The 60,029-nt window shown below is 36.6% G+C and overlaps 2 protein-coding genes and 1 pseudogene across 3 annotated transcripts; 2 read left to right on the top strand and 1 right to left on the bottom strand.

The window, feature by feature from the left end:
• Positions 1-6,706: 6,706 nt before the first annotated feature.
• LOC147536671 (S-norcoclaurine synthase 2-like) lies at positions 6,707-7,800 on the bottom strand. The gene is made up of 2 exons (XM_086641901.1): positions 7,553-7,800; positions 6,707-7,287 (listed from the first exon to the last, which is right to left on the bottom strand). Exons 1-2 carry the CDS (start codon positions 7,737-7,739, stop codon positions 7,001-7,003), a joined length of 474 nt encoding a protein of 157 aa, XP_086498027.1. The 5' UTR covers positions 7,740-7,800; the 3' UTR covers positions 6,707-7,000.
• A 29,456-nt stretch (positions 7,801-37,256) lies between these two features.
• LOC147536670 (S-norcoclaurine synthase 2-like) lies at positions 37,257-38,313 on the top strand (annotated as a pseudogene). Its single transcript, XR_015225035.1, has 2 exons — positions 37,257-37,584; positions 37,703-38,313. The product of XR_015225035.1 is annotated as an S-norcoclaurine synthase 2-like (transcript).
• Positions 38,314-45,038: 6,725 nt separating this feature from the next.
• LOC147536669 (S-norcoclaurine synthase 2-like) lies at positions 45,039-46,162 on the top strand. The gene is made up of 2 exons (XM_086639776.1): positions 45,039-45,432; positions 45,551-46,162. Exons 1-2 carry the CDS (start codon positions 45,249-45,251, stop codon positions 45,853-45,855), a joined length of 489 nt encoding a protein of 162 aa, XP_086495902.1. The 5' UTR covers positions 45,039-45,248; the 3' UTR covers positions 45,856-46,162.
• Positions 46,163-60,029: the final 13,867 nt, after the last annotated feature.

Below are 60,029 nucleotides of genomic sequence, written 5' to 3'. Positions count from 1 at the left end.
AACATTGTTTATAAAATCTTCGACGAGAGATATGTTTAAACTTTAACATCTAGAGAGATGGGGTTGAAACTCTTTACATAAAAGTCATCATTGACAGCAACCCAATTTAACATTAGGAAATGACTAGTCTTGGATTCAATGGGTAACAACAAGTCATTGATTAGTGACTATTTCAACACTTAAATTTTATATCTAACCCTATCTCGGAGATAAGTGTTGGTTGCTACGGATTGAGGTTGAGTTTAAAACTTTGAATGAAGTTCAGTCAAAGACGAGTATCTCTAAAGTAGCAAAGATACTGGAAGAACTTCAACTATGTGAACTTAGAGGAGGTGCCGCCTCTCATTAGATTTAGAGTTTATCTAAGGATAGTTCATGAAACCAAGAAGCACATGGCCATATAAGTGCTAAGCGAGAAAAGTGTAGAGCAAAAGAACAAATGTATTGTATTTGTGGTGTTACCAGTTTTATCACAAGGAATAACTAGTTCAAAGCTACAAACTACCTGGGATTTCGATAAAACTTTGTGCACTTACACTAAGGTATGGTTCAAATCGAAAGATATCATACTTTATGCATAAAATACTACTTACAATTATATTTGGCAAATGTGTTTTCTTAATAATTCTCCGAGCGGGGGATTGTTGGAAATTTTGGACAATTTGTTAATTAAACTATTCTACAAAATTAGAAATTAGTTTTATAATATTTGAATTTGGAATTTATGTTTAATAGTTATATCTTTTGATAACTTATTTAGAGAGATATATCTATTTGTGAAAAGTTTTTCTACTCGACAAATGTCTTTTTGTTTTCTATAAATAAGGTTTTCTCTAAACGGATTTTAAGGTGTTGTAAACACTATGTAGAAATTATGTCGGAATCCCCTTTGCCATCTTCAATATGTTCTAATGCTCCTTAACTGAAATCTCCACAAATTACTCGATGTAGTTTCACAAAGGCTTGTCATATCTTGGGAAACAATTTGCCTAATAACCTTCAAGTAATCTCGAGTGAGAGGGGGCAAATAATGTTTTAAGGAAAGTGTACCTATTACGCGTTTCAAGCCTCTAATCTCCACCTTTCTTATATGTGTTTCCGAAGACTATTTTTCTAACAGAGATTTTAACTCCCAAATATCATTTTTCTCAATTGAATGAATTTCATCATCCATAGCTGAAATCCACCTCACATTCTTTAATGCTTCTTTAAAAGTGATAGGATCGGTGGGATTACAATCTGCAAAAGATACAAAACTTGCAAAATCCACGTCAGACCCATTATTATCATTGCTTACAAAGTAGTCATCAAACCTTGACGACATAACTTGAATACAAGTTGAACTGATGCATAATTCTGGATTTGAATTATCATGCATATTCGGAGAAATAGGTGTAATCTCAATTACTTGAGATTCTGAAGCTACTGTCTCATCATCAATATCAATTTTTATTTGATGATTTCCTTAACATGACAGTCCCAAACTCCAGCTTCATCACTATCTACCAAATAATCATCTTCATCAATTATGCAAGCTTATAGAAGAGTTTCTCCCTCTTCTACATCATCTTCAGCAAAGTTAGCATGCTCTGAATATTTCTTGGAAACTCTACATTATGACCTATAATGACTTAATCTTTTGCAACGAAAACAACGAACTTTAGATTTTTCACACCTTCGAATTTTTTTTGATTTCTTACCATGGATTTTTTCCTTTTTGTCCGTAGGTGCTTCACCACTAGATACACCTTTTTCAAGAAGAGTCACTTTGCTTTGAAAAGCTTGTTTTATAGACCCTGCAGCAACTCTCTGGTTCATCCTATGTGCATGAGAACATAATGAACTCATCGAACCTTAAACTGACATAGTTGAGAGATCCTTTCCTTCCTCAATTGCAGCGACAATATAGTCAAAACGACCTGTCAATGATCTCATGATTTTCTCAATAACACGTAGCTCAGTTAACTATTCACCATTAACCCAACTGATTAACAATAGATGAACTCTAGAAAAATAATCAGAAATATTTTCAGAGTTAACCATATTAAGAGATTCAAATTCAACTCGTAAAGTCTACAACCTTACATTTTTTTTTACCTTCTCATCACCCTTGTAGGATCTTCGCAACAAGACCCACACTTCTTTAGTTGCACTTTTCTCGAACTCGAACTCGTCCTTGTCGTCGTTAGGTCTGGGAAGTTCTGCTTTTCCCTTTGCTACGAGTATCTGTAGAATTTCCTCCCTGCCTTTTACCAACGGAGTGTAGGTGACGAAATCAGATCTGGGTCTTCTATTTCGATCTCGTTCCTTGTGAGGCCTGACTTCTTCTCGTTCTTTTTTTCGGATAGGTTCATTTTCATACGGGATGTTTGCCACCTCCTTCACCCGCTGGTAGTTTTCTTCTTTCCTAATAAGTTGTTACACCCTCTCTATTAGCTCGGCTAGGGTGTCTGGTTCTTTTCCGGAGATGTCCCTGATGACATCATCCTGTCGCAGGACTCTTAACAGGGCTGCAAAGGCGACCTTTGGTTCCAGGTCGGGGACTTGCACCATGAGGTTACGGAATCTTTGCCAATAAGTCGCCAAGGTTTATCTTCTCACCTGGACTACATTGAACAGCTCGTCGGTCTTCCTCTTGATCGTGGTGCTTCCTCGAAAGGCTTTCCAAAAAACCTGGGCTAGTTGTCCGAAAGATTTGATCGAGTCTGGGGCCAGTGGTTGATACCAAGCTTGGGCTGGGTCTTTCAGGATTGTAGCAAAGACTACACACCATACGTTTTGGTTGGTCGTGTACAGGTTCATTACTGAGGTGTAATTGTTGACGAACACTACTGGATCCTCCAGGCCATGGTAGTGATCCAGTGCTGGACACTTGAACTTCTTTGGCTTCTCCAATTCCAAGATTTCTTGACAAAGGGGAGGTTGATGGATAACCGCTTGTCCTTGCAGCTTTTCTATCTCCCTTTCTCGAGTCGGCTCTCCCTTCTTTTTAGGGACGTATGGTCGGTTGGGATCTAATACTCCATATTCTTCCAGGATGCTTTCCAGACGCATCTGGTCTCCCGGCTGCAATGTCAGATCTCTGGAAGAGAATGCGTTGCCTGGTGAGAAGAGTCTTCGTGCATATTTCCTGATTACTTCTTCTCTCTTTTAAGGTGTTGTAGCGTTTTTTGCCGTCTCTACCTTACAAAGCCTCTCCTCCAGTTGTCTCGCCTCCTCATCTCTCCGGAGATAGTCAGCTTTGACTTGCGCTAGCTCGGTCATGAGCTCGTCTGTGCTGCGGAGTCTGTGTGGCGATCCGCGCGGGGTTTGCTCCTCTGAAGACATGTTTGCCTGAGGGGCTTAGAGAAATAGTTAGTTTGAAAAGCTTTAAATAAGGTTCGGGTTACCGAAGTGTTGATTTTGCTGGAGATGCCCTCCTTCTAGCGCCAAATGTTGATGTCAAAAAATGACTTTCCGTTAAATCAGCATGAAATTGGGAGTTGATGTATGACAGCCTCCGTTATGTTTGATTATTTTGTTAAGTTGAGTTTTGCTCGGTTTAGAATTCCTGAATCCTGCTCTGCTTCCTGTTCTGCCTCCTTCTCCCTGATCCTTGCTCCGTGCTCCGACTCCTTGCTCCTGTTCGTCTGTTTCCAAGGGGGAAAACCTGCAAAGGGTTCGAAAACCGCTATGACGCTCAAGCCAGACAGGGTGCTCTTTGCAGTAAAAGAATGAATATTGATTGATCCTTTTGGGGGCGAGTTATGGGAACTCTGAGTTGTGGGTGATCTTTTTGAGATAAAGAGATCGTGTCCTGGGAAGGACGATGTGGGGGCCTTTTATAGGCGATCTTAGGCCGACTATGATTAGCGGCGGTGGTGAGGCGGTTGCCGTCAAACCAAAGAGAAAGTTTCCTCTCTTGAGTATCTATGGTTTCTCTTCGGGTCTATCTCGGATCTTTGATAAGTGGAAGTTCCTAAGTCCAAGGATCTTTCGTAGATATCTTGTCGATGTGATAGATCCTAGAAGAGAAGTTTCCTCCTTCAGTTACGTGGAGTTCAAGCTGGCTTAAACACTTCGAGATGTGTAGCCGACTGAGATCTTTCTGGAAGATTTGGGATTAAGTCGGTAGATCGCCTAGTGCTGCTGCCTCCCCAGTTCTGGGCGTAAGACATTGACCGGATCTGTTTGGACCTTCCTTACTCCGCTGAAGACCCCAGGGATGATCTGTCCATGTCAAGGGTATTTTGCAGGGCTGGTTTCTTCTGGCCGACCTCCCAGTTAGGGGAATATTTGGTGGACCATCAGGGGCTCAACGGTCCTGCTACCTTAAGCCGGGTTGACCCAGTAGACTTTAGGTCTGATCTTGACTCTTCAGACGTTAGTCAACGTCTGGACATTTTATGCATCATCATTTTCTATTCTTCTACTGAAATGATTAAATAATATTAGGGAACAAGAAAATCAAACAAATATCTTATGTGGCTGGTAATGATTCGTGCTTACTATGATTCTGATCCACTAAAATATGAACCTCTGCAAATCACAGGATATCTGCTCAAAATCCGCTTCATTTTTATTCTTTTCTAGTATTACTCCTTGATTTCGTAAATGGATTCGGGTACCATTCTGATCGCCTCTTTCATGATCTTTTCTATAGGTAGAACTACTGTGAGCGGTCTAAACTTCGACGTTCACATCGACGGGAAGGTTTGGCACCTCGATGTCGGCTCTTCGCCACCTGGGGTTGTAGTATGTTCCAAGGGTTGGGTTGTTCGCCCATTAAAGCGGTACGTGAGCTGGGTTCAGAACGCCGTGAGACAGTTCGGTCCATATCCGGTGTGGGCGTTAGAGCATTGAAAGGACCTTTCCCTAGTACGAGAGGACCGGGAAGGACGCACCTCTGGTGTACCAGTTATCGTGCCCACTGTAAGTGCTGGGTAGCCAAGTGCGGAGCGGATAACTGCTGAAAGCATCTAAGTAATAAGCCCCACCCAAGATGAGTGCTCTCCTATTCCGACTTCCCAGAGCCTCCGGTAGCACAGCCGAGACAGTGACAGGTTCTCTGCCCCTGCGGGGATGGAGCGACAGAAGTTTTGAGAATCCAAAAGAAGGTCACGGCGAGACGAGCCGTTTATCATTACGATAGGCGTCAAGTGGAAGTACAGTGATGTATGCAGCTGAGACATCCTAACAGACCAATAGACTTGAACCTTGTTCCTACATGACCAGATCAATTCGATCAGGCACTCGCTGATTCTATCTTTGTCCTGATCTACGACCAACCTTCCTCTTTGTGACCTTGAAGGGGATCCCCGAACTCCATTCCTTCACAAGTGCGTCTTCGCTTCGGATAGACTTCAAGAACAGAAGGCCTAGCCCCTGGAATCAATAAGAAAAGTGGGCATAAGTCGAAAGAGTCATTCCTCTTCTACTACCAAAGAATCTCTATTTGTCTTCCTTTTCTCGGGCCTCTCCCCTAATCTAGTAATAAGGCTTTCCGAGGTAATCGTGGTTTATTTTAGTAGATTTTTCTCATATTAATTTTGGTTATTTTATGTGAAAGTAGCACACTACCTTTGTAACTTCAAAAAGTTAAGAAGCAATAAAATGTCAAAAAAATACCCTCCCCTCTTATCTATTAGAGCATCCCCAGTAGTTAGCGTAGAAAAACACTAATGAAGAATCTTCACCAAATTTTTTTGGTGTTTTCAAATTTTTGAACTCAAAGACAAAATTCTAGAATTCCCACTAAATCACTATTCACCATACTTCATTTCATTTTTATCATTTTTAACACTCATTTTTAAATAAAATAAGATTACAATTAATTTGTTAAAATCTAATTAAAATTAAAAGACTTAATCACAAATTAAAACTAATACGACATTTTACTAAAGTTATTACGACATTTTACTAAAATATTTAAGGTAGCCTTTTTTATTCGAATATTTCAGTGGATTTTTTTTAATTTTCAGTTTTATTATAATTTAATTAAGTAATTAAAATGGAATCAAACAACCAAAAAAGTAACACTAAAAAAGTTAAAACAAAGAAAACAAAACAAGGACTAAAACAATATAAAAGAACAAAGAGAAGATCTAAAGAAAAATTAATTTAACCCATGACCCTCCATCCCACCATTTTGTTGGGATGGACAGTGACCCACCATATCTGGCGCTTTGAAAGACCATTGGTGATGCTCTTAGAGAATCACGATAGACTGATAGTTGTCTCGCTAATTATATATATTTTTATTTATTTTGTTTATTTGATTCTTCCATGATTGATCATCTGTCTCAAGCAATTATTATGCCATTTGTTTATTTGGATTCTTCCATCATGATCATCTGTCTCAAGCAATTTAGTATGCCATTTGTTTATTTGGATTCTTCCATCATTGATCATCTAGGTCTCAAGCAATTATTATGCCATTTATGGGGTTGACTTAATTTTATTTTTATCCTCTCCTAGTGAACATGTCATGGATTTGATTTGATTTTTTTTTTTTGTTGAACGTGGATTTGATTATGCAAGACTTGTAAAGTAAAGAGATAACGTGAAAAAGATTTATTAAAATTATGGGGATTGGCCACAATTGTTTTCTTTTTAGAAAAAACTTCACATAGTTTAAGTAGATGGAAAAGACCAAGAACAAGAGAGCTTCACTGATACACAAGTTGATCACACAATGGAGTCCTTGGGGAAGTCTATAAAAATAAAATTAAGAGAAGTAGAGCACACATTTCTTATTTATTTTGATCTATTACATCAAATAATATATACCAACACAAACGTAGATGAAATTCAACAACATACAATGGAGAGACGTTGCATGCCATCGGACTACAAACGTATCCACGTCATTATTTCCTTATTCAAAAACCCATACTTAGTATTTTTTATCATAGTTGAAACCAAGAACCAACACCATAATTCACCCATAATTATCCATCAAATTAACCATACAAGTCACAAATTATTTTTATTCATAATCTAGTACCGTAGTTTATTCAAATCATTTTTTATGTTCTAAAACATATTTTGCGACAGATCCAGCCAACACCGTCAGTGTAACAACACTTATTAGAGGAGCAATTTTCATAAGAAGTTCATCTGGGATTTCATACTTAATCACAGATTTGATAATACATGAATGACTATCTTTCTCTAAGATTTGGAAACTGCCCATGTAAAATGTTGCACCCATTTCTAGATATCCGCCTTCTATTTGTAACGCCTCTTTCAGACGCTTCTCGTGATCAATTGTCACAAATTTTTCTTTGTAAGCCAAGGGCACCGATCCTGGTCAATATGATTCATTAGTTAACTCAAACTGTAAAATCCTCTGACCCAAAGTAGTATAAATGCAACTTCAAACTACTTTTAACAACAATTTATAATTAGCAGTTAATTTTTTTTTTTTATTGTTTGGCGTGTTTCGAACCCTTGACCTTTAAGGTGGAAGGCTATACTTCTTACCACTCTAATCTAGGGTTGTTGGGATTGACAGTCAAATGTTTCTTTTACTCTATAGATAAATCGGAATATAATATAATGTTATACATACCGGGAGGAAATACAATGCGAAGAACGGTACCAAGAAGACCATCACCCTCAACGATCTCAACACTTTCGATGCGCCCCGGAGGGAGTATTTTAGGGATGAGTGCAGGGAAACTAGGGGAGCTAAAGACTGCCCAGACATCGGTCGCAAGTGCGGATACTTCTAACTCGTTTGCAAGCTCAAATTTCATTATCTCTTATTAGAAACGAAACTAAAACCTATGTGAGGAGAGCAGTTGAACCTATATTTATGAGTTTAGTGCCTGTTTTCCTGAATCTGCCCACCCCAATTTATACAACAATTACTTGTATAGTTTATATGGACAACTTTGTCTGATATCTTATATTCTTATATGAATGCTATTATTAAGTTATTGTATTAGGATATAAAATTACTCTTCATGATTTTCTATTATAATAAGGGTTAATTCTATTTTGGGTTCCTAAAGATAACCAACTCACCAAAATGGCTCCCTAAATGTCCAGCTTCTAATTTGGCTCATTTTTTTTGTTTTTCCGTCCATTCTTCAGTTAGACGTTAGTGACGCATCATTTTTTTTACCCAATTTACCCTTCTGACTAAAGAATCTTATCAACCCCAAATCTTAAAGTCCCAATGATATTTATTATTAGTCAAATCTTGTCTTCCAATCAAACTAGTTTTTTTTTAATTTTTAAAATATTTTCCTAACTTTTCTTCTCTCCGTTCACATCAACTCCATTAATTTGCAAAAAAACCATCTTCCCATCCCCATCAACAACCCTCCATTAAAATTCTAAAAACTTAAAAACAATAACTGTACAAAAAAATCCAGATAGAGAGGGAGAGAAAAGCACTCCATTATAATCTCATATTTCTTCATGCCTTCATTGGTGAGTACCTCCATGAAAATCTAGAAAGAGAAAAATACTAATTTTATAACCCAAGTAATATCAGAAGAAAACCTTTGTAGTCATTAAAATCTAGAGAGAGAAGCCTATTGGTCGTCATTTATCGGCTCAAGCTTTATAGTCACTAAATCCAGAGAGAGAAACCTATTGATCGTCACTTATCGGCTCAAGCTTTATAGTCATTAAAATCTAGAGACAGAAACCTATATTGATCATCATTTATTGGCTCAAGCTTTACAAACAGTCCCATTGATCGTCATTTATCGGCTCAAGCTTGATCATCATTTGGTCTCGCAACAATCTTTCTCTTTGTTACTCGTGATGCACCACACATCACACTATGACAATCCTCACACATCCTAAGATTCTTCACTATTCTAATGGCACTTCCTTCACTACTAGTCGGCAAACGAAACACTAAAACCAACTTCTCGCTATGAGTTTTAAGAATTCGTTCTTTCTCATCATCGCTAATATCATAGACAACTGAACTCAAACTCGGTTTATATTCATCACACTTTAATGTATCCAAAAGCTTCTCGAATTCTTTCTTTTTTTCGATGGATTTATTATTGAGCATGAATTATTAATTTAGAACACGTTCAGCAATTAGACAAAGATAGTAAAGAAGAACAGGAGTAATATAAAAAAGAAGAACATGAGCAGTACAAAAAAGAAGAACACGTTCATCGATGGATTTGACAATCATAGTCACTCTTGAGATTTTCTGGCAGACATTAAAGATATGGGTAGATGCAGGCAAGGGTAAATGTGCAAGAATATGCCAGTTCACTAATGTCTAACGGAACAAATGACGGAAAAACGAAAAAAACAAAGTGGATTAAATTAGAAGTTGGTCATCTTTAGGGGTCAGTTGGTCATCTTTAGGGGGCCAAAATGGGTTAAATTCGGATAAAACTATGGGCTCGGGGAGTCAAACCCGCGTCAGCCGTGTGGAATGCTAGGCCACTTACCAACTAAGCTAGACATCAGATTTGAGTAAAATAGATATATTTAAGTATTATAAGGATAAGCTTCTACAACAAGTAGGCCCCTTGTGTTTGGGGGGGCCTGTGCAGGCGCCTGCCCGCACGCTCCCAAACACGGCCCTGTGAATACCTACTCTCAGTAATATTGGAAAGAGATTACCAAACGTAGCTCAGTACTGTAAGATGTGCGGTTTGGAAGAAATTGAATCGGTATGTCATCGTTTTGGAGCTTGTCTAAAGTATCAAGAGCTAACCCACCTAGCAGGCATCAACCACCTACAACAACATTTGGAGGACCCTGTTAAATCTTTAAAAAGAATTATTTTACAGAAGGAAGATGGAATAAAAGATTAGTTCAACTTGACTTATCTGATGTGGGAATGGTGGAAGCTTCGAAACAACTATCATTTCAGAAACCAGCAACCAGATCTAGTGAGATATTGGTGGACGGTAAAAGATTCGCTAAGGTATGTTAGTGATCTTCTCGAAATCTACTAACCCCCATGCAGGTACCTAACTGGTGTCCTCTACCTTTAGGAAAGATCAAAATAAATTTTGACGGTTCATTCTGAATGGACGAGCTTCCTGTGCTGCTCTTGCGGGTTCCATTTTCATTTCCACAAATTAACTGCTTCGCAGTTTGAACCTTCTACTGTTAACTTTATCGAAGCTTGGTCCATCTTTTGGAGTTGGGCCTTGTATTTATTTTCGGTCTGAACTTTGTATCTATTCGCTTTGAATGTATGGTTTCACTCAGGAAAAAAAAATTGTGTTTATGTTTAATTATTGACAGTATTAACTTTTTCTCTCATTTTCAATAAATCAATTTTTGTTATGGGCACTCAATTCTTTGTCTTCTAGGGGGGGTAGTGGAGCGGGACTTTCACAGACTTTCATAGATAAAATGTCCCGTAGACATTTCAAGACATTTCGGATGAGTTATTATAGACAACATGTGTTCATAGACATTTTCAAGACATATAGAGTTTGTAGACAAAATGTCTTTATAGACATTTTAAGACATTTGATCCATAGACAAAATGTCCTGGGGACATTTTAAGATCTTGAGTCCATTGACAAAATGTGTAATGCATATTATATTTGTGCTAATCAAAAATATATTTTTCGACTTTTGTAGACATCTGTGAATATTTGTGGACATTGATGGACATTTGGTAGACATTTATTATTTTAATATTATTATTATTATTTAATCACATGAAATAATATATTAATACTAACATTTCAAAAATATATTTTTCGACTTTCGTAAACATCTGTGAATATTTGTGGACATTGATGGACATTTGGTAGATATTTATTATTTTAATATTATTATTATTTTTTAATTACATGAAATAATATATTTATACTAACATTTCAAAAATATATTTTTCGACTTTCGTAGACATCTGTAAATATTGTGGACATTGATGGACATTTGGTAGACATTTACTAGTTTAATATTATTATTATTGTTTAATCACATGAAATAATATGTTTATACTAACATTTCAAAAATATATTTTTCGACTTTCGTAGACATCTGTGAATATTTGTGGACATTGATGGACATTTGGTAGACATTTACTATTTTAATATTATTATTATTGTTTAATCACATGAAATAATATGTTTATACTAACATTTCAAAAATATATTTTTCGACTTTCGTAAACATCTGTGAATATTTGTGGACATTGATGGACATTTGGTAGACATTTATTATTTTAATATTATTATTATTGTTTAATCACATTTGGTAGACATTTATTATTTTAATATTATTATTGTTTTTTGATCACATGATGGACTTTAAATGTCTCTTGTTTTTTGAAAGACATTTTGGCTTCCAAATTTGTCCCAAATCCTTCACAAATTCATCAAACTATGAAGTCCACCAAAGTCTGGGACATATTTTGTCTACAATCGAATGCCTCGGACTTTCATAGACTCTCAAATGTCTGGATTTGAAGACTTTCGTGGACTCTCAAATGTCTGGATTTGAATGCCTCAGACTTTCGTGGACTCTCAAATGTCTGGATTTGAATGCCTCAGACTTTCGCGGACTCTCAAGAGTCCGCGAAAGTCTTGCTCCACTACCCCCCCTAAGTTCCTTTTTTTGCTATCTAGTGGAGTATTTGATAGGAACAAAATATCATAATTTTCCGTGGTGTGGAAGCAAACCACAATCACTTGGTATCTTATGTTAATATTTATCTTTTCATATTGAGCTCTTCACTCTCGTTTTTCATTATATTAGTTAGCATTCGTGTAAAACGAGTTCGGGAACCATGGAGTGAAATATGTAAATTTTTTTCTTTTCTCTTCGTTTCTTTCTCTCTTTCTCCATAATTTTATGAGAATGTGTCATCTTGGCCCTGTTAGCTCACAGCCCACTCATCCCGTTGAAATGATATACATATAACTTTATAAAATAGAATCAGATTACCTACAGATTATCATTCTAAAAAAATCTTTCACTCTTTTTAATCTATGAAGTTTAATTAATGAAGAGGAGTTGACATTATCATAAACAATTAAATTTTCAAATAAATGAAGTTGAGCCACATCGATTGCATGTTACAGGGGACATATGCTAAAATATCAAATCTCTTTCTTTTAAAAATCAAATCTTTTGTGTACGGATTATCACAACCATATTTTGATGGCATGCATTTGCCGAACATAAAGAATGATTTAAATAAACTAAGGTACTAGATTATGAATAAGAATAATTGGTGACCTGTGTGGTTAATGTAATGGGTAATTTGTGGTAAATTATGGTGTTGGGTCTTGGGTTGAACTGTATTAGGATAGGCGGGTTGCCTATCCGACCAGACTGGGTCCACCGACCCGGTCGGTTAGAATCCATGCATTATGGTTATCAATATTGGGATAACCATCAAGCTAATATTGTATTTATCAAGGTTTAAAATTGCTCTCGGGCGGAGATTTTCTCTCTCCTACTTTCTCTTTTCACCGGCGCCACCTTTGGTGGAATTTTTCCGCTTGTTTAGGCAGTTATATAACCGTTTATAGGTAGTTATCCTACTTTTCCGATCAAATCTTGGCAGTTCTCCACCATTTATATTCCTCTTTTGCTCGATTTGGACTGTTACAAGTCTTAAATCTTCTCATCCACGCTCTACAGGGGCTTTTCATAGTCGAGATTAAGTCTCTTTGATCAGTATTTGTTTATTTACAGTATTTGCAATGGAGAGTTCAGACAATCAATTCATAACTCAATTTGAATCTTTAACCACAGAAGAATTTATTCCTCCAACGGTGGAAGGAGGAGATGTTTGCGCCGGCGACTCAGACATCATCAAACAAGGAGTGATTTGTTTCCAAAGTCCGAGGAAAATAGATATAGGCCAAGCTATGTATCGTCTTTCTCGTATTATACATGGACCGAATAAATTCACAATATCGGAAGTGAGGGACAATTTATTTCTTATCAAATTTCAGACAGCCTCGGAATTGGACATAGCGATCGAAAGTTCACCATGGATCATTCAAGAGGAACTCATTGTTTTACAACAATGTGAACCGGAGATTTCCCCGACAGAGCACTCTTTTGATTATGTGTGGTTTTGGATTCAACTACATGGAATTCCTCCTAGTCATCTCAATTGTACTATTGTGAACCGTCTGGCAGGATCAATTGGTTCCTACATTCCAACCACTCCGGAAGATGCGACTAAATGGAGCCTATTTGGTCGTGTTCGGGTTAATTTATGCATTAAACAGGCCCTTAAGCCTAGAGTGAATCTTAAACTTTCACAGTCTAAACTTATATCTATAGAAATTAGAGTGGAAAAACTCCCACGTTTTTGCATGTACTGTGGATTTATAGGGCACAAAATAAAATTCTGCCCTACTATGTTGGCTTTTGGAGACCTTCTCAAACAAAATCTACCGGATTCGGTTCGTTCTAGAATCCTCAAGGAAATGACACCCAAATACCCTGAAACTTTCAAAGTTCCGTTTTCCACTAGAAATCCTTTACATGAACTAGGATCATTTGGCCAAGAATTAATACCAAAATTTAATGATTTGAATATTGAAGATGTTGGTGAGATTAGAGTGGATTCGGTATGTGCTAAACACCCGAATATTCGCGCTAATTATGGTAATTTGATTTCTAGTCTTTTTCAGGCTAAAAGGAGTAAGTCCAAACTGAAACGGGAATTACTTCTGTGATTTCCAATGTTCTTTATAAAGATTCTTTAACAACGTTGCAAGAGGGCCACAGCGACATTCCATCTACAAGTGGTTATTTGGATGAAGACATGCCATTGGCAGAAGTTCGAATTAGGAAACAAGTCAAAAAATCGGCTAAACATACTCCTTCTCAACCAGTTGAAGTTAGGGCCACGACAGCCCAAATGCCGCAGGATCCATGAATGTTCTGGCTTGGAATTGTCGGGGACTAGGGAACACCCCGACAAAAGACACATTATCACAGTTCCTCGGTGCTATTCGTCCCTCTTTAGTTTTCCTCTCTGAAACTAGATTTACTAACTATGAACCTTTGTACTTATTCTCTAAATATAATCTTGTTAATTATTATGTTGTCCCCTCGGTCGGCCGGAGTGGAGGTTTACTCTTACATTGGTCTCCAGACTGGGACGTCTCTGTTAATTCCCACTCTTGTAATCTTATTCATCTTACTATTCTTACTCCTAACAACCCGATTCCTTGGGATATGTTATGTATTTACGGACCCCCTAGGGTCCAAGATAGATCCCCTTTTTGGAGATCGGTGTTAAATATTATTAATAATATCACTAATCCTTATTGTTGCATTGGGGATCTCAATGCCATTTCCTCTCGATCTGAAAAAAGTGGAGGCTCTACTAATATTCCATTTCTGTCTCAATTTCAGAATTTTATTCGAGATTCCAATCTCATCGATTTGGGCTACAACGGACCAGCGTTCACTTGGACCAACAGCAAAACCATACATCACTTAACAAGAGAAAGATTAGATCGAGTTTTGTGTGATGCTAATTGGCTTCTTGAATTCCCGGAATCTGGATTGTTTCATTTGCCCAGATATAACAGCGACCACGCACCAATTTTACTAAAACTGAAGGTTCAGGGTCAAATTCTCCAAACAATCTCGAAATATGAACTCTTTTGGACTAAACACGAGGATTATGAAACTACTTTCAAACTGGAATGGGATAGAAGTGAAGGGAACTTTCCAAACAAATTACAATTTGTCAAAAACTCTATTCAAAGTTGGAGCAAAAGGGCTTTTGGTATTATCAAAACCAGATTAAAAATTCTTAGGAAAAGGTTGACTGATATTCAAATTCTTACTCCGACTCAAGATTCACTTAATGTTGAAAGTACTATTCAAGAAGAAATTATTTTTCTGGAAGAGGTCCAAAGATCAAAAGCAGAACAAAGGTCTAGAGCAAATTGGGCTAAAAACGGGGATAGAAACACATCGGCATTTCATATTGCAGCCTCTATGAGAAAACAGAAAAATCAAATTAATAGTTTACTTTCAGAGAACGGTCAGACTTTGACAAATGAACAGGATATAGCAAAAGAACTTACGGAGTTTTTTCAGAACTTATTTCGGGCTGAACCTGTGGGTCAACCACCTATTGAGATCTTAAATGCATATAAGGTAATATCGGCTACAGATCTGGACCACATCTCAAGGGTGCCTTCAAGCGAAGAAATTAGAGAAGTAGTGATGGAGACTGGATCGATCAAAAGCCCGGGGCCAGATGGACTACCAAATTTTATTTTTCAAAAACATTGGGACATTATTGGAACCGAACTTACCTCTTACATCCAATCAGCATTCCAATCAGGTTCAATCGATCCGTCTCTCAATCTTACTACTTTAGCTTTGATTCCTAAGTGTCGACACCCGAGTTTAGCCTCTGATTATAGACCAATATCCCTTTGCAACTCAATTTATAAGTTCATCACTAAAATAATTGCAAATAGAATTCGGCCTTGTCTCGAGGACTCTATCATGTGGACACAAAATGCTTTTGTTCCTAATAGACAAATTATGGACAACATTATTGTCACCCAAGAACTCTTGCATTCTATGAATAATTCAAGAGCAAAGAATGGTACTTTTGCCCTTAAGATGGATATGGCCAAGGCTTATGATAGGGTAAACTGGGACTTTCTTAAATCAGTCCTTATTAGTACTGGTATCACTGGCCGTATTCTGAGTTTAATCATGTCTTGTGTAACCACATCTAGATTCAGGATCAAGTTGAATGGTAATTTAGTGGGGGATTTTCAGGCCACTAGAGGCCTGAGGCAGGGTTGCCCTCTGTCCCCCTACCTTTTTATCCTAACCTCCCAATCACTCTCCCTCCTTATTTCTCATTATGAACATCAAAACCAACTTACAGGGTACAAGATTAATCAGTCCAGCCCAAGCATTACACACTTGCTTTTTGCTGATGATCTGATAATCTTTGGGAAAGCTACTGAACATAATCTAGATACTATTATACACATGATGAATGAATATGCAGACTTTTCAGGGCAGAAAGTAAACTTCAACAAATCTTCTTTGTACTTCAGTAGGGGAGTGCCTGAATCAACAAAATCCTCATTTGTCTCTCTTCTTAATGCTCCAATCATGACAGACCAAGCTAAGTATCTGGGAGCTCTCATTCTCAAGCCGGGCAATCGCATCAAAAGTCATCAATGGTTAGTGGAAAAATTTAATAAACACTTATCTGGTTAGAAACAAAAACTAATCTCCCAAACAGGTAGAACAGTTCTTATCAAATCTGTATTAGCTTCATTTTGCACTTATCCATTTAGCTATCAAATGATTCCTCATAATACTATTAAAAAGCTTGAAATAGCTGAAAAAAGTTTCTGGTGGGATCATAATCAAAATAGCAGTAAGATGCACTTTATCAAATGGGAGATTATATGTTCACCCAAGAATCATGGGGGATTGGGCATTAGAAATCTCAAACTTGTTAATGAGGCTTTAATTGCAAAAATGACTTGGCGTCTCCTAACCAATTCTAATGCAGTTTGGGTGAGACTCTTAAAGTCTAAGTACTTTAAAAATGATGACTTTTGGTCATCCGAGACACCTAGTTCTACTTCTCCATTCTGGCAGTCGATCATGAAAACAAAATGCACAATGAGAAACAACATTTTATGGATCATTGGAAATGGTACTACTGTCAAGATTAGAACCGACCCTTGGTTGCCCCATCTCTCAAACAAAGTACCTAGTTTTAGAGATGAACTCCCTAATAACATATTTTGGGTCTCAGATTTGATGATACAGGGGGAAAATAATTGGAATTTAGATCTCATTAACAGATATTTCGATCAATTAAGTGTGCAGGCCATTACAGAGATCTCTATTCCACATAATAACAGAAGTGATAAGCTAGTATGGTGTCCAACAGAGAGTGGGAGATTTAATACAAAATCCTACTACACAGAACACAGAGCTTTTCCCATTCTTAGTGATGATGCTCATAACTTTCCTTGGAAGACTTTTTGGAATATTAAAGGCATGCAACCGAAGATTCAACAATTTATTTGGAAATTGATTCACAATGGAGTGGCTACATTACATAATATAGGTAAAAGAGTCCAAGAAGTACCTCAAGTTTGTATTCTATGCGACTTGAATGAATCAGAAACGGTGGATCATCTCTTCTGTTCTTGCCCGAAGTTCAAAGAGTTAATACAACTCACGGCCAATACCCACCTACAACAGATGAACCAAGGTTTAATTTCAAATCTAAAATCTCTTCTTCAACAGAAAGAAAAGGAAAAAGAATGGTTTATCTTTACTCATCTGTTATGGGAGTGGTGGAAGACTCAAAACGAAACCCATTTTCACCAAAAACCTCCAGATCTAGAAAGATGTTGGTGGAATACAAGAGAATCTCTAAGGTACGCACCCCCTATACTCACCTCTTCTTCTTCGTTTCTTACTCATGATGCAGATAACTGGATTCCACCACAAATGGGTCAAATAAAGATCAACTGTGATGGTTCTTACTCCGAAAATAGGGCTTCAGCAGCAGCGGTTGCTCGTGACTTCAATGGAGTGATCGTGGGTTCGAAGAACTTACTTTTCAGACCACGTTCGCCATTACACAGCGAATTTCTAGGGTTTTGGCTGGGATGCGACCTAGCTGAGGAGTTGGGTTTGGGAGACTTTATATTGGAGGGAGACAGTAGGGTTTTGGTTGATATGTTATCAACCGTAGATGCTGATATCCCGTGGAGATTGATGGATGAGATCGAGAGTCTGCGTGGGAGGCTAGCTAGTCGACACGTTACCATTCTCTTTACCCCTAGGAATTGCAATTGGGTAGCCCATAATTTGGCTATGGCCGCATTCACCCCCTAAAGTGGAGTGATTATTGGTTTAGTCCTTCTCAGTTAACTCTCATAAGTTTATGCTTACTCGTTTTGTTGTAAACTTGTGTTTATTTTAATGAGATTTATTTCCCCTCAAAAAAAAAAAAAATATTGTATTTATCAAAGTAGTAGTAGTGTTTGTATTAGGACTAATCTCATATTACTATAAATAGGGTTGTAACCTCATTGTTAATGTACAAGAAAATATTTTTTTACCAAGCTCTCTCTCTCTACCATCTCTCTCTCTCTCTCGGCCGAGTCTCTCTATCTCTCTCGCCCATCTCACTCTCTCTCACGGCATTCTCTACGTGAGTGAGAATTTCACATGGTATCAGAGCTAGACATTAATCAATCACTTGTTTGATTTTTTTTTTCTCCTTCTTCCCTCTCTATGGCTTCTTCTCATGATACCGGTTCTGAAACTATATCACCTACTTCTAATGCTATCTTTGATGTTCATCATTCGGATTCTCCGACTTCCATTCTCATCACCCCACTTTTAAGTGGAGATAACTATGCCTCTTGGTCATGTGGGATGAAGATGGCTCTACGAGCTAAAGATAAATTCAGTTTTGTTGATGGAACAATCCCAAAACCATCTTCTACCACTGACTTGCATGCATGGGGCGTTGTAATGACCTAGTGGCAAGTTGGTTGGTTAACTCCGTTACTCCGGATATTCGACAATCAATTCTCTATGATGAATCAGCTGCTGCTATTTGGCAAAATCTTTTTGAACGATTCCATCAAACTATTGCACCTAAGATATTTCAACTTAAGCGTGCTATTTCTTCCCTTAAGCAAGATGGAATGGATGTATCTACCTATTTCACTAAGCTTAAGACTCTTCAAGATGAACTTCAATCTCTCATGGTACTCGAACCATGTCAATGTGGTCAAGGAAAATCATTACTTGATCGCACAAATCAAGACCGGGCGATGGAATTTCTCCAAGGACTCCATGACCGTTTTTCGGCTATTCGTAGCCAAATACTATTGATGAATCCTTTTCAATCTCTTTTAAAAATACATAGTTTGGTTAACACAAGAAGAAACTCAACAAACTATTATGTATGATACCACCAATGGAACCGAAGTCGCGGCCCTCGTAGGTAACCGTTTTGATTCTTCCCGGCCTCCCTCTTCGGACCGATCGGATAAAACACGAAATAAAAGAGTTCGTCCATACTGTGACCATTGTCACATGCATAGACACGTCAAAGAAACATGCTACAAGCTTCACGGGTATCCCTCTCGGTCCCGCCAAACAGCCACCGTGGCCTCGGTTACAAACGGATCCCAGGAGGCGCCTCCAGCAACATCAATGACGTTAGAGCAATACAATATCCTGAATAACCACCAGCAGATCGCGCTCCCTAGCAGGGCCTCGGGTGTCACTTCTTCGGCTGAATACACCTCCGCTGACGGCACTCTAGGTAAACTCTTTTCTTCTCTTCCTTGGATAGTAGATTCCGGTGCGGCAAAACACATATGTTGCAGCCTTTCATCTTTTTCTAACTACGTAATTGTTCCACCTAGTTACTTTGTCCACTTACCCGATGGTTCTCGTTGCCGGGTATTCCATATTGGTTCTATTTCTTTCTCTAAAGAACTATCTCTATGTAATGTCTTACATATCCCAAGTTTCAAATTCAATCTTATCTCCATCTCCCAAGTTACCAACTCTCTTTCATGTGATGTTATTTTTAACTCATCCTCTTGTGTCTTTCAGGACTCAACGACAAATCGAACGATTGGACTTGGTGATCAACTTGAAGGTCCTTATTTTCTACGCACGGAGCATAGGATTTTTTCTTTTTCAGTTTCTAATACGAGTGTTTTTTATGTATGGCATTGGCGTTTAGGCCACCTGTCTTTACCTCATTTTCGTTTAATTTTGGACAAGTTTCCTTGTATTAAGTCTAATTTAGTGAATAAACCTCCGTGTTTTATTTGTCCTCTTGCTAAACAATCACGTCTACCATTTAATCGTAGTACTACACGATCAAGTAGACCTTTTGAATTAATCCATGCGGACATATGGGGACCATTCTCTATCCCCTCTCACTCCGGATGTCGCTATTTTCTCACTATTGTGGACGATTTTTCTAGATGCACGTGGATTTTTCTAATGCATTCAAAATCGGAAACTACGAAAATTATAAGTAATTTCTTCGCTTATGCGACAACTCAATTTCATCATAAAATCTCCTTTATTAGTTCCGATAATGGAGATTTATTATTTCCACAATTACAGACTTTTCGTAGTGATAATGGTACAGAATTTCTATCTAATGACATACAACGTTGGTTTCAAGAAAAGGGTATCGTCCACCAACGTAGTTGTGTATATACACCTCAGTAGAATGGGGTTGTTGAAAGAAAACATCGGCATATTCTCGATGTTGCTAGAGCTCTTCGCCTTCAAGCGAATTTACCCCTCTCTTTTTGGGGAGAATGTGCCCTTACGGCCGTCTACCTAATCAATAAGTTACCCACTCCTCTCTTGAATGGAAAATCACCTCATGATGAGATGTTAATTGGCTCTCCGCCTTCCATCACTCACCTTCGGGTGTTTGGTTGTCGTTGTTTTGTCCACAACAACCATATCAAAAATAAGTTCGATGCACGAACTATAGAAGGTATCTTCGTCGGTTACCCACAAGAGCAAAAAGGCTATTGTATTTACGATCCTTCTAGCAATAAAATATTCTCCTCTTGCAATGTCGTCTTTCACGAGAATATTTTTCCTATGCATTCTCATCCGGCCGGCACCGTTAGCCCTCCACGACCCTTCATCACGCTACCGGATAACGGTTCCTACGTCTATCCGACGACCGACACATCTCTCCCTATCGGTCCGTCTAGTGTGTGCCCACAGACAGCTGACCAGAACCCGGGTCTGATCGCAGACGATCCTCCTGCGGGCACTCCCGATCTTCTTCCAGTGGGTGATTCTTCTAATTCTGAAGACACCTCCGCCACACCCACTATTTTTTACGGTGCCTCTATGCCTACCCACCGATCGTCTCCTCGTGAGAAGTGTCTTCAGACATCTTGCGAGACTCTGTAAGCACCCCTGTGTCGACGCAATCTCTGGATCCGGGACAAGGTCGACCGACCGGTCTCGCCGCCCGCCGGCTCACTTGGCCGATTATGATTGCAACGCTATCACGTTGCCTTTTTCTGATAACTCCGCTTCCGTCAATCATCCTCTATCACACTGCCTTTCAGTATCCCAGTTTTCTCCTTCCCATAAGGTTTTTGTTGCTACGGTCCTCAATGCGGAAGAACTTACTTCTTTTAAGCAAGCGGTGACCTCCCCTCTTTGACAAGAGGTTATGTCCAAAGAGATCACCGCTCTTGAATCTAATAATACTTGGACTCTCACTGAACTTCCACCTGGTAAACGACCTATTGGATGTAAGTGGGTCTACAAGATTAAGTTCAAATCCGACGGCTCGATTGAGCGTTACAAAGCCCGTCTGGTTGCCAAGGGATACACTCAAATTGAAGGGTTGGATTATCATGACACTTTCGCCCCAGTAGCCAAACTAGTGACTGTACATGTTCTTCTTTCCATTGCAGCCATTAAAGGCTGGCCTCTCCATCAATTGGACGTTAATAATGCCTTCTTACAAGGCGATCTGGATGAAGAGGTTTTTATGAAACCACCTCCAGGATTCCACAGTAAGGGGGAGAACCGAGTCTGTAATTAAATAAATCCCTTTATGGTCTCAAACGGGCTTCTCGTCAATGGAGCAATCACGTGATACTAATATAGTGTTCTTCAGTCGAATCGTTGAATTCGTCACGTGATACTAAAATATATATAGTAGACATTGACATTTGATTTCAAAGATGAAGATTGAAATAATTCCATAAGTTTATCTTCTTGTTGTTTATATGGTAATCTTCCTTCCTCCAGTAAAAGAAACTTCTTGTCATCTCCCATTTTGTTATTTCTTCTTCTTCCTTGATAAGTTTGTATATTCCCATTTCTGTTCACCGATCCCTCTTCTATTTCTAGCTTTACCCTCTTTCTTTATAAATAAGTATCAGAGCAAGAGAGAGAGAGATCGAAGTAGATACAGAAACCCAGATCGATCAGGAAGAGAAGGAAACTTTGGTATTGAAACTATCGTCTAGTTTCCTCTCCTTCTATCTTGTTTTCTTTCTTTCTATCTACTTCCAAAATGATTATTATAGATTAAAAGAGAATACATACATAAAAAGAGGAAATCCCGGAGAAGGAACCCTCCTCCGGAATATATGAAGAACTCAGAATCTCTCACAAGGGAAGATCTCAGTTTCTCGCTCAAGGGAAACAACAAGTCTTGCCCCAATAGATTTTTTGCCCACTCTCCGTTTTTAAATCTTGAACATTTTTTACCTTGCTCCGACGATCGGTTTTTTCGAACTTTCGATTGATGACTCGGTTTTTATTTTTTCTTCCTGAAGGCGAGGCTTTTCTTCCCCCTTATTTTCTTTTGGCATTCCTGATCAAAATCCTTGTCTCATCAACATTCCAATCCTTCCACTGAATTAGTTACTTATCGACTGAGCTCAACCGCTATAAAGATGGTTGAAAGAGATGTAGATGAGAACTACAAGAATGTAGAACTAAAGAGAAAGTCTCTTAGGCGACACTTAGAATCTTGTAGTCTTGACGAAGAAGTTCTAGATCGGAAACCCTTTTGTTTAGTCGAAGGTTCCCCTTTACCAGGGATTCTTTCTAGTGAAGGGAACTGAGAAAGAGAAAAAAGAGAAAGAGATAGAGATAGAAATAGAGAGAGAGATAGAAAAAAGTAGTGGCCGACCACCACAGTATTCCGACAAGTGCTGGTGGTAGTGGGATAAGGAGACGGTCGATGAGGAAGAAGATTAAGAAAACTATATTTTTGGGAAATAAGATTTTTTTTTCCACCCAAATGGTCTTCTTTCTAGGGAAAATGATTTTGGTTCCCCAAAACACCCACCTTCACCAAATATCAACATGTTACAGCCAAAAAAATGAAGAAAAATGCTACTTTTTGTTTCTACCAAAATCGAACAATAACCACACATATGTTTGGAAAATAATGAAAACATACAGTATTTTAGAGCATAAATCTAGAAAAATAAAATCGCGTTGTTTGGACTGAAGACGAAACAACTGGGATTTAGGTGGCCAATATAAGAACAAACACAAATCTTATGTGGACAAAAATTATTGGACCCGTACGCCAAGCATAGTTGACTTGTTTGACCTCTACTTAATTGGGTACACGACTGTATGGAGCCAATATTAAAATAAAAATTAACCCAAAGATCATAAAACAAATACACTTTTTTTTTGTTAAGGATAAATATATTAAGAACTAAGCATTCGGAGTGGTATTACAATACAAATGTAAAAGAAAATAGGGAATACACCTCCACATTTTTTATCTCTCCTTCCTTCGAGCCCATTTAGCGAGTTTGTCCGCATAAGAATTTGCATTTCTATTTGTGTGACTAAATTTAACCTGTTGGAAATCACACTTGATTAAAAAAAAGAAAACACCTTATTCTTTTTCTTGTCCTGCTTCTTTCACCATTACTACAACTATACTACAACCTTCATCCCCCTCAAGCATATAATGGAAGAAGATCTTCTTCCTCCATCGCCCTCAAACATATAACAGAAAGAGGGTTTTCTTCTTCTTCTTCTTTCACCAATTCTACAATTAAACTAAAACTTCCATCACCCTCAAACATATAAATGAAGAAGATCTAAGTTTTAACCTCCATCAACCTCCAATCCCTTTCTTGGAACTTAGAGAGAGAATGAGAGAAAGGATGGAAAAAGGGAGAGAGGAAAAAAAGAGAGAAATAAGAGAGAGACGAGCGAGAAAGACAAAGACAAAGAAATACATTGAGACAGAAAGATAGAGAGAGAGAGAGAGATAACAGAAAGAGAAAGAAAAGATGAGAAGACAAAGAAGTCGCCCACCAGCCACTTTCTGCCTGCGACCTGAAGGATCTGTTTTCTGAATGTGTTTTTGATTTTCTAATGTGTACCCTGGGAATTTTTTCCCCAGAACATCTATCTAATTATTTTTGTCCATATGATTTCTAATTTTTTGTATCGCCCACTTAAAATTTTGGCTATACAAGGTTTTTGTTTGTCCATATATCGGACACTGGGATTTATGGGAAAGATTCACGTGTAATTTTTAAATTTCTTATTTTTTTCATAATTTTCATTTTAATGGCTTTATCCGCCATTATGGGAAAACGGTGATTTTTCTTGCCATCAACAATCTTTTGTTGCCCCAATATGTCAATACCTGTAAGTAAATTGATGATTTACCCATATGGTGTGGTAGATATAACAAGTAACACTTAGTTCTAAGTCATTTTCACGGAGGCCTAAATTGCATTAAACCCACACGGAATGGAGATATGCTCATTTGAACGAGAGAAAGAAAATGTAACGCCAAAGACTTTCGAGTCGGAGAATCGGACCAATTAGAGCGTCGAGCTTTGTTTTGAGATTTGGTATTGAATACTTATTTTGATTGATTCAGACAGCTCATCCGGGTGGATCTAAAGAAACTAGGAATTTTGATTGGTCATTTGTGAGGTTCCGACGTCATTGTGACTTAAATAGATACAGATAGAACTACCGTAAATTAGGGGTGTCAACGGGTCGGTTCCGGTTCGGGTATTTAACTATCCAGAACCGGAACCTATAAATTGTAACGGTTTCGGTTCTTGACGGTTCCGGTACCGGTATCTCAATCAAAGGATCCAGAACCGGAACCTTTAAAATTCTCGGGTACCCATTGGGTATTCACAAGAGTATATCAAATATTTCCTAAAGTAGAAGAATTTGCATGAATCTAGTGAATAGAAATATCATAAACGACATAAATCCTTAAATAAGCAAATATCCCGGGTACAATAGTTGATGAGTATAAGAGATTAGAGATTAGGGGAATTAAGAAAGAAGAAATGAACCTTTATGTTATATTAACTCGCTCACTATTGTGTTTTATAAATTAGCTTTCAACCAAGGAAAATAGGATTTGAGAAATTTCATAACTTGGTGAGTTGGTAACTTGGTGAGAAAAACCCTGACGTATAAGAATACTATATAATCTAGGGTATTTTTTCGTATTATCTCGGATACCCATTACCCGTAAATGAAGAATGTCGACCGTTGACCAGGATGGGAAATTTTCTAGTAAGTGAAAATAATATTTACTTTCTTTTCATTATTTTTTAATAAAATAGTTTACAAATAAAAATGATTTTATAAATACTTAAAACGCTTATGTTTGTAAAACAATTTGATTTATACTTTATTTGAACAAAACAATTAATTTTCATAATAAAACTAAGTATGTAGTTTTATGGATTTAAATGGGTTTTACTATTAAAATTAAGTAGATTTTAATTTAATATTAAGTCAATAATATATGATTTTATATTACAAAAGTATCATATTAAAAGAGTTTGGTTTAAGGAAAAATGAGCTATCAGTCCAAAAAAGGTTGGTTGAGGAAAGCTACGGTGCCTAGTTGTGGTGATGTTGGGTCTACTAAAGCTCAAGTAGTGGAAGTAGAAGCCGAAGACCAACGGGTTTCTAGGAATCATGATCAGGTGGAGCATCAGGATAATACTCAGGATGAGGAAATTGATGAACCCGATCATGAGGAGGTTCAAGGGGAAGGTACACAAGTTTTACAATAACAGCAGCAGGATGTTTCGGTACACATTAGGCCGAAACGGTTATATAAGCCGGTACAGAGGTTAAGGTCAGACGAACCTCTTAGGCATTATGGGCAGACAAATGTGGTTGAATATGCACTCTCGGTGGAAGACGACGAGTCGGTCACCTTCAAACAAGCTATTACCGCGGAGGAAAGAGAGAGTTGGTTGGTTGCTATGCAAGAAGAGATGGAGTCTCTTCACAAGAACAAGACATGGGAGGTTGTCCCATTGCCCGAAGGTAAGTCTGTTATTGGTTGTAAATGGGTGTACAAGAAGAAAGAGGATTCTTCCGAGATCAATGGTACAAGGTATAAGGCAAGACTAGTGGCCAAGGGTTATGCACAGAAAGAAGGGGTCGACTACAATGAGATTTTTTCCCCGGTCGTGTAACACACTTCTATTCGGGTGCTATTGAGTATTGTTGCTCACAGAGATCTTGAGCTGGAACAACTCGATGTTAAAACCGCCTTCTTGCATGGTGATTTAGAAGAAGAAATTTATATGGCTCAACATCAGGGATACAAGGTTGAGGGCAAAGAAAATCAAGTATGTCGTTTGAGGAAGTCTCTTTACGGATTGAAACAATCCCTTCGCCAATGGTACAAACGATTTGATTTTTTCATGCTAAAGCATGGTTTTCGCAGAAGTGACTATGATTGTTGTGTATACATTAAGAAGCTTCGCGAAGGTGACTTTATTTATCTCCTTTTGTATGTGGATGATGCTTATTGCTTCTCGAAGCATGGTGGAGATAGATAAGTTGAAATCTCAACTCATTCAAGAGTTTGAGATGAAAGACATGGGCGCTGCAAAGAAGATACTGGGAATGGATATTAAGAGAGAGCGGTCAAGTAAGAAACTGTACTTGAGTCAGAAAGGTTACATCGAACGAGTAGTTTCTCGTTTCGAGATGCAGAATGCGAAGGCGGTGTTAACACCTTTGGCACCACACTTCAGGCTCTCGGGAAGACAATCTCTCACTACTACGGTGGAGAAGGATCATATGGATCGTGTACCGTATGCTAGTGCAGTTGGCAGTTTGATGTACGCTATGGTGTGTACTCGTCCAGATATTTCACAGGCGGTCAGTGTGGTTAGTAGGTTTATGGCAAACCCGGGGAAGACACATTGGGAAGCTGTGAAGTGGGTCTTGAGGTACTAGAAGGGTACCGTTGATACGGGTTTGTGCTTTGGTGGAGACACATGTCAGGTAAGCGGTTATGTTGACTCGGATTATGCTGGCGATCTAGATAGAAGATGATCTACTACTGGTTATGTATTTAGGGCACATGATGCTCCAGTTAGTTGGCGATCGATGTTACAATCTACAGTTGCATTATCTACTACGGAGGCCGAGTAAATGGCTATGGCCGAGGGTGTAAAGGAAGCATTGCAGTTGTGGGGTCTTCTAGATGATCTAGGGATTAAGCAGGAGTGCATAGATGTATGGTCTGATAGTCAAAGTGCGATCCACTTGGCGAAGAATCAGGTCCATCATGCTCGTATTAAGCATATCAATGTCAGGTATCACTTTGTACGAGATGTCATAGAGTAAGGTGATGTTTCTCTCATGAAGGCACACACAGATGAGAACCCCGCGGACATGTTGACTAAAGTGGTGACGTGTAGCAAGTTTCAGCATTGCCTAGAATGGCTACAAATCGGCTCGTGTTAAGTTGCCCAAAAGGGCGTAATAGTGACAAGGTAAACTTTATGTGAAGGGTTGATAAAACTACGGTAGGCTTGATCCTATAAAAGGGTACGTAGGCAGCCATGGTCATATGGTGCAGTCGGATGAAGTTACAAGAAACAGATATATCTTACAAGGAGTATCCTGGTGTTCGTCCAAAATTTGAAGTATATCAAATTGTGTACGAGGTGGAGAATTGTAAGAGAGGGCTCCTAAGTTGGCGGTTTCTAATTGGGTTTCAATTGGTTTCTAATTCTGGTGGCTTCCTAAGTTATGGTCGGGGGATGGCTTGTGGCGGTTTGGTTTGAATTGAGGCAGTTTCCAATTTTCAATGTGGCGGTTTTGTAATTGGCACTAAGTTAGCCGGCTTATAATATATATAAATAGGGGGATTGAGTGCTTGTTCAACATCAACAACAAACACAACAACTCTTCTTTAGAGATAGCTAGAGAGAGAGCAAGTGAGAGAGAAATTTTGTTCATAGTTTTGAGCGGTGTTTAATTTCTCGGTCGTCGAAGATTTAGTATAGAAGGTTAATTTCTATATGGTACCATCTTGGGACGAACTTGCGGGTTGTGTGAGTCGTCTTCATCTATTCTTCAATAAAGATTTTTTGTTCGCCCGAGGACGTAGGCTTTAAGCTGAACCTCGTTAATTCCGCTTGCATATTTAGTTTTGGCATAGCTTTTCGATTAATTTTCATAATCGGATCAATTTCTAGGATAGGTTCGATAGCTTTCGCGACATTTAGTACTAACAATTGGTATCAGGGCCTTGTTGAGATTAAACGAAGAGAAGATGGGATCAAGAAGTGGTACGGTCAAATCAGGGAAATATGAGATAGAGAAGTTCAATGGGAAAAACGATTTTTCTTATTGACGGATGCAGATGAAAAATCTGCTAATCTCGCAGATATTACACAAAACGTTGACGGGAAAGAAACCAAGAAATATGTCAGATGAGGATTGGGAGGAGTTAGATCTCGAAGCAATAATACCTCGATTAACCAAGATTTCGTAATTGATTTATATAACATTAAAACTTTGGTTAAAATTAAAACTTCCAAAAAAGTAAAATTATTGTGATAGAAACTTCGGTTAAGCAATGGCAGCAATCTTCCCAAAAGCAGCAAACTTCTCAAAACTTCCCAAAAACTGAGGTAGAAACTTCGGTTAAAATTAAAAGTTAAAGGAAAGATAACCGATGTTTAAGAAAGAAACTTACTTGAGAGAGAAATCTGAGATAGATACTTGAGATAGAAACTACCTTAACACAAAACCCTAACAGAATGAAGTTTGAAGATAGAAACCGAATTTGGGAGGTCTTTCATCCGTTTGGGTGTTTGGGAAAATATAATTGAATTAAAATTTTGTCCCTGAACGTCCCTGAACAATATCCATTATTAAAAGGATGTTTTTCCCAGTCAGCGTTTTTCCCCTTCTGTTTTATTATATGCTAGGGTATATCCCGTGCCCTAGGGCACGAACACTTGTATCAATCAAATGTTACGAAATTATTGTTATATTTTATTGACAGATAGATTTTTATTAGTTATTACTTTTTTGTATTATTTTTTTGTATTACTTTTTTTTTGTTTCTTTTCTCTTAAATTAGTTATTATTTTATTGAGAGCGAGAGATTTAATTTCTTTTTTTAACGCTTGAAATTTATTTTGTTTCTTTTTTTCTTAAATTAGAATTTTTATTTCTAAGAAGGAAAGGATTATTGTTTTTTAAACATGTAACTTTATTTCTACGAAGGACTATATTTTAAATTTTGAGAAGGGCTTTTAGACAATATGCATAATTAAATAAGGATGTTTGTTCCACTCATTGTTTTCCCTTCTGTTTTATTATATAGATATTTTATTATCTTTTAACCCAACCTCTTTTAACCCAGCCGACCCCATGGTCATTTAAAACCCAAAACTCACCTCTTTTTTGTGAGCAAAGTTATTAAACATCAAGAGCAGAAGTTTGGCCGACTTATCTAGGATAGGGGTTGCGAATTTTGTTTGCTTGATTTCTTAGTTATCATTGGTCTGAATTTGATGGAATTTGTTTCAGGTAACCATATTCGACACGTTCCACAATTCTATCCGTTCATAATTTTCTATTTCATCCAAATTTGGTGGTTATTTGATCGTTATATCGAAGACTGTATAGTGGGGTCTAATTTCTTTTGGGTTCATAATTTAAAGTGGTTATTCTTTAGCTTCTTCGAATGATTTATGTTCAGATGTGTGAGATATTATAGACTATTTCAGAGTGTCCATATATAGACGGGGTGCTGCCTAATTAATTTACTACTCGAGTTTCATATTTGGACTAGTTTTGGGAATGAATTGGAATAGAGATGGTTACCCGAATGTTGGCATATTTTACTTGAATGAACAGTTTCAGATATAGATTTATATTATGGGGTTCGTTATATCATTTGACAGCTTATGAAGACTCTGAAATGTATGCATTTCAGTTATTCGATGAAGTGTTTCAGTGAACTGCATAGTACCAATAGGACATTTTGTCTAGTTTTATTCGTTTTATGCATTCTTGCGTTGTAAGAGATCTTTTGACAATTATGTAGTTGTCAAATGACTATTTTAGCCTTCTATATTTCGGAAGGACTAATGTACTGCAATAAGAAGCTCGAGGAGATGATGAGCTTAGTCAGGAGCACCATTGGAGGCGCAAGAAGAGGTAGGATCCTATGAATCTTGCTTGGAGCACGGATGTTCCCCGTTTCGCCACTTTATATATATATATATATATATATATATATATTTAGTTATTATTTATTTTAGTCGTTCTCTAGTTCAAAGTATGATATAATATGATAGGATATGAATGTATGTGGTGTGTTCTCTGTTATGGATGTTTATCTCTTCAAAATAATTTGTTTTTTTCTGAAAAATAATCATGTGGTTTTTTCTGGACCGTGTTACGTGTAATGATGTTTGACGTCGGACATTGGTTGGTCCCCTTGTTTATTTTCTGTTACGGATTAGCCATAAATTCATGTTAAGGATTATACTTGGTGTGTGGCTAGCTGTTTGTTAACGATAATTCCAGTTTATCAATAATGAGGTCCGAGAGAGATTGGGAGTTGGGGTATTCCGACCCTTGGAGTGATTAGGGGACTGACAAATGCCATGTTTGTTTATTTATCCTGCTCATCCACTGGTTTGTGTGGTTTGAATTCTGTAATGGCTTGTAGTTGATACTTATAATGTTTTCACCAAACTGAAAGAGGGTGTTTATCTGAATTTTCTTAATATGAAAATACATAATCCCTGAAAGTGGACACTTGTAAAAGTTTGGCTTTAAACAGAGTTTACCTACCTTGAGACACAAGAACGTTGTTCTCCTTTGGTGGATGTTACATGTTAGGAGGGCTCAGTTCTTGTAGCTTCGGTAGTCACTCAGATCATTTAATATTATTATATGTTCATGCGTATGTTTAGGTATTCTTCGAATGGTTAATGAATTACCTTACGAGGTAGCGTCGGATCTGGTCGGAGGTAGGACGCGCCTCAAGACGGGATAATTGTATCATCGTGGGTATATGGCTCTGCTACACGACGATACTCTTATAGTCGTCTGGGTAAGTCATGACATATTCTAAGCGTATCATTGTTTGGGTGAGATTTATTATTCGATCCGTATTGAGATCACAAGTTAGCACGTTGAGCGATGATGACGAAGGGAGAGTTACGGAAGCTCTTACCAGGTATTATGTGGATCCATGTGTACACTGCAGTAGGCAAACGTTCGATAAGGCGTCGCCTACCTACATACTAATAAAGGTCAACCGGTTCTTCCAAACCGAATTGTAGTTGACCCCGACTGAGGGCATATTCAGTCGTGATATTAGTAATGTAGAAGAATTATCTTGCTATATTGCTTTGCTTCTTGTGCATAATTATAGCTCTGCATATATGTATCACTTATAATTTTTAATATGTATAGTAATAATTATTAATATTATTAGTATATATGTATCCTACTGAGCTGACCTTCGGGTTATCTCATTCCTATTTGTTAAGGTTCAGTTGCAGGTATTGGTGATCCGGAGTGATACAGTTTACCTCGATGGCTCACATTATGTAAGCTCGATATGATTTTTATTATATTTTCAACTTACGATTTTATCACAACATCAATATAATTATGAATCATCTAGAATAGTTAGGATCGTTCTCTCACTTGTTTGTGATTGTACACAAGTAAATAGCATGCACCTTGTCACTTTTATTCGTTGTGTTATTGATATGTTGGAGTTTATGAAAACATGTATGAATGTTTGACAGATTTTTCAGGTTTGATATGTTCAATTTGTAAAGGAGACTCTGTCCAAATTTGGTTTCTTCTGTAAATTATTCATATACATGAATTCAAGTTGTTTTATCTTTATAAAAGTAATTTGGGTTACCCATTTTCCGAACATATTTTCAAAAGGTTTAAACTATATTTGATTTTCGTTGTGTTTGTTCTTGATTTATAACCCGTGATGAGAGTTTTTGGCTTGGGTTTATATTTGAAACTGGTTTGAGTGGGAATTAGACAGATTTTTTTTATAAACTGTCTAGCAAACCGTGATTCGGAACACGGGAAAAAGAGAGATGAGCGAGAAAGAGAGAGAGAGAGAAGACAGAGACAAAAATACATAGAAAGTGAGAAAGTGAGAAAGATAAATGAGAGAGAATAAGAGAAAAGATGAGAAGACAAAGAAGTCGTCGGCCAGCCACTTTCTGCCTGCGACTTGAAGGGTCTATTTTGTGAATATTTTTTTGGTTATCTAACTTGTATCCGGAGAACTTTTCTTATTTTTCAAAACATCGACCTAATTATTTTTGTCCTTCCAAATTTTTTAATTTTTTTTGTCGCCCACTTAAAATTTTGTTTATACAAGGTTTTTGTTTGTCCATATATCGGCCACTGGGATTTATGGGTAGGATTTACATGTCATTTATAAATTTCTTATTTTTTTTTCGTAATTTCCGTTTTAATGGCTTTTTCGCCATGGTGATTTTGTTTGCCATTACCAATCTTTTGTTGGCCCAAAATGACAATGTCGGTAAGTAAAATAGATGATTTTCCCATATGGTGTGGTAGATTAACATCTAAAACTTCGTTTTATGTCGTTGTCACGTAGACCGGAATTGCATTGAATCCCACATCGACTGGAGATATGCTCATTTAGACCATCAAAATATTGTCTAAATGAGAGAAAGAGGAGAGAAATGAGCGAGAAAAAGATAGAGAAGAGAGAAAGAGAGACGTAGAGACAGAAAGACAGAGAGAAAAAAAAAAGATGAGAAGACAAAGTAGTCATCGTCCCGACAATTACTGTCTGCAACTTAAAGGGTCTGCTTCCTAGTTGGTTTTCTAACTTGTACCCTGAAAAGTTTCTTATTTTTCCAAAAGTTCGACCTAATCATTTTTGTCCATTTAAGATATCTAATTTTTTCTTGTGTGGTCCACGTAAAATTTTGTCTATTACAGGGTTTATGGCTAGGATTCACCTGTCATTTTCACAACTAACATTTAGTTTTGAGTCGTTTTTACATAGGCCAGTTTTTTTCCAGACAATCAAAGTATTGATGTGATAATTCATAAATAAGTAACTAAAGACAGATATCAGCCTTTTTTTTTTTTTTTTTTTGATGAAGATACAGATATCAGCCTTGATACCTCTAAAAAAGAAAAGTGATTTCGTACTTAATTTATCCTAATGTCCAATCAACATGGCTCCAATTCATCGATTTGAGACTTCTAATCTTGCAGAAAAGACGGAAAACTTTATTGTTTATGGAGTGTCAACTTCTCTTATTAGAGCATCTCCAATGGGACACTCTAACAAACACTCTATAAATCCTAATTGTCAAGTGTCAATAGAGATTCTCTTTCCTAAATGTTAATATAGAGACACTCTAATTTTTGTTGATCTCCAATGGAGATCTCTAAACTTTCTATACTTAATACACATGTCCATCTTCAATTCAATAGATAAAAAGTGGTTGAAAAGCAAAGTTTTCTATTGGTTGGAATATTAAAGTAACACTTAGAGAGTCTCAAGTAGACACTCTCATTTTAGAGTTTCTCTCTCTAGACACTCTATAATAAATGTGTCCACCTCATATTAGAGTGTCTAACAAAGTGTTCCATTGGAGATGGTTTTTTAACAAGAATTCTCAAAAATCAAATGTGACACTCTAAGTGTTAGAGATTGAGTGTCCCATTGGAGATGCTCTTAGTAGAACTTCATAGATAAAAAAGAAATGGAAGTCTAGTATTTTATTTCCCTAATGGACCCAACTTTGTGACCAGCTTCCCGCCTGGCCCCCTACTTTACAAGAAATACCCATATGGCCCCCTTCCGTTATATCATCGTTACTCTCTCTCCTCCATCTCTTTTTCTCTCTCTGTTATGTCACGCCACATCATCTGTTACGCCACCTCATCACTTTCTCTGGCAGAGGTTGCCGGCTGGCCAAATTTCCGGTCGGCGACCTTCAAACTAAAAAAAAAAAAAAAAATTTCTTCTTCTTCCTCTCCTGTTTTCTCTCTCTTCTTCTTCTTCCTCTCTCTCCTGTTTTCTCTCTCTTCTTCTTCTTCCTCTCTCTCATCTTCTTCCTTTCTCTCTCTCTCTCTTCCCCTTTCTTCTCACTCTCTCTCTAAAATGGCCGGCGAAGGGGGGAACCCTTCGTCGGTCTGGGATAACCAGACCTCGTCGGTCTAGTTTCCAAGACCGACGGCCGGCGAAGGGTTCCCTCCTTCGCCGGCCATTTTAGAGAGAGTGAGAAGAAAGGGAAAGAGAGAGAGAGAGAGGAAGAATATGAGAGAGAGAGAGGAAGAAGAGAGAGAAAACAGGAGAGAGAGAGAGAGGAAGAAGAAGAGAAAAAAAAATTTAGTTTGAAGGTCGCCGGCCGGAAATTTGGCCGGCCGGCGACCTCTGCCGGAGAAGGTGATAAGGTGGCGTAACAGATGATGTGGCATGACATGGCAGAGAGAGAAAAAGAGATGGAGGAGAGAGAGTAACGGTGTTATAACGGAAGGGGGCCATATGGATATTTCTTGTAAAGTAGGGGGCCAGACGGGAAGCTGGTCACAAAGTTGGGGGCCATTAGGGAAATAACCCAATTTTTTTATTTTTTGAAAGGAATTGTAGTATGAAAATGTAAATAATCAGATACTTTTGTAATAATCGACATGCAGATCAATTCAACCGTGTGGAATGAGCTAACATATGGAGTTATTAGCTCCAAAAAAGGGAGTGAATAGCCCCACACAAAAAGATAGAACTTTAACGGAAGATATTAATTGATTGTGATTTGTCTCTACACCCACGAATTGAAGAATTTCACTATTTCTTTCGCACCAAATGCTCCACCAAATAGCAACAAGATTGAATTTAGAAGACAAAGGATCAAATGCCCCCAACAAATACTTATATTATTGAAAATTAAAGAAAAGATACTTACTGCCTTATCCTCTTGTTAATAATTACAGGAGTGCTACAATGACAAAATTTTTGACAAAATTCTTGACTTACTGACTCATTTTCACTAAAAGACAAAAGATTTTCAAAGTTTGACTTTGATCTCGACCGTTCTTTAAATCGTGTGACTCATCGAGTCAAATATTTTGTCAAAGATTCTTTGTAAACTCAGCATTCAAACATAGTAATAACACAATTGAGTGCATAACAAATGTTGATTATTATTAATAAAAAAAATCATAAAAGTTATTCTTATATCCTAACATTAAATTTAAGGGTTAATTTCGTTTCGGCCCCCGATTTGTGACCAACTGGCCGTTTTGGCCCCTAATTATGTCCGGCAGTTCGTTTTGGCCCCAAGGGCCAAATTTTTTACCAAATTATCCTCGGGGGCCAAAATAGAAATATTTCCGAAAAAAATAATAAACATACAAAAGCCACATCACCTATCTCTTTCTCCTCCACTTCACCTTATCTCTCCTCCATCACACCACCTCCTCTCCACCTCACCTTTCTTCTCCGGCGGATGGTGAACGGCCGGAATAAAAATTCCGGCCGGTCACCTTCAACATAAAAAAAAAAATTGTATCTCCTTCTTCTTTCTCTCTCCTCTTCTTCTTTCTCTCTCTTCTTCTTCTTCTTTCTTCTCTTCTTCTTCTTTCTTCTCTTCTTCTTTCTCTCTCTTCCTCTTCTCTCTCTTCCTCTCTCTCTACCTACTGTCCGGCGAAGGGTAGGATCCCCTTCGCCGGACAGCAGTAGAGAGAGAGAGAAGAAGAAGAGGAAGAGAGAGAAAGAAGAAGAAGAAGAGAAGAAAGAGAAAGAAGAAGAGATAGAAAGGGTTTTTTTTTTGGTAAAGTTGGCCGGCCGAAATAAAAAATTCCGGCCGGCAAATTTTCGCTGGAGAAGATGGGTGAGGTGGACAGAGGTGATGTTGTAATTGTTTGATGAGGTGGACAAGGAAAAAATAAATAAATAAATTACAGAAATACCATGGGGTTAGAATTGGTAGATTGAAAAAAATTTGGGGCCGATTAGAAAATTTTTGGGGCCAAAACGAACTGCCGGACACAATTGGGGGCCAAAACGGCCAGTTAGTCACAAATCGGGGGCCAAAACGGAATTAACCCTAAATTTAATTACAATATCAAATATTAAGAAAATTTACAATTTTAGTATTTTGCCTATCATGGGTCGAGATTCATCCTCATTTAACAAAAACTAAAATAAAATCAAGAGATACATCTTCCTTCAAATCAAAATACCTAATAAAATAACTTTATAGTAGTAAATCTTTGAAATAGTTATTAGTAGTAGTAAAAAAAAATGGGTTAATTTTATTTTGCCCCTCTAAAGATGACCAACTCGTCAAAATATCCCCTAAAGATGATGACCCCCTAAATCACTTTTCCGTTCACTTTACCGTCAGATAATGATTTTTGTTTTTCTCATTACCAATTCTACGATGCTGACTGTACTTGTACAATATTTATGGTCCCAAGAACATTGATTATTCAGTTTAATCAATTCATTACTAAATTTCTTGAACTCTTAACAACTACTTTTTATTAATTTCAAAACAGTTTCTTTTTCTCTCTATTATCTTCAACATCTCTTATCTAGATCTTCATCATCAATATTTACTCATCAAGCTACTAAACTCTTTACAAAAGCAAATCATTGCATTAAAACCGACAATCATAAGTAAATGGGTACTTCAAAAAGCACTAATCTAGGGAGAGAAAGTACAGTGAATAAAAAAAATCAACTAATGGACCAATTGAAATAAGAAATGAAGCTAATAATTTTTATAACAGCGAACCTAGTATCCATAAGAATCAATAGCTGGACCATTATCTTCCTCAGCTTTAAAGGGTAATTAGATGGAAATTTGTAGTGATATAATGTACCCACAATGATTTCCATAACAGCCAACCATTCCCATCATAGCAAACCTTTTTAAACACACTAACAAAATGTGGACAGATGATGATGACGACGATGGCGATGGTGCAAAGAGATTCTGAAGATGATGACGATGAAGATAAAAGGAGATTTTTAAGATGATGAAAATAAAAAGAGATTTTTCATGTGATGATGGTAATGAAGGCGGGAATGGGAAAATGTAAAGATAATGAAGGAATGAAAAAATTAATTGGGGAAAAAAGAATCAATTGTTGAGAGAAAATAATAATTTATTAACGAATGGCATGACTTGTTGATTAATGGTCTTGAAACTATAAATATTGTGAGTAATGTCAGAAGGGTAAAATCGGTAAGAAAAAATAAAAAGAACTTAATATTTAACGGTAATTAAATGGAAAGTGATTTACGGGGTCATTTTGGGAGTTGGTCATCTTTAGGAGGTCATTTTGGTGGGTTGGTCATCTTTAGGGGGTCAAAATAGAATTAACCCAAAAAATATATATATCCAATGTGTAGATTAATTACGTCCGTCACCTAGATATGAGATCTCACAAATAGCTGTCCATACAACAACCCAAGTAATTGTTGTATAAATAGGGCTGAGCAAATTCAGAATAACAAACACTAAACTCATAACCAAGTCTCATAAGTATAGTTTCAACTGCTCTCTCTCCTCCTATAGGTTTCAAGCTAGAAACCAATAAGAGGTAATGAAATTTGAGCTAGTAAACGAGTTAGTAGTGCCCGCACGGCCGCACCTGCGGCCGATGTCTGGGCAGTCTATAGCTCCCCTAGTTTCCCTAAACTAATCCCTAAAATATTTCCTCCAGGCATAGTCGAAACTGTTGACATAGTTGAGGGTGATGGTCATCTCGGTACCGTTCTTCAACTTGTATTTTCTCCTGGTATGTATAACTTTATATTGCAATTTACGCATAGAGTAAAAGAAACATTTAAAGAAAAATAAGCAACGTTACAAACTGTCGCTAAAAGTATTTTGAAATTGTTGTTTATATTAACCAGGAACCGTGCCGTTGACGTACAGAGAAAAGTTTGTGACAATTGATCACGATAAACGTTTGAAAGAGGCGTTACAAATTGAAGGCGGGTATTTGGAGATGGGTGCAACATATTACATGGATAGCTTCCAAATCTTGGAGAAAGATAGTGATTCATGTATAATCAAATCTATGACTAAGTGTGAAGTCCCTGATGAACTTTTCATGAAACTTGCTCCTCTAATCAGTGTTTTTAAACTGGTAGTATTGGCTGAATCTGTTGCGAAATATGTTTCAGAACATAAAAACCCTTTACCTTCTGAACATTGATCACAACACCAACCATAATCCTAAACCTATGGTACTAAATTATGAGTAAATATAATTTGTGACTTGTGTGGTTAATGTGATGCCTAATTTATTCGTAAATAATGGTATTGGGGTACAATTACGATAAATAATATAACGGGTCACTAAAATAAGGAAATAAAAGTGGATATGTTTGTAATATGATGGTACTGTCTCCTCTCGGTTGCCAGTAGATGTTGTCCGATTTGATCTATGTGAGTGTTGTAATATATTATAAGATGTAATGGATCTAAAATAAAATGAAATGTGTGGTGTTCTACTTGTCTTGATTTGAGCTTTATGTTGAATAATTAGTATAATAATAATTATTAATATTATTAGTATATATGTATCCTACTCAGCTGACCTTCGGGTTATATCATTCCTATTTGTTAAGGTTCAGTTGTAGGTAGGGGCGGAACCAGGATTTTGAACTAGCCTGGGCAAGTTTGAATACAATAAAAAAAATAAAAATCTTATGTATATCTTTACCAATTTACAAACTATTATGTATATGTATATTTACAAATTTTGTTTTTTTTACTTGAAATAAAGTGGATTGTTGTTTGAAAAATGAGTGAGAGCGAAAAAGGTAAACGGAATTCGCCATCGAAAAACTAATCCTTCTCTACAAGCGAATATCGTCTTGTCCAAGGGGGAGATAAAAAGAAAGATAGCGACTTCAGAGATAGGATAAAAAATACCGCATCTCTTGTTATCCCGCATAATAACTCTTTATCTTTCATAGAACTAAAAAATAAAGGTAAAATTAGAATTAAAATAATGTGTAACTACTATAAAAAAAAAAAATAATTCAAATTTCAAAGGGGTTATTTTAGAACTTGGCAAAATTTGGGGGTCATTTGGTGAATTGTTTGTAACTAAAGCAAAAGGAAAGGAAAACTAGAAAAATATATCGCAGGTCTGCCTAGAAGGGGATTCGAACCCAAGACCTTCCTTGCTGTAGGCAAAGACATAACCGCCAGGCCAAGGCTCATTTTATGTCAGATTTCTCCACATGGGTCCGCCCCTGGTTATAGGTATTGGTGACCCGGAGTGATACAGTTTACCTCGATAGCTCACATTATGTAAGCTCGATATGATTTTTATTATATTTTCAACTTACGATTTTATCACAACATCAATATAATTATGAATCATCTAGAATAGTTAGGATCCTTCTCTCACTTGTTTGTGATTGTACACAAGTAAATAGCATGCACTTTGTCACTTTTATTCGATGTGTTATTGATATGTTGGAGTTTATGAAAACATGTATGAATGTTTGACAGATTTTTTCAGGTTTGATATGTTCAATTTGTAAAGGAGACTCTGTACAAATTTGGTCTCTTCTGTTAATTATTCATATACATGAATTCAAGTTGTTTTATCTTTATAAAAACTAATTTGGGTTACACATTTTCCGAACATATTTTCAAAAGGTTTAAATTATATTTGATTTTTCGCTCTGTTTGTTCTTGATTTATAACCCGTGATGAGAGTTTTTGGTTTGGATTTATATTTGAAACTAGTTTGAGTGGGAATTAGACCAATTTTTTTATAAACTGCCTGGCAAACCGTGATTTGGAGCACGGGAAAAAGAGAGATGAGCGAGAAAGAGAGAGAGAAGACAGAGACAAAAATATATAGAAAGTGAGAAAGATAAATGAGAGAGAATAAGAGAAAAGATGAGAAGACAAAGAAGTCGTCGGCCAGCCACTTTCTGCCTGCGACTTGAAAGGTCTATTTTGTGAATATTTTTTTGGTTATCTAACTTGTATCCGGAGAACTTTTCTTATTTTTCTAAAACATCGACCTAATAATTTTTGTCCTTACAAAATTTTTTATTTTTTTTTGTTGCCCACTTAAAATTTTGTTTATACAAGGTTTTTACTTGTCCATATATCGGCCACTGGGTTTATGGGTAGGATTTACATATCATTTTTAAATTTCTTATTTTCTTTTTCGTAATTTCCTTTTTAATGGCTTTATTTCGCCATGGTGATTTTGTTTGCCATTACCAATCTTTTGTTGGCCCAAAATGACAATGTCGGTAAGTAAAATAGATCATTTTCCCATATGGTGTGGTAGATTAACATCTAAAACTTCGTTTTATGTCGTTATCACGTAGACCGGAATTGCATTGAACCCCACATCGACTGGAGATATGCTCATTTAGACCATCAAAATATTGTCTAAATGAGAGAAAGAGGAGAGAAATGAGCGAGAAAGAGATAGAGAAGAGAGAAAGAGTGACATAAAGACATAAAGACAGAGAGAAAAAAAATGAGAAGACAAAGTAGTCGTCGTCCCGACAATTACTGTCTGCGACTTAAAGGGTCTTTTTCCTACTTGGTTTTTTAACTTGTACCCTGGAAAGTTTCTTATTTCTCCAAAAGTTCGACCTAATTATTTTTGTCCATATAAGATATCTAATTTTTTTGTGTCGTCCACAGGGGCGGATCCATGGGGGTGCGAGGGGGAGCTGTCGCAACCCCTCGATCCTCCCGTAAAAAAAAGTATAAGTAGTAGTAATAATTTTTTGTTTTTTATACATCTAGTTATAATGGATATGTATATAACTATGTGTGTAGAAGACACAAAGGAGGGTCTGGTGTGATGGCAAATCGCGGGAATCGAAACTACTTGACCATGAGGTCATGAGTTCGAAACTCACTTTTACTTCTTTTTTTTGAAGTGCTCTGTGGCTTTTAAATGTCTATTTACAGCAGCGTGCACAGTTATGCCGAAATAATAGAGTGGCCTGATGGTAGTATGGACCGCCTTCTGGACATGTAACCAAATTTGCACGAGTTCGAGCCCAATTGTCCCCTTTTAGTATTTTTTTTAAATAGATTATATTCAAAAACCAACTTATATAAAATCAATTCAAATATCTTAAACTCTTACAAACTTCAATTTATCTACCATAAACTCTATAAACTTCAATTCATCTACCATAAACCCCTATAAACTTCAATTCATCTATCCTAAATCCCTACAGATTTCAACTCATGTACCCTAAACCCTACAAACTTCAATTTATCTACCCTAAATTCTATAAACTTCAATTCATCTACCATGAACCCCTACAAACTTCAACTCATCTACCCTACAAACTTCTATTTTATCTACCCTAAACTCTATAAACTTCAATTCATCTACCATGAACCCCTACAAACTTCAATTCATCTACCCTAAATCCTTACAAACTTCAATTTATCTACCCTAAACCCTACAAACTTCAATTCATCTACCCTAAATCCCTACAAACTTCAATTCATCTACCCTAAACTCTATAAACTTCAATTCATCTACCATAAACCTCATACAAGCCCCAATTTATCTACCCTAAACCCCTACAAACTTCAACTCTAACCATAAATCCTACAAACTTTAACTCATCTACCCTAAAGCTTAAACTCTATAAACTTCAAATCATCTACCATAAATCCTATAAAATTCAATTCATCTACCCTAAACTTCAATTCATCTACCCAACCATCCAACTACACAATTTTTTTTACCTCTATATATATCTCCCATTTCTTCATCTCAAACCACACTAAAATCACTTCTCCTCTACTAAGTTCTCAGCTTGATAATCACATTTACAATATGAGGCAAAATGACGATTTCTCAAATTTAGACAGAATTGGAGTTCTTGCTAGAATGTTGGTGGAAACTAAGATGGAATTGGAGCTCTTGCCGGTTGCAACTGCCTCTGTTGAAAGAGTTTTTTCATCTATGAAGCTAGTTAAAACACGCTTAAGAAACAAGATGGGTGATGTGTAACTAAATGATAGTTTAGTAGTCTTTATTGAGAAAGAAGTTTTTAGCGAAATTGACAATGAGTCGATTATGCGAACATTTCAAAATATGAACTCTCGTAGAGGTCAATTACGTCTGTAATCGTTGATATATCAATATAATTAATGAATATAAGTATTTTATTAATTATTGTGTTTGCAAAAAAAAATTATTTAGGTATATAAATTCGCACCCCCTAAGTGAAAATCCTGAATCCGTCCCTGGTCGTCCACGTAAAATTTTGTCTTATTACAGAGTTTATGGCTAGGATTCACGTGTCATTTTCACAACTAACACTTAGTTTTGAGTCGTTTTTACATAGGCCAGACTTGCATTAATGCCCACATGTAATCCCCTCATTTAGACAATCAAAGTATTGATGTGATAATTCATAAATAACTAAAGACAGATATCAGCCTTGATACCTCTAAAAAAGAAAAAAGATTTCATACTTAATTTATCCTAATGTCCAATCAACATGGCTCTAATTCATCGATTTGAGACTTCTAATCTTGCAGAAAAGACGGAAAACTTTATTGTTTAAGGAGTGTCAACTTCTCTTATTAGTAGAAGTTCATAGATAAAAAGAAATGGAAGTCTAGTATTTTTTTTATTCTTTGAAAGGAATTGTAGTATGAAAACGTAAATAATCAGATACTTTTGTAATAATCGACATATAGATCAATTCAACCGTGTGGAATGAGTTAACATATGGAGTTATTAGCTCCCCTATTTCTTTTTCAACTTTGGATTTAATAATATATCGATCACGATAATACATCCTTACAAAGTTACGGAGAAAGGAATGAAGAGAACCGAGAAAAAAGTTACATATTTTCCCTTCAAAGTTCTCCAATTAATTTTACACGAATTCGAACTACTATTATAAAAAAAAAAAAAAAAAAAAGGGGAGTGAATAGCCCCACACAAAAAGATAGAACTTAAGGGAAGATATTAATTGATTGTGATTTGTCTATGCACCACGAATTGAAGAATTCCACTATTTCTTTCGCACCAAATGCTCCCCCAACAAATACTTATATTATTGAAAATTAAAGAAAAGATACGTACTGCCTTATCCTCTTGTTAATAATTACAGGAGTGCTACAATGACAAAATTCTTGACTTACTGACTCATTTTCACTAAAAAACAAAAGATTTTCAAAGTTTGACTTTGATCTCGACCGTTCTTTTAATCGTGTGACTCATCGAGTCAAACATTTTGTCAAAGATTCTTTGTAAACTCAGCATTCAAACATAGTAATAACAGAATTGAGTGCATAACAAATGTTGATTATTATTAATAAAAAAAAAATCACACTTGGAAAGGGCGGACAATTAGCTAGAGCAGCGGGTGCTGTAGCGAAACTGATTGCAAAAGAGGGTAAATCGGCCACATTAAAATTACCATTTGGGGAGGTCCGTTTGATATCCAAAAACTGCTCGGCAACAGTCGGACAAGTGGGTAATGTTGGGGTGAACCAGAAAAGTTTGGGTAGAGCCGGATCTAAGTGTTGGCTAGGTAAGCGTCCTGTAGTACGAGGAGTCATTATGAACCCTGTAGACCATCCCCATGGGGGCGGTGAATCTCGTCTACTAAGTCATCTAATTCAAGGAGATACGTCTGGATCTTCCTCCTTCTTTTCTGCTATGTAAAGGAAATAGTAGTCGCAATCATCCGTATAGGATAGTTATTTCAAGGCTCAGGGCAGCTAGTTGTCTCAGTTTGTTGAGTCAAGGAGTAGTATCTAAGTAGTTAAAGGGAGTCGAGGTTCTACCACCCTACTGTTTTGTTTGTTCATAGGGAGTCTCCAACCATGCGGAAAAGGGCTGCAAGTGGACTGGGTTTATGTGTTTGAACTGACTACGACCAAAGTCATGGCTACTTCAACCAAAAAAAGGCGACCCCCTATGAAAACCGAAAGAAGTACCTCACCTCACTTACAAAGAAGTAGTTGGAGCTGGGCTCCGAACTATTTCGGTTTGGTTTTGTTTCATGTTTCTAAGAGCGGTCTTATCAAAATAAAATAACTTTATAGTAGTAAATCTTTGAAATAGTTATTAGTAGTAGTAAAAAAAATGGGTTAATTCTATTTTTCTCCCCTAAAGATGACCAACTCGTCAAAATAGCCCCTAAGATGACCAACTTCCAAAATGACCCCCTAAATCACTTTTCCGTTCACTTTACCGTCAGATACTGTTTTTTGTTTTTCTCATTACCAATTCTACGATGCTGACTGTACTTGTACAATATTTATGGTCCCAATAACATTGATTATTCAGTTTAATCAATTCATTACTAAATTTCTTGAACTCTTAACAACTACTTTTTATTAATTCCAAACCAGTTTCTTTTTCTCTCTCTATTATCTTCAACATCTCTTATCTTGATCTTCATCATCAATATTTACTCATCAAGCTACTAAACTCTTTGCAAAAGCAAACCATTGCATTAAAACCGACAATCATAAGTAAATGGGTACTTCAAAAAGCACTAGTCTAGGGAGAGAAAGTACAGTGAATAAAAAAAAATCAACTAATCGACCAATTGAAATAAGAAATGAAGCTAATAATTTCTATAACAGCGAACCTAGTATCCATAAGAATCAATAGCTGGACCATTATCTTCCTCAGCTTTAAAGGGTAATTAGATGGAAATTTGTAGTGATATAATGTACCCACAATGATTTCCATAACAGCCAACCATTCCCATCATAGCAAACCCTTTTAAAACACACTAACAAAATGTGGACAGATGATGATGACGACGATGGCGATGGTGCAAAGAGATTCTGAAGATGATGATGATGAAGATAAAAGGAGATTTTTAAGATGATGAAAATAAAAAAAGATTTTTCAGATGACGATGGTGATGAAGGTGGAAATGGGAAAATGTAAAGATAATGGAGGAATGAAAAAATTAATTAGGGAAAAAAGAATCAATTGTTGAGAGAAAATAATAATTTATTAACGAATGGCATGACTTGTTGATTAATGATCTTGAAACTATAAATATTGTGAGTAATGTCAGAAGGGTAAAATCGGTAAGAAAAAACAAAAAGAACTTAATATTTGACGGTAATTAAATGGAAAGTGATTTACAGGGTAATTTTGGGAGTTGGTCATCTTTAGGGGGTCATTTTGGTGGGTTGGTCATCTTTAGGGGGTCAAAATAGAATTAACCCCATAAATATATATATCCAATGTGAAGATTAATTACGTCCGTCATCTAGATTACTAGATATGAGATCTCACAAATAGCTGTCCATACAACAACCCAAGTAATTGTTGTATAAATAGGGCTGAGCAAATTCAGAATAACAAACACTAAACTCATAACCAAGTCTCATAAGTATAGTTTCAACTGCTCTCTCTCCTCCTATAGGTTTCAAGCTAGAAACCAATAAGAGGTAATGAAATTTGAGCTAGTAAACGAGTTAGTAGTGCCCGCACCTGCGGCCGATGTCTGGGCAGTCTATAGCTCCCCTAGTTTCCCTAAACTAATCCCTAAATTTCTTCCAGGCATAGTCGAAAGTGTTGACATAGTTGAGGGTGATGGTCATCTCGGTACCGTTCTTCAACTTGTATTTTCTCCTGGTATGTATAACTTTATATTGCAATTTACGCATAGAGTAAAAGAAACATTTAAAGAAAAATAAGCAACGGTACAAACTGTCGCTAAAAGTATTTTGAAATTGTTGTTTATATTAACCAGGAACCGTGCCGTTGACGTACAAAGAAAAGTTTGTGACAATTGATCACGATAAACGTTTGAAAGAGGCGTTACAAATTGAAGGCGGGTATTTGGAGATGGGTGCAACATTTTACATGGATAGCTTCCAAATCTTGGAGAAAGATAGTGATTCATGTATAATCAAATCTATGACTAAGTGTGAAGTCCCTGATGAACTTTTCATGAAACTTGCTCCTCTGATCAGTGTTTTTAAACTGGTAGTATTGGCTAAATCTGTTGCGAAATATGTTTTAGAACATAAAAACCCTTTACCTTCTGAACATTGATCACAACACCAACCATAATCCTAAAACCTATGGTACTAAATTATGAATAAATATAATTTGTGACTTGTGTGGTTAATGTGATGCCTAATTTATTCGTAAATTATGGTATTGGGGTACAATTACGATAAATAATATAACGGGTCATTAAAATAAGGAAATAAAAGTGGATATGTTTGTAATATGATGGTACTGTCTCCTCTCGGTTGCCAGTAGATGTTGTCCGATTTGATCTATGTGAGTGTTGTAATATATTATAAGATGTAATGAATCCAAAATAAAATCAAATGTGCGGTGTTCTACTTGTCTTGATTTGATCTTTATGTAGAGTAATTAGTCAATTTTGCATCACAAACTGCGCGTTAATAAAAAGGTTTGTTTCAAAATGATCCAGTGACCAACTTGTCAATTAGTGAAGTTCTCTTGTTCTTGCTCTTCCACGGAAACTGCGTGAGTTCTATTTTTCAGAAAAAATAATTATCCACCCTGTCCAAGGGCGGATTCAGGGAGTGAGGGGAGTATTGGGGCCGATTCAAGGGGAGCGGCCTGTCACAACCCATCACTTAAGGGCACACCAAACAGAAGCTCACACAGCCCAGCAGCACCAAACAGCAAGCCTACATAATTGGAAACATAGCATATAGGGCCGGGCTGCCTTGTACATAAACTTAGGCTTCATTTTGCACATTTATGGGTTGGGCTTGGAAGAGTTCTCTAGATGCATTTTGATCATCCAAGAATACTTCAGAAGTACTCGAAAGATTTCGAAGGGAACCGTAGACATATGGACTAATCTTGTCTGTCGATTCGTCTGGTTTGCTGTATAAATCAAGGAATGAAAAGTATATCGACATATTTCGATCGAAATAGCTGTAATATGTCGTTTTTTCAGATTAGAGAAATGAGAAGTTACTTACGTAAATGTTGTGCAGGTTTCCCATCGAAATATTCTAGCGATGTTTGATTTACATTTCGAAATATACGAAAAAAAAAAAATGAAGAAGAAAAACAGATCTTCATCCTTTCTTCTTCATTTTTAGGTAGATTTGTTTAAAGTTTCTCTCTATTTTAATTGTTATTATCCTTCATCTTCTCCAGGAAACTCAAAGAAAACTATATTTAGTGTGAGAAGATTTGAGATAGTCAAATCATTTTGGATACTTGTTTTGTTTATCTTTTCAGTCTATATAATAATTTAATTAGTTTAGTAATTTATCATCTTCTAAGTTGACATTGTTTATCTCATCAAAATAAAGTTGACATTATTCATTTTACCTCCACACTAATTGTGTGATTGCTAATACCTCCTTAAACATAACAGATTGGGTTAAATTTTTGTGAACTTTTTTCATGTTTGCCCCACATAGTTTTGAGATAGTCACATCATTTTGATACTTGTTTTGTTTATCTTTTCAGTCTATATAATAATTTAATTAGTTTAGTAATTTATCCTCTTCTAAGTTGACATTGTTTATCTCATCAAAAAAAAGTTGACATTATTCATTTTACCCCCACACTAATTGTGTGATTGCTAATACCTCCTTAAACATAACAGATTGGGTTAAATTTTTGTGAACTTTTTTCATGTTTGCCCCACATAGTAATTATTTTATCTGTTAACATTAAAAATATACATTACATCTTTTAAATGTTTAATTATGGTTAAAAAGTCTTGTTACGTACTATTAGTTTATATTTTTGTCGTTTCCATAAATCTTTACACTGACCGAAATATTTCTACGAAATGTTTTCAACTTTTGGACTGATAGAAATTTCTACCGAAATTTAATTCCTTGGGATAAATAGGGGTGAACCCCCTCATCTGTAATCATCCAAATGAGGATTAAAGAGCTTAAGAGTTGGAGTGGATTATGATGATGTCAAAATCTGTCATTCGGCTATCATTCAGGATGAGAGACCACTTCGTTGAATCTTCTGTTTGCTTCTCACGAACTAAGGCGAAACCTACAAAGAACTCGGAAACCTTTCCGAAACTCAGGATAGTTAGAGTGTTCTAAAATATTGAGTATTGAGTGATTCGATTTTAGGAATTAGACTTTTGATTGATGGCTAAGACAAGGTGGTCGAGATCCACCGTGTTGTTGTGATTGTAAGCGTCGTGACTTCTTCGAGGTGAGTTCATTACCTTTTATAGTCTCGTTTGGTCGACTGCATCGACCGGCTAAGACAAGGTGGTCGAGATCCACCGTGTTGATTGAAACTACTATTTTGTACAAATGCGATATTAGGATTCCTGTTTGAAATTATCTCGTATATTTGATATAGGCAAGTTCTCTTATTCAAGGATACTCGGTAGTTAGGATAGATCGAGTTTCCGATCGTGTTTAATTATCTTGAGAGAAAGTTTCCTCTCTGCAAGACTCATGTATCCCAAGTTACTTGAATACTAAAGATCCTCACCGACTATGACCTTAATTAGATTTAGAATTAAGTTAGTAAAGCATTAGGCACGCTTCTACTCCCTCCCCCCCCCCCCCCAATATTTCGGGATTAAGGTATCGGCCTCACTTATGCGGACCCCCCTTGTCTTCTCTCAAATCTCAGAGCAGATCTGGTTGTATTTTAGCCATAGCAGGGCTTAGGCGCCTAGAACAATCGTACGGAACCTCTAATTTTAAACTTCAACAGTAGACCTCTTTCGGATTCAACCTCCCTGTTGACTTATCATTGGTTGACCTGTTGGACTTTTGGTCTTTCCTTAACTTATTGACCGTAGTCAACGGATGATCATTTTTCGGATCATCAACTTAGGAACTGTTCTAAGCATACTTTTATACTTTGAACTTATAGTAATAAAGCATAAGTCTCTCTTTAAGAGGGTTGTACATATTTCAAGCCTTGTTCTTTTGTTGCTTTACTTGGTGTTTGAATAGCCTAGCTAGTCAAGGTTACACTGGCATATAAGGGAAGAAAAAGTGTTGTTTGACAACACTAAAATAAGTTCCACCACTACAAAATTGAAGACTTCCCGATGGCATAAAACTGTCGGTAAAGGCAAAAAACCATCGGAAATAACTATTGTTGACGGCAAAAGAGTCGTTGCGAAAAAATCAACCCATCGGAAATACAGTCGGAGAGTATTATTCTCGATGGCCCCATTCCATAGGATTTATTTATCGCCGACAACAGATTCAAATTATGTCGTCGACAATAAAACTTTACTGCCAATAAGGAATATATTTCCAGGGACGGATCTAGAATTTTCACTTAGGGGTGCGGATTTATATAATTAAATAAATTTTTTTGCAAACATAGTAATTAATAAAATACTTATATTCATTAATTATATTAATATATCAACGACTACAAACGCAATTGACCTCTACGAGAGTTCATATTTTGAAATGTTCGCATAATCGACTCATTGTCAATTTCACTAATTTTTTTCCAATAAAGACTAATAAACTATCATTTAGCTACGCATCAGTCATCCTGTTTCTTAAGCATGGTTTAGCTAGCTTCATAGCTGAAAAGGCTCTTTCAACAAAGTCAGTTGCAACCGGCAAAGTTAGTGCTAAAGTGATAAGCAAATAAACTACTGAAATGTAATTTGAGAAATGTTATGTTTTATCCCTCTTAGTTTCCACCAATGTTCTAGCAAAAGCTCCAATTTCATCTAAATTTGAGAAATCGTCATTCTATCTCATATTGTAAATGTAATTATCAAGCTGAGAACTAAGTAGTATAGTGTTAAGACTACTGAAATCTGACGGATAAAATTCAGCAAGACGCATTAACTTACTTTTGTCGAAAAGGGCAAAATCTCTAGATGGACTCAAACATGCCATACAACGGAGCAACTCGGTATCCTTCTCAGTGAAACGATCATTTAATTCTTGAAGTTGCGTATGCATAACGGTATTCAAAATCTCCACTTGATAGTGATAAAAGTTTGTAATTTGTTGTACATTCATTCTGCTTCTCCGATAAATTGAAGTTTGTAGGGAATTATGGTAGATGAATTGAAGTTTATAGGGTTAGAGTAGACGAATTGAAGTTTATAAGATTTAGGATATATGAATTGAAGTTTCTAGGGATTTATGGTAGATGAATTAAAGTTTGTAGGGGATTAGGGTAGTTGAATTGATTTTATATAGGTACTAAGGTAGTTGAATTGATTTTATATGAATTTAAAATAATTAAATTTAATAATTTCAAAAATAAAATTAGTAGATGAATTGAAGTTTGTAGGGGTCTAGGGTAGTTGAATTGATTTTATATTTAGGATAGTTGAATTGATTTTATATGAATTTAAAATAATTAAATTTAATAATTTCTTCAATAAAATTAAAGATGTGACAAACTGAGTGTACCATTAGGTCGTGCTCTAATTTTCGTTATATCTATACACGCACAGTTTCATATACAGTAAATGACACATGTATTTAAAAAAGATCAATTAAAACGCTCAAGGTGGGATTCAAAATTATGACTTTCATGTAATGATAATTTGAATTTCAACAAAAAAAAAATGTAATGATAATTTGAAACCCATGTCTTAACCACTACGCCAAAGCCTTCTTCATGGAGAAACCCTTAGAATAACATCTTGTCATGGAGAATAGCACCTTGTCCATGGTGTATTAGAACTGTATTGTCGTCAATAGACATTTTTCTGAAAGAAAAACCAAAAAAAAAACCTAATGCATCTTTTTTTACAAAGAAATAACATTGTATTGAATTAGTACATAGATATTACAAGGGGAAACTGAAATATTGAATTTGAGCACCCACAAAAATGAAATGACATACTACATTGATACAAAGAAAACCTTTTAATAACTGGTGTGTTTGGACGAAAGAATTATGAATCTACGAATTCATGAGCCTTTCTATTATATGATTTCACAGATTTATGAGTCTAAATGATTCTTTTTTGTTTGTTTGGTACCTAAAAAGAACCTAAAGATATATAATTATTTTAGAGAAAATTGAAAACATTTAAAAAAAAATTTGAAATTTCTAAGAAGTGTTTTTTCGGAAAGTTGTTTCTTTACCGCTTTTTCTAAAAAAAAAATTCGAAAAAAACGTGGTTTTGAATAAATATGTTTTGGGTTAATTCCGTTTTGGCCCCCGATTTGTGACCAACTGGCCGTTTTAGCCCCCATAAGTGTCCGGCAGTTCGTTTTGGCCCCAAAAAATTCCTAAATGGCCCCAAATTTTTTTAACCTCCCAATTATACCCCCATGGCATTTCTGTAATTTATTTTTTTTCTTTTTCTTTGTCCACCTCATCTAACAATTGACACATCACTCTGTCCACCTCACCCTTCTTCTCCGGCGAAAGGTTGCCGGCCGGAATAAAAAATTCCGGCCGGCCACCTTTACCAAAATAAATTTTTTTTTTTTTTTATTTCTCTCTCTTCTTCATCTCCTTCTTTCTCTCTCTTCTTCATCTCCTTCTTTCTTTCTTCTTCTTTCTTTCTTTACCTCTCTCTCTCTCTAACCCTTCTATTTCTCTCTCTCTAACCCCTCTCTCTCTCTCCCTATAACTCCGGCGAAGGGGCGGAGCCCCTTCGCCGGAGAACCAGACCTTGAAGGTCTGGTTGGAAACCAGACCTTCAAGGTCTGGTTTGAAACCAGACCTTCAAGGTCTGGTTTCAAACCAGACCGAGATCTGGTTTCTACAACCAGATCCCGGTCTGGTTTGAAACCAGATCGGAATCTAAGAAACCAGATTCCGATCTGGTTTCAAACCAGACCGGGATCTGGTTGTAGAAACCAGATCTCGGTCTGGTTTGAAACCAGATCTCGGTCTGGTTTGAAACCAGACCGAATCTGGTTTCAAACCAGACCTTGAAGGTCTGGTTTCCAACCAGACCTTCAAGGTCTGGTTCTCCGGCGAAGGGGCTCCGCCCCTTCGCCGGAGTTATAGGGAGAGAGAGAGAGGGGTTAGAGGGAGAGAAATAGAAGGGTTAGAGAGAGAAAGAGGTAAAGAAAGAAGAAGAAAGAAAGAAGAAGAAAGAAAGAAGGAGATGAAGAAGAGAGAGAAAGAAGGAGATGAAGAAGAGAGAGAAATAAAAAAAAAAAAAAAATTTATTTTGGTAAAGGTGGCCGGCCGGAATTTTTTATTCCGGCCGGCAACCTTTCGCCGGAGAAGAAGGGTGAGGTGGACAGAGTGATGTGTCAATTGTTAGATGAGGTGGACAAAGAAAAAGAAAAAAAATAAATTACAGAAATGCCATGGGGGTATAATTGGGAGGTTAAAAAAATGTGGGGCCATTTAGGAATTTTTTGGGGCCAAAACGAACTGCCGGACACTTATGGGGGCTAAAACGGCCAGTTGGTCACAAATCGGGGGCCAAAACGGAATTAACCCATATGTTTTTCTGTTTAAAAATTTGTTTTTTGCTTAAAATACTTTTTTTTTTAAACACGGGGGTTTGAAAAAACAAAGTTTTTTTTAAAACACGGGTGTATGAAAAAAAATGACTTTTGTAATAAAAACTGAAGTTTTTGAAAACACGATTTTTGGCACAAAAAACAGATTTTTGAAAATAATTATTTTCTGGAAAAAAATGTGTCTTAAAAGAAATACTCCGTAGTTTTTTTTTTTGATTTTAAGTTTGAAATTTGGGTCTAAGAGCATCTCCAATGCAAACTTCATGAGAACTCTTATTGTCATATGTATCAATTTGAGATTCTCTTTATGACCCTAATGAGATCCTCAATCCAAAAAATAACTCTAATGCAACACTCTAAAAGCCTAAAAATTATTTGGGTGTCATTTTGCTTGATAGGTAGTTTCGCATTTAATATTGAGCGAACAATTGAGATCTTCAAAAGACATCTCAAATATCGAGTTTCATCATGAGACATCGCAATATTAAATGTGTCACATCAACCTAAGATCCAAATTGAGTTTTAGAAAGAGTTTTCTTGTAAAAAAAAAACTCAAAATATTTTAGGTGTCACTTTGGATTTTGTCAATTTCAGTCTTTGCATTGGAAATGCTCTAATTACAGGTGGAGCTGGGATTTTAAGTGAACCCTGACTAGCTACTAGAAAATATATTTTCACTTTGAATGTATATGTACTTGTAACAAGTGATTTAAAGACACTTTTTTTGGTGAATGTACGATTTTTATATCATTAATCTAATATATATCTAAGTTTTTCAATCTAAAATACGTCATTTCGAACCTTCATGTAGAAAAGAAATAATATTCACATACATTTTCATTAATGTGATACGTAATTTGAAGACAAAAATATGACATTAACATAGTTCAGATGAAAAACAAGAATTCTATGCGACTTGTAGGATTCGAATGGCCAACCTGAGTTGCACATGACCATGCGTTTAACTTCTTGGGCCAACTCCAGTACTTCTGCCTAATGTAATTTTAATATCAAACGTTTACTTTTGACTATAGACAGGGTGCGCCCGAGTCTGGCTCCAACCTTGGTTCTAATAATTAAAAGTACTGTCAAACTTTAGTGGTGGGTAGAAATCTTGGTCCAATACAAATTTAAGATTTTTTGTAGCCCACAGACCAAGAAATCTTGATTCCTACGCGATCTTTATTTTTGGTAGGGGTCCATCCTACTTTGAGATGGTGCATCCACAAATCCCATAGGGATAAAATGGCTATAGGATACTGGTGTTGCCAACCCTTATAGGCCCAGAAATGTTAACCTACATTTTGTCTTAGAATAAACATTCAGCCAAATTAATGAACCAAGTTTCAATGACGAAATACTATGACTAGGGCTTTTTCGTTCTTAAACATCTCTCTCACCTCTACCTCTCATGAATACTATCGTTAGGGTTTTATTGTTCTTAAACATTTGTCTCGACTCTCTCTCTCTTCTCTCTCATGAATGCTATGATAGGCATTTATAGTGTCATCGACCAATTTAACACCAAGAGAAGTTTCGTATTGCCAAATGATAATCTTTTCCATTTTCGTAGGCAATAGCATTCTGCCAGTTTCTTTAGTGGAAAAAGTTCATGCCGGGAGAAATTTCAAATTCCCAATAAAAAATATTGCTCTTCGGAAAATCAACTCTTCCAATTATTAATAACCATTCAATCTTGGAGCTCTTATCCTTAAGTGAATACATACGAAAAGTATCTCTTCACATGGCAATATTGCTACTATTTTGAATTGATAAAACTTATTAACTAGAAAGACATTCTAGTATCGTAGAGAAAATATTAAGAAGAATGTCTCGTACTCGTAAACATATTTTTTGATTTTATGCCAACTTCTTTCAACTAATCTACATATCGTTGTCAAGTAGAGGTTCAAAATAGTTCAACAAAAAAAAAGTAGAGGTTCAAAATGTTGAATATATTGCTTTATTTTATGCCAAATTGCTAGATTCATAGATAAATCAGACACGTGCCAAATATGCAATAAAGATATTGAAAATTGAAATGATAGAACATGCGTTCTTTTTTTTTGTTGAAATAGATTGCATAAATTAAATCAAAAAGTTATTACAATATCTATTAGCTAAAATACATGGGACATTCGACCACACTTTATTGCGTTTATTCTTCCTCGCCCATCTTGCCAATTTGTTTGTATTTGAATTCAGTTCTCTCCTGGTATAATTGAATTTGATCATCTGGAATTCTTTCATGTATTTCTTGATTTTTCTGATGTGTGTGATTGATTGCCATAGTGCCAGAAATATCAGGTTATATTTTAACATTCAATCTCCCAAAATAGAATCTCTCGCAACATGGATTTTATCATGAAAATCGCTTCCTCCTCTAAACCAACTCTACAAAATCAACGTCGATGCCGCTTTTATAAGCATCAAGGACAAAGTGGGAATTGGATTAATTAGTCATCCATGATAGACCATAATTCTCACACAATCAACACCAATAGAAGGCTTACCAAAGCAAGGAATAGTGAAGAGGGAGAAGCTAAGGCGATAGTAGAAAGCATTCTATAGGCAAAGTCATTGCACCTAAATCAGATAATCGTCGAAAGCGACAATCAAACAATCACATTCAACCTTCAAGGTAATTGAATCAACCCTTTTTGCTCGTTGGACTATTCAAGCAACTCTGCTGGACATTCAAGATCCCAAATAATTCTCTTCAATTCAATTCTCATACTGCAATAGAAAAAAATAATATTATATCTCATAATCTGGCCAGAAGTATCATTACTCGCTCATCTTTTAAGGACATGGTCCATTATTCTCCGTACAATACTCAGATGTAAATATGTCTATGTATGGTATTTTCTTTCAACACGAAAAATAAAAAATAAACATCTCAGGCCAAAAAAATTAACTTTTAGAGTAAAACCAGTGTGGGGTTCGGGCTCCCAAGTTTGAGAGTCCCGGAGCTTTTCTCAATTCCAACGTCGGTCTCCCGACCGGAGCTCCCAAATCAAAATAATGTACGTGTGCGAAATTTTGATTTTAGATTTCGACTATGAATTAAAATGTGATACTATTCGAGAGAGATAATTTCAAAAAAAATAAACACAAAAAAATAAAATAAAATAAAATATTAGAGAAAAATATTTTAAAAAAAAGTATTTAAAATAATTAAAAAAGATAAAAAAAATTAGTTTAAAAAAATAAAAAATAAAATAATAAAGTGGGCTGTTTCGGGGCTGGGAGCCCCCCAGCCTGGGCTCCCAAGAGCATGGGGCTCCCAGCCCCACCGAGAGCCCAGCCCCAGGGCTCCCGGGTCCACCACACTGGTTTTGCTCAACTTGTTAGTTTCATTACTGAGACACGACAAGATCACAGTCATCCAACATTTTTGCTTGGTTCATTTTGACGTAGAGACCCCCAACTGTAAGAGACAAAGTGTTCACCCCCAATGAATAAATAAGAACCAACCCCTAGTTAATTTTCTTGTAGGACAAGTTAGAGTAGGTGTTACACTAGAAACAAAAAGGTGTTCCAGCAGCTCAAGATCGATAATAGAATACGTTATATAAAACGGATCAATGTGAAGAGATCCGAAAGTCAAGATGAATCTAAATGTTATCTCATCGAAAAAAAAGATGAGTCTAAATGTTGAGATACGTGTGTAAACACGTGATATAAAAGACGGATGAGATAAGGAGATCCGACGATCAAGACTATTCCGAGACGTCTACATGTTGGCGTCTTGCAACTCGACATGTGTACATGTTGTCGTCCTAATCCCACAGGCAACCTTCACCAGCTCCGGAGACGGAAGAGTTAGATATCGTCACACCATGGTAATAACAAATTAATAATCAGATCAACCCAAGAAGTAAGGACCCGAAGGAAACCATTAGAATCAAACGACGTGCCAAGCGAGATTAAGGTTGGAGCTGACGGCCTTTAGAATTAGTGGGCGGAAGAGTACTCGAGCCCATCTATGAGACAACTATGGGGCCAACAATATTTTTTATAACACGATACTGGGAGATAATGGTATTCATTAAGTTCTTTTCTTTTTAAATGTCAGCGTGCCTCAAATTCTTGACTTCTAAAGTCGAAAACTAGACTTCTTATCAGTCCAACTAAGGGTTGTTGGCTGGTATCCATGAAGTTAGGTGTCAAATACTTTGGGTGTCCATGGAGTTGATACAACTACTTACTAAGAGAACACTTGTTGTACATGCTAGGTTAACGAAACTTGTAAGTTTCCAAAGAACTCTCAATTTTATTTCCAATATCTTATTCATTGTTATACAACTCTTTATTTATAGAAGTAGAAAAGAAAAGAAAACAAACCAAGTTTGTTAAGTTTGTTGTTAAAAACAGAAAACAGAAAAGTTAGGTTGATTAACTAACTTCTCAACTAACTTTTCTTAACAGGTGGAGAGTGCCCTTAACACAGATGAGACTTGAACAGGCTGGGCTGCTTCCATTGACTTCTCCTTGACTGAAGACCGAAACCCTCTTGACTCTTGACTGTCATTGACCATATAAGAGACTTGTAAATCCCTAATTCCTCTTTTCATTCTTCGACTTGTAAACCCTAGCTTCTCTGGTTCTCTCAGCCCCCCTCAAACCGATGATGAAGAGAGGCGATGAATCATCAGTTTGTCGCGTAGAGTTTGAAAGAGATCAAGAGATAAACCCTTCGTGAAGATATCTGCGAGCTGTTCTTGTGTGGGAATGTGAAGGATCGTAACAGAACCACTCGAAACCAGATCTCGAACATAGTGGTAATCCACTTCAATATGCTTCGTTCTCGCATGGAACACCGGATTCGAGGCAAGGTACTTAGCACTGATATTATCACAAAACAGTGTGAAGGGTTTTCGTACATAGCAATGGAGTTCATTGAGCAGGTATGAGATCCAAACCACTTCTGTTGCCATAGTAGATAACGCCTTGTACTCAGCTTCTGTTGATGATTTTGCTACTGTTGCTTGTTTCTTAGAACTCCAAGATACTAAGTTCGACCCTAGAAATATACAAAACCCACCTGTGGATTTGCGAGAATCCGGGCATCCAGCCCAATCAGAGTCTGAATAAGCAGTAATGGTAGTAAGATCAGTTGACCCTATTCGAATTCCAGACCCTATTGACCCCTTAAGATACCTAAGTATCTTCTTCACTATCATAAGATGAGATGAAGTGGGCTTTTGCATAAACTGAGCTGTGTAGTTTACAGCAAATGAGATATCTGGCCTTGTAAGTGTGAGATACTGTAAAGCTCCAACCAAACTCCTATATTCTGTAGGATTTGAAAGTAACACACCATCATTGATAGAAATTCTTTGACCACTTGTCATTGGTGTCTTTGATGGTTTAGAATCCAAGAGATTTGCCTTGCTCAACAGTTCTAGAGTATATTTAGTCTGAGATAAGACCATTTGAGTACCTGGTGTATCATAAGTAACCTCTAAACCTAAGAAGTAGGACAAGATACCCAAATCTTTCATCTTGAAAGATGTACTTAGATCTGAGATTAGAGTAGACATCATAGACTGTGAGCTTCCTGTTAATATTATGTCATCCACATATAATAGCAATATCATGGTATCCTTTTGAGAATAAAGGACAAACATTGAATGATCAGACTTACTCTTCTGAAATCCATAATCATATAGAAAAGTGGCAAATTTTGTATACCAAGCCCTAGGGGCCTGCTTGAGGCCATAAAGAGCCTTATGTAATGAACACACATGGTCTTCTTTACCCTTTTCAATAAACCCAGGTGGCTGTATCATATATACTGATTCTGTCAATGTCCCATGAAGGAAAGCATTTGAGACATCTAGCTGTTTAATAGACCAGGACCTTGTGACAGCAATAGATAGAACAATTCTAATGGTATTTGCCTTCACAACAGGGCTAAAGGTCTCATCATAATCTATGCCCTCCATTTGATGAAAACCCTTAGCAACAAGTCTTGCCTTGTACCTCTCTATAGTCCCATCACTTTTCTGTTTCAATTTGAATACCCACTTGCATCCAAGTACATTCATTGTACTATCATATGGTACTAGAGACCAAGTTTTATTATTTTGAAGGGCCAAGAATTCTTCATTCATAGCTTGGACCCATTCACTATGTTTTGCTGCCTCCTTATAAGTGGTTGGTTCAGTGGGTAGGTCTAGGAGAGCCAAATAGGCTAAATTTAAACTGTGAGGTGATGTAAAATGAGCAACAAAATCAGCAGGAAGCTGTTTTGGTTTGAGAATTCCATTTCTGCCCCTAGTGACAATAGTATCTGACTGTTGAAGGGGTATTGGAACTATTGAGGTTGCAGGTGTACTAGTGGGTATACTAGAAATGCCCTCCTCATGTGAAGTCATACCCCTAACCACAGAAATTGCTGGTGAGCTAGTAGATAAACTAGATGTCCCAATTTCAGTGGCAACAGGGAAAGAATTTTGTATAGGAGGTAGAGGAAGTGAAATAGGTTGCTCACTGTGCTGATCACTACTAGACTGTAGTTTGGAGATGTTGGTGTAAGGGAAATTACCTTCATCAAAGACTACATGTCTGGAAATATATACTCTTTTTGACAAAGGATCATAACACTTATACCCTTTATGTTCATTGCTATAACCAATAAAGACACATTCAATACTTTTTGGGCTGAGTTTGTCCTGTCTTAATTCCCCTAAATGTGGATAGCAAGCACATCCAAAGGACTTTAAGAAATTGTAGTCAGGGGAAACATGAAAAAGTTTCTCAAATGGTGACAGACCCTCTAAAGTGGGAGTTGGTAATCTATTTATGATATAGACAGCTGTATTAAATGCATCAAACCATAAAAATTTTGGTAAAGAGGAGTGAAAGGATAGAGTATTACCCAATTCAGTAATGTGTCTATGTTTCCTCTCAGCTTTGCCATTTTGCTGAGGGGTATAAGGGCAGGAACACCTGAATATAATTCCATTTGAGTCTAAGAAGGCCCTGAAAACTCCTTGTTTAAGTTCTGGTGCTCCATCAGATTGAAAAATGACAATCTTATGTTGTAAAAGATTCTCATTTGTTGACTTGAAATGTGTGAAACACTTTAAACTGTCTGATCTGAGTTTCATGGCATAAATCCAGCTAAACTTGCTGAAATCATCTAGGAATAGAATGTAATACCTTGCTCCATTTGGAGTATTAATGGGTGCAGGTCCCCATATATCACAATGAATAAGATGTAGAGGTGTTGTGGTTGTTGACAGAGAGATTGGAAAAGGAAGAGATTTACTCTTTCCTAGCTCACAAGATTTGCAAAACTTCCTATCATTTATATTTGATACTGCTATCTTGTTTTCAGTATGTAGTTGCTTAATGACCCCATGATGAGAATGTGCAAGTCTAGAATGCCAAATATCATAAGAACTTGCTGTTTGAGCTGCATGTACTTCAATTGATCTGTTCTTTAGAGAATTTGTATGAACTTCAATAGGATATAGATTATTTTGCATTGGGCCTGCAGCTAATACCTTTTTAGAGTTTATATCCTTGATTTGATATCCCCATGGCATGAATTCAACAGAACATGAGTTGTCCTTTGTGAATTTAGATATAGAAAGCAGATTTCTCTTCAATTTAGGAACACAAAGAACCTTAGTAAGATTGAAATCATGAGTAGAAGTACACAGTTGTGATGATCCAATACTAGTGATGGGTATAAAATTCCCACTACCCACCATCACTGCCTCACTGCCTTGATATGGTAGAGTAGATAAGAGATTTCCTGAGGAGTGAGTCATATGACTACTAGCTCCTGTATCTGCTAGC

This window comes from Eschscholzia californica, unplaced genomic scaffold, assembly GCF_041429995.1.
Source record: "Eschscholzia californica isolate CP2 unplaced genomic scaffold, dmEscCali1.0.p SCAF_5, whole genome shotgun sequence".
NCBI classification, from domain to species: Eukaryota; Viridiplantae; Streptophyta; class Magnoliopsida; order Ranunculales; family Papaveraceae; genus Eschscholzia; species Eschscholzia californica.
The sequence above is the reverse complement of the archived record's forward strand: the minus strand, read 5'-3'. Positions and strand labels throughout refer to the sequence as shown.

Coding starts and splice junctions, on each gene's coding strand:
- LOC147536671 (XM_086641901.1), bottom strand. CDS start 7,739: ATGAAATTTGAGCTTGCAAACGAGTTAGAAGTATCCGCACTTGCGACC. Junction 7,288..7,552: donor TCGCATTGTATTTCCTCCCG/GTATGTATAACA, acceptor CATATTGACCAG/GATCGGTGCCCTTGGCTTAC.
- LOC147536669 (XM_086639776.1), top strand. CDS start 45,249: ATGAAATTTGAGCTAGTAAACGAGTTAGTAGTGCCCGCACCTGCGGCC. Junction 45,433..45,550: donor TCAACTTGTATTTTCTCCTG/GTATGTATAACT, acceptor TATATTAACCAG/GAACCGTGCCGTTGACGTAC.